This window comes from Cololabis saira, chromosome 5 (genome assembly GCF_033807715.1).
Source record: "Cololabis saira isolate AMF1-May2022 chromosome 5, fColSai1.1, whole genome shotgun sequence".
Lineage (NCBI taxonomy): Eukaryota > Metazoa > Chordata > Actinopteri > Beloniformes > Belonidae > Cololabis > Cololabis saira.
The window spans coordinates 42338129-42405504 of NC_084591.1; the positions used below are offsets into that span (position 1 = coordinate 42338129).

Consider the following 67376-nt stretch of genomic DNA (forward strand, 5'->3'; position numbering starts at 1 on the left):
ACGACTTCCAGAAACTAGATAAATGTGTATCTGTAAAAGGCACACGTGCATGTATAGTCCTGATTTCAGACCTGCTTTGAGGTTGTTTGTGGGGGATTGAGGTGGTTTTGATGAGTAATTGTTGGCTATTTGTGACTCAGTTATTTATTTCAGTTTTAAGTTTTTCATTCAATGTTTATTTATAATTTCAGGTTGAGGTTTTTTATTTTATTTGACTCATACAGTCAAACAACTGTATTTATACTTACAGTACGAAAAAATGTATTACTTTCAGTGGAATTCTCAGTTTGTTTCCATGTTTGGATTGAACTGGATTTGTTTCCGTCTGGGAAGAGAAAACAGCGGTGCATCAGAGATGGGGGTTAGGACATTAAATGGATAATTTTCCATTTGGATCATTTTCTTTTTTTCTTGTTTTACCTATGCGGGAAATTGACGACGGGAAACACTAACACTATATTTAACTGTGTTCTGTGAGGTTTGTACGTATGTATAGACCCTGAATAGACTAAATCTAATCTTTACATTTGTGTATTCTGTTCACATTGTTGAGTCAAGTGCAAGAGTCAAAACAACATATATTTATAGTAATAAATAAAAGTGTGTAAAGTAGTGTGGATCATGTTCGCAATTTTCTTGAACAGAAACCGAGTTCTCCCGTCCCCGTTAATGTCATCAGTTCATCAACATCTTGGGCCTGAAACTAAAAAGTGAACTAGAAACTTGCAGACTTTATTATTAAAACTGTCAAAATTCCATATATACAAAAAGTGAAACAATTAGTCAGACAATAATGGGGTCCATGGATTTAGGCATCAAATTTTGTTTACTTAAGCTCTCATCTGATAATTAACAAAAAAAAAAGATAACACATATATGTGGGGGTAATCACTTTGGACTTCAAAAACAACATTGTGTTGGCAGCTCACCAACAGAAATGCACTCGCACCCATATTTTTCTGCTCTGCTGCTGCACACTTAAAGAGAAATAATGAAGCAAAACAAACAGAAACCCACTAGATAAAAAAAAAATGAAAAAAATAAATAAATACTACAAAGGCATTTCAGTGAGGAAAGCATTTTTTTTTTACAAGCAGGGATGGCAGTTATACCATACCAGACTTCAACAATTACAAATGAAAAAAAATAAAAGTACAGGTTAACTGCATGGCATGTAGTTTACAGTATGTCATCACTCATATAGTACAAATGTACACGACTGAATCAAGCTATTCACTGGTCTGCTTAGGCGCACAGAAGTCTTTTTCAAGCAGAAACCTTTTCTCCCTCCTTTCTTAAACCAAGACCAAAAAGCTTAATTATTTTTGCAATTCACAATTTGATCAAAACTCTTACCACGTTACACTGCAAGTATCAACTTGCATACTGAGTGTCATATAAACAGATCAATGAACAGGAAACAAGTCCTTCTGTTCAGAAATGCATCTTGCAATTATTCTCAGTGAACTGTCTTTATATCTCAGGTCTATAAAATCAAAAGCCCTCAAAACTTATTTATATTTAATCAAATATCATTAATAAAAAAATAATAATAAAAATGATCCAGGTAGCATGGTGGTTGTCACTGTTGCCTCTCAGCTCGGTTCAAATCCCGGCACAGACTCTTCTGTATGGAGTTTAAATGTTCTCCATGCTTGTGTGGACTTAAACAGGCACTATCTCCCTCCCAGAGTCAGAAAAGCAGATACGAAAGTAATTGGTGACTTGAATTTGCCCATAGAAACCACTGTGATGGACTGGTGCCTTTTGACTGAAAAGAGCTGGGATGAGCTCTAGAAAATCCCTGTAACTTTATTTCTGACGTCAAACAGAAACCAACACTCTTTATGTAAGTGACAAACCAGCCGCTTGCTGGAGCAAGAGGATAATCTTAATCTTATTAATAAATAATAATAATTTTATTTATAGGCGCCTTTCTGACACTAAAGGTCACCGTACAGATAAAACCAGGTACAAAACTCCCCATGAAATAATAAAAAAAATGAACAAATGACTGTACAATAATGCTTGGACAGATTAACAAACTGTACAGACGTCTGTTCAGGTTGATGTTGTGGAGACCTGGTGGGAGTGACCTGAATGGCCTTAAAAGTAACAGTTCATATTTTATATTGAATACTGTAAGTGATTCAGAAACGGAGTCATGTAACAGTTTACTCCAGTTCTGGAATTGCAATTTGTTGAGCTTTTTGTGAACGTTACAGGACGGAGTTGCAGTAGTCAAGTCATGAAGTGACGAGACTGTGGACCAGTACGGTAGTGGTGAGAGATGGACGCAGGCGATCGACGTGGTAAAGATCAAAGCAAGATGACCAGGTTATGTTGTTAATATGTGACAGGAAAGAGTGTGCTGTCGAGGATGACACCCAGAGGAGAAATTGACGAGTCGTCAATAGAAAGTGTAAAACTGTTGGATTTGGCTAGAGCTTATTTGGTGCAGATAAGTAACATTTCTGACTTGTCATGATTTAACTTCAGGAAGTTGCAGGTGAACCAATATTCTATTTAAAGAAGGCAATCAGTAAGGGATGAAGGAAGAATAGTGGAGTTGGGTTTTGAAGAAATGTTAAGCTGGGTATCATCCGCATAGCATTGAAAGTGTGGAGGAGTGTGTATATAATGAAGAGCAGGGGCCCTAGGACAGAACCCTGGGGCACACCTGAGGTGACTGGGAGTGGGTGTGATTTGAATTTCAAATTTGATTTCAATTGAGAGAAACTTATCGCAGCCAAAAAGATCATATTTACACTGGGCAAGGGGTATGTGTGTGATACCAATAGAGAGAAGTCTGTGAAAAAGGATGGATTGTGAGACGGTATCAAAAGCTGCAAACGTATCAAGTAGAAGAGAATGGACAGACCAGTCAGCTGCTAAGAGGATATCATTAGTCATTTTAAGTAAGGCCGTTTCAGTGGAGTTGAGGGGGACTAGAACTGTTCAAAGAGATTATTTTGTGGGAGGTGATCATGGAGCTGAGAATTTTTCAAGGATTTTGGAAATGAAAGGAAGATTAGAGATGGGACGAAGATTATTGAGGTTATGGGGGGGTATGCACCAGTCTTCTTAAGAATTGGAGTCACAACAGCAGTTTTGAGGGAATAAGGAACAATTCCAGTGTTGAGAGATGAGTGGATTATGTGTTTGATCAGAGGGGAAAAAGAGGAGACAGTGGCCTTGACAACAGTAGTCGGGAGAGGATTTAGTTGACAGGTTGACGATTTAAATTTCATGATTAATTCAGAAACTTCAGTAACAGAAGGTAGAGTGAATTCTGAGAACGACTGAAAAGGGAGCATTGGGAATTCAGATGATGGTGAAATTTGATTATTAAGTTATTATTAAGTTGCTGATGGACGTTAATGTATTGCAGAAATACGTAGAAAAGTTATGTGGAGCTAGGGAGTCGGGAACTTGAGAGGTGAAAACAGAGTCCTGGAATCACCAACATTTGAGCTAATTAAAGCAGAGTAATGGTGGATTTCACTTGAATGATACAGTCCTTGTAACAAGAAATATGACTAGAATACATTTGCTTGACCTGTCTTTCTGTAGAAAGTTGACAACCTTTAGCTTACAGCAGTCTAAGAACGGGAGTGTACCAAGTGGAAGAGCGGATGAATGTAACAGATCTAGTAACTAAGCCACGGTTAGTGAGGAGATTGTGCAGACTGTCATTGTAGACGGATATCAGTTCACCTGGAGTAGAAACAGTCTGCACTAGGCAGAGTCAGTGCCAGTGATGAAAGTGTCGATACTAAGGTCTCCTAAGTTGCGGTAAAACATAGTACATGGTGGGTTGATCTTGGAGATACCAAGGTTGAACATGAATGATATCAACATATGATCAGAGAAAGGACCAAAATCTTACAAATTTGAGGAGTGATACCAGAACAACAAATCAAATCAAGTGCATGACCTCTAGAATGCATTGGAAAACTGACATATTGCTATAATCCCAAACTGTCCAGGCAAGGTGTAAAACCTTATAATGATACACTGTCCATGTTCATTTTAAAATCTCCCAAAAGTATTTTGTCGGGTAACAGAGTGGTCAGTTGTGTCAGGAATAAAGCAGTGATCCAGGAAGTCCTTGTTGGGTTTGGGAGGATGATATACTGTAGCAATAGTAGGACATGGCAGCTGTAACAGCACTGCTTCAAATGAGTGGGACGAAGTAACGGTCACTGGAGCGATAGAGCATCACAACACTCCTCCCCGGCCAGAGTCATGTGACTGATAGTTGTAAACAAACCCAGACGGCATGGAATCATTCAATGCTATAAAGCCTGAAAGAACCTTTTCATCACCCTTTCCCTCCACTTAAACAGATTAAGCAGGTCTCTTGCTGGAGAAAAGGCAACCAGGGAGAACATTCAAAGCAAAGCAAATATATATATATATATATATATATATATATATATATATATATACACACACAGTATGTGTATATATATATATAAAACACAAGTTGATCAATGAGTCCAGTAACAAGTTTACACAAATATTCACATCTTCATGATGTGTTTTACCTACTGCAAGCTGTTTTCTTTTTTTTTTCTTCTTCTTCCTCTTCCCTGCAGTACTTTCCGCTTGAGCCAACCAGCCCTGTGCAAGACAGGCACGCTGCCAGATCCTTTGTGGGAAAAAAAGCGCACTCTGCTCATCCTGTCTGCTTAAACTGGGATCAAAGTTCTCCTGAAAATAAGTTATGATTCCAAGCAAGCTTATTAAAAAAAAAAAAAAAACCTCCACCTGCAGTGGGAACAATGAAAGTGGTACCAAGAGCAGGAGAGAGAGATGGTACTTTATGGCACTGGCTGTTTCGAGGGGTGGGCTGCATTAGAGGACAGCAGAAGTTGCCTACTAGGGGGTTCTTAAAATTAAAATAAAGAAAGCAAAAAAAGAAAAAAAAATGTTGTAGGAAAAATACATTTTTCTTCCATTCAATTCTTGCAGCGCTGCCTTCTCTCGTGTGTGGCTTGTTCCCATTACCTGCCTGGCAGTCCCATGGCAATGAAAATTTTATATATACAAAAGGAGCAAAGCTCTTATACTGCAAAGTCCAAATCCAGCAAATACTGGGGAACCCAAAAAGAATGTTGAAGTAAAGACACATATTGGATAACAGAATCTTCACACCCACCCACACCAACACAACAGCTTTAGTCATTAAAATACAGGGCAGGACCGTCTTACACATGTGGGTTCTAGGTCATTTCATTCCCGTTTAAAGGCCTCCTTCGGAAACATAAAATGAGATGTTTTATTGAAGACGAATGCAGGTAAATTGAGTTGAGTTGGATTTGGTGAAGATAATCCAAAAGGTCAGATGGAGAATTGTAGAGAAGATTAAGGGCAAACGTGATGTACTCTCCTTTTCAGTAGTCGGCCTTTCTGCTGCGGGGTGTCCTGCCCTCAGAGGGGGCGAGGTCTACCTGTCCTTTAGTTCCTGAGTAACTCTCTTGGTGAATCTCCCACAGAGCATCCCCACCAGGAAGAGCAGTGCAACGCCAGCACCGATCACAGACAGGATGTAGTGCTTGGACGGGGACGTCATCACCTGCATGGCCAGGTCCGAAAAGCCCTCAGCCGGAGCCACCTGGGGGTGGGTCAAAAAATAGCTTTTAGAACAATATTCCCTTTGGGATGGAAGTTATTTAGCTTCAAAATAAGCATTTAGTCATTTAGGTGACCAACTTTCAAGGCACTTTGTACAGTTCTTGCATATTATTTTGTTTTTAATTAACATCATAAACCTATGAAAAATATATGAACAGCGCACACACACACACACACACACACACACACACACACACACACACACACACACACACACACACACACACACACACACACACACACACACACACACACACACACACACACACACACACACACACACACACACACACACACACACACACACACACACACACACACACACACACACACACACACACACACACACGATTCAAATTTTTAATCTTAATTAAACCATGATTTCTGTAATTAACTATAATTATATAACTATATAATAATTTTTCTCTAAAATGTCAAGGAAAAAGTGAAAAATTAGAATATGTTTCTCTATTTTTCTTATTTTTGGGAGGGGGGATATATATTGTTTTTCGGCACTACCTTGTTCTCTATAACTGATATAACATGAATTACTCCTATGTGGGATCAATAAAGTTCTTATTTTTGCCATCTGAGAAAATTAAATATATTATATTTGGTGCCTAACTGTTTCTCCACATTAGTGCGTGTGTGAATGAATAAATGATGGGATGTGATGGAAAAGGAATGCTGCTGAGATTGCAGTCTTACATGCATGTTGAGGATGACAGATGATGCTCATATTGGCAACCACTTTTTTGTCAGTACCATTACAGAACATTTGTAATTGAATGTAAAACCCAGGTCATCAGAAAAAAGTTTGACGCAGTACACATTTGCAAATGTAAAAAGTGAAAATTTTGTTGAAGGTGCAAATCGAGTAGAGAAAATGAAACGTATGTTTGCTTTCTGACTTGCAGCACATCCTGAACAAATGTAGAACATTTCAGGGCTACATTGCACACCGTCATCTGAGTTAATTCAATGGTGCCCAGTCTCTGTGGTGACATAATGTGTCCCTTGGGTTGTCAGTTCAGAATATTGCTCTGCCAGGGTAAATAAGCTGTGTTTTCTGTACCTTAGCAGCGTAGCTCCACATTTCAATGCGATCATTGAGTCTTTTCTTGCACTCCGGCTGCAAACGAACACGTTTGTCTTGCAGCGCCTCCATCAGGCAGGACATCTCTGAGGAAGACGAGCGCAGAAAAAAGCTTGTTATGTTGTGTAGGTCTGAAGCTGTCTGAAGTCACGTGTATAACAGATCATTAAAAGACTTTAGTCTGATACGTATTCAAGTAATACCACAATAATGGACCGAGATCCTGGGATCCAGTGGCGGCTGGTGATAAAAGTTTTGGGGGGGGGCACTGGCGAGTGGGGATTACAACACACCTATAAACTCTACTTGAACATACATTTTTTTATGTTATTTTTTTTTTTTTTTTTTTTACATATTACTACATATACATGTATGATTTAAATTTAAATGTTTAAAATTTTTCAAGTAACAAAATAACATATTTGAACCATTTTTCAGATTTCTTCAGTTATTATATAGAGATATTGACACATATTGTCTGAAAAATGGTTCAAATATGTTATTTTGTTATTTGAAAAATTTTAAATTTGTTTTGTTGATGAGAAAATATGTTTGTCTATTTTTCTTATTTTTGTGAGGGGGGATATATATTGTTTTTCGGCACTACCTTGTTCTCTATAGCTGATATAACATGAATTACTCCTATGTGGGATCAATAAAGTTCTTATTTTTGCCATCTGAGAAAATTAAATATATTATATTTGGTGCCTAACTGTTTCCCAAGTATATTAGTGCGTGTGTGAATGAATAAATGAGACGTAAAATGTAAATTTATTTGTAGAAACCAGCATGAAGTCACAGGGAAGAAAAGTTTAAGAACATGCAATACACACTCATTTGGCCATTGAAACCTATGTATTTCGGTCTGCACAAAAAACAACTGAATAAACCCAGTATGGGATGGGAAGGCTTGAAAAATTAAAAGTCAGGCACATTTTATGAGTGCACAGATGTGATAATGACTTTTTATTATGTAATTTATGTGTACTGTGCCTATATATACATTATATATTTTTTTCCCCCCTGTAATTTTAATGGGGGCGGCACCCTAGCGCCCCCCGACCCCCACTCACACAGCCCCGACAGAAATCATGCCGCCTCCTCCGCCCCCTCGAAGAGGAGGGATATTAGGAGTTTTTTTCAGCCAGCAGCAGCGAGCGTGAGAGAGCGGTCCCAGTCTGTGTTTGACAGTCAAAAAAACACATGCTGCTGCTTTTCTTCTTGTAAACGGCCTGATTTATTTATTACAAATGTGAAAATGTATTTATTTATTTTCTACATTATTTATTTAAAAATATTTTTATTTGCAGCCTATGCAGACATTGTTTCAAATAATCATAATCGAGGTAAAAAGTTCAATTAATCTTGATTCAGATTTTTTCCATAATTGCTCAACCCACTGATGCATTTTAGAGATGAAAATAAGGGAGAAGAAGGTGAAAGAGACAACCAATTAAAGCAATGTATTACTCTTGTGGTGAAGGACAATGTAGGCTAACATGTAGTTCCATATATAGGTTAAGTAGTAGGTAAGAGATTATTAATAAGTTTGTATTTATTTAGTATGTTAATATAATTTAAGTTATGTTCAAATATTGCAATTTAAATTGCTAATAAAATCCTGGAATATTCTGGAAGTTTTCAAAATGTTTCTTTAGTAGTTTTTGAAAACAAAGGTTTGAATCGAACCGTGTATCAGGTGAACCAATACACATGAAAGGTAGTATAAGTCAATACAGATTTATTTTGCATTGATCATTTAGCCTATCAATTAATTAGGTTCATATTCATGACAAATGTAGCCCTGACCCCCGTTCACCCATCTGTTTGGTCTTATTAATGTCCCGTCCCCAGCAAAAAGTACATGCAGGTTATGCTGTTATATCGTCCCTACCAATGTTGAGACCAAACCTACACCCTTGCTTTCCAGACATCTTGAGCAGGTAAACTGCTGACTAAATCAACAGCTGAATTTGTAACCTAAAACCACATTATTTTAAACCTATTTGTGTGTTTAATATTGTATTTTTACTGAGCTTCAGTGGCGTGGTTTCTGTGCGAGTGTGTTGTAACTCACGCCGCCCTTTGCCAGGTGGGATGGCAGCACAGTGGTGTTTGATGTCCAAAGCACAGGCTGTGTGAAGAACAGGGTCAACAAAAATGTCGGCCTTACTCTCCTTCAACATGTTTAATACTTCCTGCAGGGAGGAAGATAAATAAGAACAGATTTAAAGAAAAAAAAAAATAGGAACATGACGAGAAGTGTTGATAGTTCTGAATAAAATCAAATTCACTTAATCAGTGAATATGAATACATATTCTGAAACATTACGTTCCTTCTCTGAATGTAAGCAGTTCATTTCACTTTAACCTGTGTGTTCATGACAGCAAATAATCCCCACAGTTGAACTTAAAACTTAGTGTCTTAACAGTCAGCATTTTCTAAAGCTAATATTGTCTTTCACTTAGAGGCCATTATTAAAGGTGGAGGTGACATTTACCTTCTTGCATTCCTCTTGTTTGATCTTTAGCAAGTTGACTTTCAGGCACTCTTCCACCTGTCCCGTTTGTTCCTGAGCTGCTGCCTCCTCTGGACAAAGACTGGAGATCTGGAAACACACATGTTCATTTAATGATTTCAATTCAACGAGGAAATACACACCATGACGCTGCATCCTCAAGGTCAGCACGGCTGAGTGCATCATCACGGGACTTGCTGGACTGATCTCAGTTTTAACACTGAACATTTTTCAACTACAGACGTGGACATAGTTGTGGAAAAATGTTTCGTCCTGCTAGCTCAGGGGTCTGCAATCCGCGGCTCTTTAGCACCGCCTTAGTGGCTCCTGGAGCTTTTTCAAAAATGTTTGACCTTTTTTTCCTTCTCTTTTTTCCCTGTTTTTTTCTTCTTTTTTCCTTTCCTTTTTAATCTCGAAATTTCAACTTTTTTCTCGACATTTAGACTTTTTTCTCGACAATTCAACTTTTTTCTCAAAGTGCATAATGAAAAATAAAATCTTCCCCCAGTTATAACTAATATAGAAACATGCAGCATGTGTTGTCTTCATTCTAAGGCTTATACAAGACTTTTAATTTTTTGTGGCTCCAGAGATATTTGTTTTTGGTTCAATACGGCTCTTTCAACATTTTGGGTTGCCGACGCCTGTGCTAGCAAAACAATGAATCCCACTGAGTGGTACAGGTATATGAATTTAGATGAGGGAGTTGTTTAAAACACAGACACTGAACTGTGGAGCAGGGGCAATGTCTGAAGAGTTACTTGGTTCTCTTCCAGAGTGACATCTGTTACATTGCCATTATATATGTGCCTGTAGCTGTTAAATAAACAAAACAAAAAAAAAAAAGCTAAAAATTGCAGTGAAACTCATAACACGGAAATCTATACATGCAGCCCTTGGGTTTTTTTATCCAGAAACATGGCATCAATATTCATTCCTATGCTGATAATATGCAACTGTATTTGCCTATGAAGCCAGATGAAACAGAACAACCGCTAGCCAAACTTCAAGTTTTTGCTTCTTCTGAGGTTATTGTTTTTGGTCCCAAACTCCTAAGGCCCCCATTTCCAAGTAGCAAAATTGGTGGCGTTTTCATGCATTTTTGCTATTCATTTACATGAAAACAAAGCTCAGTCACCAAAAAAAATCATTTCTGAAAACTCCGGCCAAAGTGGAGATTTGCAAAAACTCCGTCTTCACATTTGCGTGTAAACAGAGAGAAACGGACATTTAGGCTTCACAACGTCACATTATGCGACAGAAACATCACCATGTGTGCGACCTGTGTTTACAATTTCTTTGGCCACTGTGATCATGATGGATGCTGTTAAAGTAGTGCTGGTTTTTACATTTGTGCAAACACTTCGGAAATATCCGTTTTTGCAAATACCCGGCTATGTGTAAACGTGGCCTAAGATTAGATGGTGTCGTTATGGCTTCCAGTACAACCATGCAAAAAATGCTGTTCTTTTCGATAAGGATTTGTCATTTAAACAGCATATTAATCAGATTTGTAAGACAGCATTTTTCCATCTCCGTAATATCTCAAAGATTAGGATCATGCTCTCCCAGATTGATGCTGATAAACTAATTCACGCATTTATATCTTCTAGACTAGCTTACTGTAATGTAAGCTGGGGTCCCTGGAAAGTGCCTGAAGACAACTCGTATTGTAATAGACGCTATATAAATAAAATTGAACTGAATCAACAAATCCTGCACATGACCCACTACTCCGCGTCAGTTCTGTTTACATGAGTGCTGACCTGCCAATAAGTTATTTGGGGGGCCAGCTTGACACACCACCCTGCGTCAGTCAATGTGAAAAGGACAAGCGACGCTAGATTTGTGTGTTAAACCAATGTAAAAGGGGCTATTCATACAGTTTAGTACCAAACAAGATGTGATAGACTTCGATCATATGAGAAAATCTGAATCCAAAGCAGAAATGTCCTGACCTCTTGTGTACAGTGAATCTGCAGTTGGGGGTCCAGTCTATAGTCTAGTGCCGCCTCTTGCAGGATGACCCTGATCTGATCCTCACAATCAGGAGACAAACGCTGCAAAACACAAACACATATGGATGAATCTGTACAGCAATATTTACAGGCAGCTAAAACATCTTTACAATGTCTTGAGCTCATACATCAAGTCGCGTCTCGGTTAATGTTAAAACTTTTGTATTCATAGCATACCATATAGTTTATCCTTAATCATATATACATAAACCCTATATATTATTCTAACAACACCATTATTCTTGTCATGTGAAGCTGTTAAACATTCTAAAGTGTGAATTTTTTAACCTTGTAGTAAGGATGATTGGCATATTTAGTCATAGTGTATTTCATACAGCTTCAGTGCAAAGTGTGTTGTGAGCTCAATCTTTTCAACTGCAAGGTGGAAAATATGGATGATTTACAAAGATCCCATTCCTCACCTGGTCAGCATATTTGAGTTTGAGGCAGGAGATGACCTGACCCTCAAGCTCAGTGTCAGCTGTTGCTTTGTGAAGGACATTTTGACAGAACTTTGGGATGTCAGCTTTACAGGCCTTCCTCAGCACTGGGTTCAACCTGTAGTCTAGAAACACACAAATGACTGTAACACTTCTGCTTTGTCAAGTGTCATGAATAGCAAATTGAGTGCATAGTGATCAATGGTTGAACAAACTGCAACCTTGTTCGTGCATACCTGTGTTTTGGGTGATCTGTCTCTTGGTGATCATCTGTTTGCATTTAGGATCCATCATCTCACTGTTTTTGTTCTGTTTTAGACACTGAAGAACATTTTTCCCCTCTGCCTCGGTACAGAATCGCTAAACACAGAGAAAGTACTATTATATTCAGATCACTTATAATACCAAGCAGTGTACACTTACACATGATTTGAAGACAATTGATGGTTCTGCAGGGTAAAAAACACACACAAACAACCCCCCCATAGCCGACATGTGAGACCTACTTCATTGTTGGTGCTTAAGCTTGTATGTTGTGTAATTCTGTTATTAATGCACCAAATGCCTGGTGGGGGTGTGAGTTCTTTCCTTTCAGTAGATTCACTTGGTACGAGAGACCTCTCCCAGCCAACAAAAACGTAACTATCCCAAATGGAGTTTCTGTTGGTGATATTTGTGAAGAAGCCAGCTGGGCTGAACAACACACTGTTTAGTTCTACCGACTAGATGTGACGGCTCCTTCTGTGGTTTACTCTGTTCTTTCGGCTGGGTCTGTTTATCAACGAGACGCTGGGTTTGACCCAGGCGGGGCGGCAGCTGTGCACGACATGGACTGTATACAGGTATATGGGTTAAAAAATGTGACGCCTATATTTTCTGAAAATATTTTCAATTCAAAAAAGGTTTAAATGGATAAAAAAATACCATATATATGACCTACCTGTCCCACATATGGACTCACTTGAATTTTACAAAAGACACTAGTTATTTGGGATTTTGTTGTTGTTTTAAGTGTCAAAATGTCACGTGGTGCGACCGTCCGACCACGACTCTTGTTTTGAAATCAAGATATCAAGATGTTAAGGAAATTAATTCATTTTAATATGAATCATGGTTGCACCACATGACTTTTTTTAAGGCTAGTGCCAATTCAACTTGACAAAAAACTCTGAAATCACTTAATTTAACATTTTTATATGAATTTATGTGTACACAACATACTTAATGTTTGAACTACTGCAATAGATATTCTTTTTTTTATTAGTTTAAAATTGACTTGTTGAAAATCCTTATTCGTCATTGACCCATATACCTCATTATGCATGTTGTGCAGGGTGAATAAACTAAAAGGAAGCAAAAAAGATTCTGCAAGAACAATGTACCCACAGAGGAAAACCTGTGAAGTTGTGATCTTATTTCATAGCAGAAACACCTTCCATTTCTGATATAAGTGATGGTATAGCGGCATCTACATATATCTAAAATAAAAATGCCTGGAACTGTCTGGAAAGGACTGATAGGTATTAACCAACATGCTTTAGTTCTAAAAACTAGAACTAGTAATCTCAAGATGCTCCGTAGCACCTTGAGATTACCAAATATAAAGTGCGTTATAAATAAAATGTATTATTAAAAAATAGGTTGGAGCAAAGAAATATGGATATATCTACTGTAATTTCCAGACTATTGAGCACACCTTAATATAGGTCACACACACAAAATGTAAAAAGAAAAACATCTTTGTCCATATATAGGCCGCATTTGTCTATAAGCTGCAGATGTCCAGAGGTGCGTTTGATTTAATTCAAACAGTTTCATTGGTCCACTGTGGCCTGTTTGGCAAGTTAATTCGTCTGATGTGACGAGTCTAAATGTATTGGTAGCGATGGAGCTCATTAGCCCTTAAATCCATAAATCAGCTGCATCATCGTTAAAGCTTCAAGGTTCAACGCGTGTGAAAAAAGTAGCGGCTTATAGTCCGGAAATGATGGTTAATGCCTTGCAAGGTATATAGTAGTCTTACGTTTATTTCGTATTCAATCTAAACAAGAAATAATACATAAACCTTTGATGGTTAGGTTAATAATTTTTAATGTAATAAGTATTTGAGACATTTCAGAAAGCCTTTTTCCAAATGACACCGTTTTTACTGACTTACCCTGATCATGTGCTTGCAGACTTTCATCAGCTGATAGTCAAGTTCAGGATCAACCATTTCTACCTCCTGCAGCTTGAAGATCCTTTGGTGGCAACGCTGAGTCAGATGGCGTTTGTTCTCCTTCAGACACTCAATAACCTGAAGAAAAGAGAAAGAGGCAAATTTGACGCACATCACTTGATATTTAGGCCTAACGGGACAAGTTTTATAATAATGTGAATTCAGATCTGACTGCATTGGACAGACAGACCTTTTTTAGACATGCTGGTCATCACTACATTGAGGTAAATATTTAGTCAGAAATGTGACTATTTTCCCTTTGTTAACAAAACAAGCAGGGATGTGTTTGCGTGGGTGCTGACCTGTGCGTTACCAAAGGCCACATTCTGACACAACCTGGTGATGTCCTGCTTGCAGGAGTCGTACAGCTCTGGCTCCAGACGGATGTCCTCAGACTGCACATATTTGGGTTAAGAGAAGACAGAAACAAATTATTTGTGCACGTAAGGAAAAATGAGTTGCATTAAATCTGACCTACAGCTAGAGACATGAATATTAAAACAACTCAGATTCCCAATGTAATCAAGATAACTGCGTAAAAGAGACACAAACACGTGTGACTCGCACTTTGTGCTTCAGTGATAGTGTGGACAGGGTTCCTACAGATAAACCCAGGTCATTTAAAGGTTGTGAGTATACAGAAAGTTCTTACCAAATAGGACTGTTTGGTACAGATTTAAGGTGCTAGTAACCTGAAAGCAACATCTGACAAGGACAACTGACTTCTGAATGTTACGGTGTAAAACTGTCAATAGACGCAAAATGACAAGAGAGACACGTTTTTGTTCTACGTTTCAAATTACTGGTCCCTAACTAAAGTTTACACTTATTACCATTTGGTATTAGACCATGAATTGATTTAACCCTGGATTGTTCCATAAAATGTTCTTATTGTATTACAATGGAATGCTTTAATGTTCTAAATAACATTTTAACATTTCAACAGTCATTAGGAATATTTTCTATATCTGTCCTGAGTGTCTCATTTATCTCTCGCCTTGCCTCCTTTATTTGTTGAAATAAAGACTAATTACCTGAATTTTTATGTTTCTTCTCTGATTCTTGCAGTTTTTCTATATTGCATTTATGTTTAGCTAGCCAGGCCCCAGAGTATCACAGAGTATCACAACTTCCCCATTATCATTCTCCTCTATATAACTTTTTATTTCTTCTCTTATCTGTTCCATATCTGCCTTATTGTTCCATCCATCCATCCATCCATCCATCCATCCATCCATCCATCCATCCATCCATCAATCGTTTTTTTCATGTATTCTTTAACTGGATTAAATGTACTCGTAGCAAAATGTCCCTGATCAAAATGCTTAACTGAATTGAGTTCACATGAGAGCTGAATGTATTTTCCAGCTTTAAGAAAACCCACCAGGTAGCCCAAAAAACATCCCTCTCCTACTACAGGGCCATTTTTTGGCCCCGTAAAGGTTCCTGAAAGCCACATTACAGGGCTGTTCCTGGTAATGGAAACTAAAATATTCATTAAAAAATGATTATCATTGTTAAATGATTATTGGTGTGAGGGGCAGCACGGTGACTATGTGGTTAGCACTGTTGCAGGATGGATATTACAGTGTAAGCCCTTTTCTTTTAGATCCCCCAGTGGTTTTTAATACACCGATGTCCACTGGAAATCAAAGCTATGTTGACAGTACAAAGTTGCTTTTGAGTTTATTGGTGAACGTACCATCTCCACTTCCTCCACTCGCAGCTGTTTACGACATTTGACGGACACTCGCTGTTCCTTGGCGTCCTGCAGGGTGTCATTCCTCACTGTGGTGCTGAGGCAGATCACAACGTCCACCCTGAACGACAGGAAAGCTAATTCAGGGAGTTTGACATGACAGACTGGTTGTGTCAAAATTATCCGGAACCTGCTTTTTAATCTCGATTTACATTTGTTTTGTTCATTTTTTATTGAAATGTATGGCTAGATTGTAAACCCTACAGCTCAAATGTTAGACTGAGCTTGTTTCAGTGCACACTTTACTACTCAAATGTGTGGATAACGTAGCACTGTCTTCAGTAGACATGTTATTACATCCTCTACAACGTCTCTGTCTTGTGTGCCGTACTTCTTCTTGATGTTGGGACACAGTTTTAAGACGTCCTCTTTGCAGGCCGTCTTGAACTTGTAGGAGAAACGGAAGTCTTTGACCTGAATCTGTGGACAGTCAGAAAGGCAAGAGTCTGTCAGATAATGTGGTTGCAGACATTGAACTGTAAGTAACAATTACAAATGTATTTATATAGCACCTTTCACATCAAATAGTCACAAAGTTATTTAAAACTGTAAAGCTTTTTTTTTTATTTTGTTCTCATTGCTCAACTGCTGCACATTTGAACCATCTACTCACCAGCTGGAAGTGTGTAACTCCAACAGCACACTTGTCATTCATCTCCTTCTGGTGTTTGTTCTGAACCAAGCACTCCATCAAATCACCCGTGTCAATCTGGTTATCGGCCACCTCCTGACAAACATAAGAAAAAGGAAGGCAACAAAGCGGAAAGTATTATCAAACAAGTTTAAATTTAATTTCAGCAATTCTGCTAGCCCAAGTTGCATCCTGCATAAAACCAAACTTAACAGACTCTAGTTTGTTATCTCATGTATTCCCTTCCACATCTCCCATGTGTTGTGACTGGACAGGTGGAAGTCAATACTCCTCATGTGGTCCATTTTTGCTTTGCTGATTCCTCTTTTCAGGTCAGCAGGGACAGTTTTATGAAGGGATCCGTCTGTCCTGAAGGCAGAGTCCTGGGCTCCGAGGACTGAGCGGACCTCGCTGCTCATCCATGGTTTATCGTCGGGGAAGTCAGAAATGCTTTTTTTCCCCCAGAGTCACATTATCAATACAGAATCTAATATAGTCCAGTATTGATCCTGTGAATGTCTCCATCTCTTGATGTTCAAATATGTCTGATTAAAGCAGTATTACAGATGGGGGATGGCATCATCAGGCCAGGTTTTCACAGGTTTTGTCTAAGACCTGGAGTGAGCGATTCATGCCTTTGTTGCCCGTGGACAGGATTATTGCAACTCTCTCTACTTTGGGATTGATCAGTTGCTGCTCTGTTGTTTAAAAACTTTCCAGGATGCAGCAGCTCGCCTTCTGACAGGAAAAGAAGCGGTGTGAGCATATAAGCTTCTTGTCCAGATCAAGATCCTGTTTTGTCGTTGTCTCAGAGTTTGAAATAGTATGACAACACTGTACTAATCAGAGATTTTAAACTTCATGATCCTGTCAGAGAACTGAGATAACCAATCTTTGCTTACCGGTACTTTTTTTGTAGTGATTTTATTTATTTATTTATTTGTTTAGCCTGTTCAATACTTTTGAACACTGAGGTTGTTTTAAATGAGTGACTCAAGTAATTTAGCCCTTTCTATTACAACTGAATGAGCTCTTAGTTTTCCACAAAAACAACAGAATTGTGTGAAAGGAAGAATTTAAACATGTATACTCACGTGGCAGTAACCCTGGATCACAGGTTCACAAGCTCTCATCAGTAGCGCCTCAATCTGAATATCCTGAAGAGGGAACAAAGAATTAGGAGTTTTATAATAGTCCTATGTTTACACTACCTACATGGTTTGAGACAAATGCCCCATTTGCATGGTAATCTGTAGCCCCTTCTACATCGGCAAATACCCCACGTTTAACTTGCTGATCTAGTGTGTCGCTTTGCCCCTTTTACATTGACCAACGCGGGGTGGCGGGTCATGGGAGGGAAGTTTTTTTTAAATGTATTCATTTATATTGTTTTATAAAATAAGGAAACAGCAGATGAGTGTAAGAGCAGCAGCAGGAAGTCACAGTTAGGATCTATGTTTGTAAGATGAGTAACTGAGAAGACGAGGAGATGAGGACGCCATAAACCGGTGCATGTCTGGAACCACAAAGGATGGTCCAAAATGAAAAACTGTGGGTTTGCAAGAAGCAAAACTTGGCCAGGAAACACTCACCCCGATGTTTATCCATCTGACGAGGTACTTCATCCTGCCGATGTAGGGACAATATGTCTTTCTACACGCCCACACAGGTTACGTTTAGTTTTGTGGATAATAAACCGCGTTACTCGCCTTCCCTCCACTCAAGTCGCCTTCAGGCCAAAGGTGACAAATAACACGTCTTGCATGTACATTACCAACGTGCGTTAAACCCGTTTTCATCATCCAGCGATATTAGCGAAACCAATCTCAAAATGCTTTGTGATGATCAAAGGAGGATGTCTGATTTAAATACTGTCTGAATGCACCATGTCTGTGATTTGTGAAGTGAAAAAAACGCCAAGGCATAATCCTGTCTGAATGCAACATGTCAGTCATTCCATGATGTGTGGGCCAGAATCTTTTTTCTTTTTTTTTTTAAATTCCTCTCATTGTCTTTTTTATCTTTTTCCCAGCGTAATTTTTGGCAATCGTGGTACATAGTTTTATATTATATTCAAACTTGGCCTTGGTCCACCATTTATAGTGTAATGATCTGATGTTTTTAGATGATTGACAGACTGAGACTTCACACAGAGACTTATGACTTAATCCAGATAAGCAGAAGAGAAATTTGATGATAAAATATGTGGCTGCACATGTGTGGCAACAACTTTTTAATCTTTCAAGTTCATCGTTACCACGGCAACTAAAAACATAGGCCAATATGCCATTTTCTTGCCAAAATGTGACGTGTAGTCACTGAAATCTTTGCATACCGGTATGTGTCATAGATGCCATGAAGTCTTGAGTGTCTGATAAGATGCTTTTAAGTGGGTTCTACGTCAGATAGTTCAAACTAATGATTATAGGTGTTTCAAAAGTTCTCATAGTAAAAAAAAAAAAACCCCAAACCTCTGACTCCAGCACTGTCAGGTTCCCCACTACATCCCTGCAGTCGGACGCCAGATCCTCCAGATGATCTTGCAGACACTCGAGCTCCTGCCCGGCCTCGGGTTTCTCACTGCACCACTTCCCCAGGTCACTCATGCAGCGTCTCTGCAGCTCTGGGTCCAGCTTCACATCCAGGGCCCTCTGGTGGAGGATTCTCTGCACCTCCACTTTACAGTCCCGGGAGAGCTGAGCGAGAGAATATGGAAGAGCATTAGGGCCAGGCAGGAGAAAAATAAAAATAATATTTTAGAGGAGGAAGATTTTTTTTCATAATGCATGTCGAGAAAAAAGTCGAAATGTCGAGAACGGGTTAAATGGTGGCCTCCTGAAGCCCAATTAGCAATGACTAATTAGATAAACCCAAACCCAGCTATCCTTGAAAGGAATTTTATTTTTGATCCTTCTACACCAGCTCAGCAATTTAAAAAAGTATATATATATATATATATATATATATATATATATACATATACATACACAAACAAATTTGAATCAAATGAGATGAGTATTACAAAACATAACTCTCCATACAACCCGTACACACTGCTGGCAGATTGAGTTGTCAGAGTTTGATCTTAGTTCAGCAGGTACTTAGACTTTAACAATAGTTTTCCACTTCAGATTCACACTGAGGTCCAGGTGTAAACTCATTTGTGCGTTGTCGTGAGCATAAGCGTAAGTTATGAAACAAATCAATCAATTTATGTTGAAGTGAAAAATGATACATGTAAAAGTCAAAATGTTTCCCAAGACAATGCATAATACATCAAAGTAACCAGATAATGTGTTTTTCATTTTCTACTAAAGGCTAAAAAGAAATAAACCTTGAATGAACCTTAAATTTACCCGACATGAGGGCTGAACACTGCAAAAACTCAAACTCTTAAGAATATTTGTCTTATTTCTAGTTAAAATGTTTCATTTTTAGTCAAGAAAATCTCATTACACTTAAAACAAGACTCATCACTGGAAAAAACAACAATTTTCACCTGTTTCAAGTAGATTTTCACTTAAAATAAGTAGAAAAATCTGCCAGTGGAACAAGATTTTTTTAGCTTGTAATGAGAAGATAAATCTTGTCCCACTGGCAGATTTTTCTACTTATAGTGTGAAAGTGAAAATTTACTTGAAACAGGTGAAAATTGTCAAATAAGTTATTTTTCTGGTAATGACTCTTGTTTTAAGTATAATGAGATTTTTTTGTCTAAAAATTTGACATTTTAACTAGAAACAAGACAAATATTCCTGGTAAGATTTGAGTTTTTGCAGTGAATCTTCAGATGGATCCAATCCCCGGGAACAAAAATCGACAGTGAACATAAACTCACTGGTCTATTTATTATTACACCTAGTATACCTAATAAATTGGCCAATAAGTGTATGTTATGTGTATGAGCATCTTGAATGAACAATATGAACAATTTATGTCGACCAGATGGAAAATGACTCATGACAAGAGACGCACCCTCCGTCCCTGCTCCACTGTGCGGTAGGCGTGGCGATACAGGCAGGAGAAAATGGCCCCGGGTGGCATCATTTCATTGGTCTCATTCCAGCCGTGAGTGTGGCAGAGCCGGGCAGCGTCACCTTGACACTTTTTGTACAGGACTGGGTCCAACCTGAAAAGCAATTAAAAAATGAGTAATTGGATTTAAAAATGTAATATGATGTAAAAAAAAATATATCCACCAAGTGAGCTGCACCTGTAAAGTGCATTTGAAAAATTATACACACGCAGAGCTGCATGTATATATGTATTTGCATGCAACACAGGCTGAAAGTACAAATGCAATAGGTAATATAAAAGCCCTGGAATTAGTCACCTGAGTGACCTGACCCACAAAAGAATTCTGCAATCTTTCACATGCCTCAGGGGAAGGCTGAATGCAAGGCTGAGCAGCATTCAGAACAATTTGAACAATCTTAGATTAAACATGGGGCTTGTGACAATTCAAGGTGTTGTCCTTTCAGGGTTGGCTGATAATAACAATCCTTTAATATTTACACATTACACGTGCAGCTTGCCTTCCCTGCATTTCGCTATTAGCTTTTTCTTGCACTTGGGACTGCAGGAGTTGTGCCATTTACCCAGGGCTCAGGTTTGGTTTAAGGCTCCCAGACTTTTTTCCCCCTTTTCCTTGGAGCTACAACATCTGACATAGACTGGAGGTGCAATGACACTGAGATCAGCTGTGATTTGAGCAGCAGCTAATGTAATCGGCATTTTCATTAGAATCAAATGTTACCATGGATTTTCGTCAGATAAATTCGACAGCATGTACTGTGTGAATTTAAATTTCAAAGCACCATCTCATGCATTAATTTCATACGTCTATGATAAATAGTTGTCATGCAGGTGCATTTAAAAAAATAAAATAAAATTCAGGTGAGGACGACAAATGGTTTGTAACAAAATGCTGGGAAGAGGGTCGTACACTGCAAAAAAATCTCAAAATCTTACCAGGATTATTTGTCCTATTTCTAGTTAAAATGTCTCATTTTTAGTCAAAAAATCCCATTACACTTAAAACAAGAGTCATTACTAGAAAAATAACTTATTTGACAATTTTCACCTGTTTCAAGTACATTTTCACTTGAAATAAGTGCTTCTTATTACAAGCAAAAAAATCTTGTTCCACTGGTAGATTTTTCTACTTATTTCAAGTGAAAATCTACTTGAAACAGATGAAAATTGTTGTTTTTTCCAGTGATGAGTCTTGTTTTAAGTCACTTAAAGTGTAATGAGATTTTTTTTGACTAAAAATGAGACATTTTAACTAGAAAAAAGACAAATATTCTTGTTAAGATTTTGAGTTTTTGCAGTGTATAAGAGATGTACATGTGATGAAAGGGTAACATCTCTTTTGTATTGTTTACCTTCCCATCCTACCCATTCCCCTATAAAACAACTGTCCAGCCTACGTGCTGCACGCTGACTCCTGATTGCGCATCAGCTAGAATAAACTTTGGTCATCTCAAGCTCACAGACGTATTTTGTTAAGGATCTGTACTTTACTCTGTGCAATTTATAAAAACGGCCAGAGCAGGAGTCATTCACAAAGACTAAATGAGCCTCAGTTAAAGGCATGGATAGTGTTCAGAAAGGATGGTGTTGTGCTTGGAGCCCACTGCAAACGCACAGCTGGATTCATTGAAAGCTACTCTCGTGTTAACTGTCTTGTTGCAGCATTTTATAACATAAATCCATTTCTCGCTCTCTGGATCTTCAGTAATGCAATAAAAAAAAAAAATCTGTTCCCCTTTTTTCTAATATTCCGGCATCCTGGGGTACAACAGCTAAATTCCATTACACCAAAATACACACACAAAAAAAAACAACGAATAATTGTAATCAGTTTGGAAAATTATTTGTTAATTAAAGCCGCAACCAGCGTTGGTTGGACCTTCGCACTTATGGGATGCCCCGAGGGGCCACTACATTCCTGGGTCAATACCACTATAAAAGTGATTTTATAGTCCCCATCAAAAGTCACCTTATCATCATGAACATATTAGAAAATAATATTCTAAGGTTCTGGAGTAAATTACTCCATATTTGCACATAAGTCTCGTGACAATTCTCTTGACATGGATTTTCACAGTGCTTTCCTACACAACCACTTTCTTTTCCCATTTTTAGGAATGAAATGGAGTCACAGCTTACTTCCAGTCCCTGGCAATGAAGTACTGCAGCTCCAGGAGTCTTTGTTCACAGTCTTCTACCATCTTCTCCGTGTAAAGATGTTCCATCAGACATGACAGGATCCTGCAGAATGAACAACACATACAATATACTGGACATTCTGAAGATGAATAAGCTTTTAAGACTTTCACAATTATTTGACACAAAGTACAATCAGTTTTTGACACGAAGGTACAAAGTCTTTTCACTTTTACAAAAGTTTAAAATCTTAAATGTAAAATGGATCAATTGAGCAGATTTAGCATTGAGATCAAAATCTGGGTCTTGAGAATCATGTGGAAGCATATGATAACAATAACAGGACAATAAATGCTCATATGGAATATAAAAAAGCAGTCACCTCCATAATTATTTGGACAATAAAGTTTTTTAATGATTTTGCCAGTCGTGAACAGGAGCCATCTTCGGTTGTTGCTTGTTTGTGAGCCTTTCTGAAAAATGGACTGTACTGGATTGCGATCAGACGCCTGAGTTAGCCCCTGAAGAAAGTTCCAATTCTTTGCCTTCAAAAACTTGTGAGTTCAGTTTTTTAGCACTTAGCTGAATGTAAGCATAGCCGGATACGCATCAGAATTCCTTTTGCTACTTCAGTCAGTAGTCGTGTCATCATTAAACACTAGTAACCCAGTTCCATTGACAGCCATACAGGCCCATACCATTACACTGCCGACATCATGTTTGACACATCTGACACATGTACTGAATTATGCGTTGCTTCTTTCCTCTTCCCATCATTCTGATCCAAGTTTATCTTGGCTTCATGTGTCAAAAGAATCTGACTCTAGAACATGGGAACCCTCTTTTAGATGCTTTTCTGTTAAAACCTAAGCTGGTTTTTCTTTTCTTAAATGTCACAAGTAGAGGTGGAAATCAATAAGATTGTTAGGATTCCAATTCCATTTTCGATTCTGCTCAACGATTCGGTTTTTTATTGATTCCCTTGTCTCATTTGGGGGAAAAAAGGACGACATTGAGCCAAATGGCGCCAATATGAGGCCGTGTTCGTCAGTTAATTATTTACCTGCTGTATCATTAGCTAAGGACATGCTAACATTGCTGCTGCTGGGTTGAGAATTACTGACGTTGATCCGGATCGAAAACACAACATTCTTGATTGTTATTGCACGCTGCGCGCAAATGTTTTGTATGCTGGTAGTATTTCCTCCTTTTACGGAATATTCATTTGGCAAGTATTGATAGATGCCCTGTTGTCTTTTTTTTTTACTGAAATGTACGCAGACTTTCGAGCGTCTGTATGGCTTGGGCGCCATGTTTAACACTGACTGCTGGCTTATGCAACGTGCGTGAAGATGTCATTTGTGCCGTATTTGTAAAATCTCAAATAAAATAGCTTAAAGTCCAAATTGATTTCAAAATTCATTGTGATAGTGTATAAAATGGAATGTAAAATAAAAATCTCTGTAATTGCCCAAATACTTATGGATCTGACTGTACACAGAAATGTACAATAAATGTTTGTGCTATTGACAACATACATGTAATAAATGCATTAATGGAACTCACATGGGATCTCCACTACGGATGTGTTTACAGGCTGTCTGGATAACGGATTCACACGCCTCATTAAGGGCCCGGTCGATGCGATAGTCGGCTCCAGGATCAGCTTCTTGGATAAGAGCTTGGAGCTGAGTAGAAAAATAAAAACACAAATGTGATAAAAAGCCAAACCAAATTAAAATTATGAGGAAAAAAAAAATCTGTTTAAAATTAGGAAACAAACTGAAGTTAATGGTTATGTATTTGAATTGAATAATACACTACTAACCCAAGTGAAAAAGTATTTGCAATAAAAATATAGGAAAAAAGCAAATTGGAAAGTTGAAAGCATAGCAAATCTAAAGTGACTCCCATTAAGATGTTAGATTGTTGGGTGGGAATAGCATTTAGCATAAAAATAAGTATAAAAAAAAAAAAAAAAAAAAAAAAAAAAAAAAAAAGAGAAATCATCTGTTTCTCAGACAAATCTCAAGAAAAATATTTCAAGTGCTGTAAAAAGTATTGTAAATAAGAATGCTTTCAAAAATATAAACTTTGTTCATGTTGAAATTCATTTACAAAATGCAAGCAAGTAAAAGTAAGCAAATAAAAAATATCTAAATCAAATCAAGCCTTTGCTTCATAACAACATCAATGCTTCTGCATACACTTGCACAAAGTCAGAGATTTTGTTAAAACATATGATTAAAGTTTTTCCTGGTCAAAAATGAGGCTGAGGCAATGTGACAGTGGGCAAGCATGCACATGCATAGGAGTCACACTACACAGTAACTGCCGTGATTTTTAACGTATACATTCTTCAAAATGTATGTATTGTTAATTCAATAGAAACGAGAGTCAATCATGAAAACCTCAAAAATATAGATAAAAAAAATCTGAAAATAATCATGAATCTATTGAATGCTGCTTTCTTAATATCAGACCTCTTCTGTCCAAATCCCTGTTGGTTAATAATTTAATTTATTATCATAATATATATTTTTAGTCTTACTGTCCGCCCCCCAGGCTGTTTTGGACTTTTCTTTATTTGAACTTGTTTTTATTATAGTCCTGCATTTTGCATGTTACCACGACTCAATTCAATTTCATTTAATTTACATACCTACTATTACAAGTCCTCACTAAGACCAAAAAAGTGGACGACATCAGTCCTGCTCTGAGGTCTTTATACTGGCTGCCAGAGAGACTTTAAAGTTCTGATGTTGGTCTAAAAAGCTCTGAATGGTCCAGGACCAAAATACATCAGTGACCTGCTGATCCAGAATGAACCTTCCATCATCTGGATCCGTTATTTACAGTTACCGTTTTTTTAGTTTTATATCACAGAATCAGAAACAGACTTTGAGAAGCTGCATTCAACTCCCAAAAAGACTCAGATTATTTAAATCCAGGCTGAAGACACCTGTTCTCAGCTGCCGTTGAATAAAGCTCCAAATCGGCACTGATATTTTTAAGCTTGAGTTTCAAAACTTGATCATATATTAACTACTGATTTAATTTATTGTTCTTTTTTCCTTTCTTTTGTCTACATTTTAAAACATGCTTTTTATTTCATCTATGTGATATTTTAATATCTCAATTTGTCGCAATTTGAATCACCTTTTTGTACAATTGTGCTGTAGAAATAAACTTGCCATGTCTTACAAAACATGTCTCTAAACTAAACGAGTTTGGCTCGAGCACTGAAACCTGCGGGACACTATAGCAGAAGAAACCTCATTAACATGAATGAAATAGGAATCTGTCAGATAGATATGATTTAAACCAACCTAGAGCTGTCCATTAAATCCCAACAACATGCTCTAACCTGTGCAGTAAAATGCTGATCTACGTTATCAAACTAAGCACATATCCATCTGCTTTTACTTTTGAAAGAATTCCCTTCAAGCATTTCCTCACCCTTTTCAGAGTTCTATACTCTACTGCGCGATACACACATACACAAATGTTAGTGAAAAAAATGTTTGACAGCTTTAACACAATTGTTTCCAACTAACCGACTTCATACAGTTGGGCTCAATGACTTCCCTGCCTCCTTGGCCAATTCTCATTAAGCAGTGGAGCGTCCGTCCTTTGCGGTGCAATCCAGAACAGTGATCCTCAATCTCACGGCGACAGTTTAGCACGATCTCAGGACTCAAGGAAAAATCCTCCATCAACATCCGCCGGTAATCCATCATCTCACCTTGACACTCACCACTAACCAAATGCCCTAAAACACATAAGCCCACACATATTAAGCAGTGGCACTTTGTCTATGAAATACTGGCATTTTATAGAGCACAAACTACAGAAGTCAATTGTGTTTTTGAGGTTGTGTGTATATTGGTCTGCACTTTTTGAATTTTACTCCAAATTGAACCTGTTCCAACATTTTTAAGGCCGGTGTCTAAAAAGGCTGTAGTGGTCATAGTGGGGTGTGACAGTCAAATGATGGACATTAATCAGTGATTTAAACTAAAAGTTATAAACATCATTTTGAACGTAAAATGAGTTACTTACCTCCATGTGCAGCAGATTCCAGGCACAGCAGTAAGTAGGACAGACGGGCTTCTCGTGCTCGTGGCATGTTCATATCCACGCTACACTGGTACTTTCTCAGGTCAGACTTGCAGGCTTTGGCAAGAGAGTAACTCACCTTGTAGTCCTGCGCAATCAGTTTTTGTCTGGTAGTTAGTGCCTCTCGGCACTGAGGAGACACAGAGACCGTCAAAACTCTGATTTTCAATATACGTATATAGAATTTACAGTTTTTAAGTCAGATAAAAAGACTTTATATCACAATTCAAAGCCAGTTTTTTTTAATTTGTTTATATCAGTCACACTTTTTGTTACTTAAAATACCACTATTGGGAAATGGACAAAGATTAATTTCATAGAATACTTCTGGAAAATAAAATGGCAACAAAAATTCTCTTGAAAACTGTTAAACAAAAACTTAGACAAACTGAATAAGCACTCACCCTCTCAGACATGGCCTCCTCAAATTTGTGATTGAAGAGACACTTGTACACTCGTCCCTCCCCAGCCAATGTCTGGGGAAAAAAACAAAAACAGCAAGAACATCTGTTACTGACCATTCAACCACGGCTTAACAAGAAGCATTACATAATAATATGTACATATCAGTGATCAAGAATATAGTAAATTTAGATTAAAATTAATCTTTCATAATGGAGGTGGCGAGTAGCGAGTTTCTGTTTCATGCTGCTTGCCTGAAACACAGTGAGAGCAACATAACCTGCAACCTCGTACAGTAGGACAAACATTACCCAAAACTTTAAAGCGTTCAGTCTTTGCATACGAGTTTACCAGAGATGATGCACCTACGATGCATTACCTTGAGCAGAGGGTCAGATTGGGTGCACCTAACCCACAATACCGCTTTCACTCAAAATATGTATTTAAAACCGGTTGAATTTTGCAGTACAACAAGAGAGGAAATTCTGAGATATGTTATATACCATTTTCACATTGATATGCTCCTCTCTGTTGGATTTGCTTATTATAACCATTTGCTTCAGGTAAGTATTCTAAAGAAATCCAAGCCTTTATAGGTTAATCTCCTACCCCACACCTAGTCAGGTATTTTCCTTTGTTTTGTTAGATATGAAAACAATGTCATTTTCTTTGATCTGTTTTTAAGATAAAATGCACATTAAAAATGGTAATATACATGTGTAATATAAAATGTGTCAATGGGTACAGAGTAGGGTTGGGCACCGAGAACCGGTTCCAAATAGGGACCGGTTCCTTACGTCCGGTTCCGGAACCGTTAAGAAGATGTTTGCATTTCAATTCTTTTATTCGGTTCCCAAATGTCTTTATTTATTTAGTATTACTCCGCCTGCCACGCTCCGTTTGTTTTGTATTATTGATCCGCCCGGCGTGCGTCGCTTGAACAAAGCCAATACTCTGTGTGGAGCGCTCTCGCTTGCTGCCTGAGAAGGCAGACATGATAATCTTCCTGAACAAAAATTGTGTGTTGCGATTATGTTTTAACGGAGATGTTTAGGCCACAAGGGCCCATCAAGAATGCTTTGACCCCCCCTAGGCTGGGACCCCTGCTCCGCCCCTGGCTCCAGGGTTTGTTTTATTTTATTTTTCACCTGGGGTGCAGCTCTTTGTTTTTAGACTGCTACCAACTTGTGTGTTTCAGCAATTCAGCAGTTAGTTAGGGACCCTCCTTGTATTTGAAAACCCTAGTTACAGTACAGCAACCAAATTAAACTGTATCAAGTCAACTGGCAGTGTGAATAAATAAAAATGGCCTGTGTAAAGGCGTTTTCAAATGAAAAAAAATTATCTTGTGACATATTTGTGACCTGCTGACCTGCACCTCAAAGAATCGGAATCGAGAATCGTTTAGAACAGGAATCGAAATTGAAAATCTGAATCGTTAAAATCCAAACGATGCCCAACCCAGAGTGATCTTTACAAAAGCACACATGCAGGTGACATTTGTTAAGACAGACTAGCTGAAGTTGAAATAAACAATACATTCATGCTTTGAAGAAGGAGTAGCATTCAAAATATTTATTTAAAGATGTGTTTTGTTTGAATATGTTAGTCAGGTGAATGGCTAGAAAGGGAAAACTTAACAAGCAAAAGCGTAACAATGGTTAACATGCAAAGTCTGATGCTAAACTGACTAATTCTAAGACAAAATAATGTCCAGTTACACAACCTCTGTTTTAAAGCGGTTTTTAAACATATTTACAGCCTGGTTAAAGCAAACCAGGCAGTAAATATGTTTACTTTTTGCTGCTCCTTGGAGGGTTTTGGTTTTGATGTCTGACCTGGCAATAAAGCTTTTTCTGATTCTGATTCTGATGTCTTTAAATTAGGTTGCACTGGTACATCCATACGGAAGATTGTTAGGGTCCACTGAAGGAAATAGGAAAAAAAAAAAAAAAACAATTCTGAGGAAAAAAGCCTGAATTCTGACTCAGGGTTCAGACACATTTTAACCAACAAATTTCCATGACTTTCCCATGACTTGGCAGCAAGTTTCCATGACTATACATGACCTCTAATACATCAATGTATTTTGAAATATAGGAATAAAACTATGTAAAAAAAGTCACCACAGTGGAGATCTAATAACAATTATGGTTTTATACAAAATAAACATTTGTTTAAACACTGAAATACCAGCAATATGTTGTAGTATATGTTCTATAGTAATCTAATATAACTGTAATAATAACCAATCTGCATGATACGCAAGATGCTAGGCATGCCAATTTTGAATCTACCTTATAGGCTGTTATTACTAAATGTCATCATTAAGTGAGAAAAATAAATTCCATGACTTTTCCAAAACTGAAAGGGTGAACTTATGTTTCCAAAACTTTTCCAGGCCTTGAAAATTACATTTTCAAATTCCATTACTTTTCCAGGTTTTTTTCAAAACGTATGAACCCTGTGACTTCAGAATTCAGTATTTTCTCTGAATTCTGAGATTAAAGTCAGAATTCTGAGTCATATGTACATAGATCCCTTAGTTCTCCAGCTAACGGATAATGACTACTAATATATTTTTTCTTTTGTACCACTGACAATATATATGCCTCTGCTCTCTCTGTTCTTCATCCTCTCTTTCCTATCTCCCTTTCTGCGCTCTTTCCAGCTGCTCTTCAGCAGGAAGCTCCACCATTGTTTATTACTGTTTGGTGGGGGTCGTGTTCTGGGCTAAGAGACCACTTGTAATGTAATAGACACCATATAAATAAAATCGAACTATGAAAGTTACTCTCATAAAAAAAAAAAAAACGGGAGGGGGTTACTCACCTTTTCACAGAAGCGTTCTCGGTCCTCTCTGCACGCGAAATACAGATAGCGATCGAGGTGGAAGTCATCGGAGGACAGCTCTGCAACTCTCATGATGGCCTTTTTACACTCCCCGCTGATGTGGCGCGCGCCTGGCTGCTCCTCAGCTTCCTGAACCAATCCTTTTTCCAAACAGGCAATAACTTCTCCTTGTGAGTGGACGTCCTGCACAGAGCAAAAGTCACAGTTATATCAGATACAGTCAAATATTGTCAAGTTCCACTCACTGCCAATGCAATCACATTTCTTTGTCAATAACTTCTGTTCCTTAAAGCAGAATGAGGTACAATATATGTACATATATGGATTATAACATGTTGGATCATGACTTAAAGCAGATGACACATGAAAGCACTTAATACGTCTGTAATCACACCCATCCTTCAGTTTGATAGTCACTGTTTAAGCTTCACATTAATTAAGGAGGATGTATGGGGGTATTTTACTGCCTTTAATCAAGAGCATACTGTTTTGAGTGTTACTGATTTTAGAGCATTTGTCCGTGTTTTCACTTTCAGATATTGTGCTGCTCTCTCTCAAAACTTTGTGCTCAAACTCAAAAAGTCCCTACTTGGATGCAGAAATGTTATTTTTGTCCTCAAAACTGCTGTTCTGTTCTCAAATCTACAGCTGCCATACAAATCTCCCTTTCTACAGTCTCAGCCCCTCACCCTCTGCTCTCAGGATTTTTCTGCTCGCTTGCGAAACTTGTCCTCTCCGATTTTTCTCTCTGGTCTTGGAATGTTGTGGAATAACCCGGTCAAAATTCCCCAAATAGAAAAAACCACATTTGCTCCTGACCAATGAAACTGTCACATCTGCGCTTGTTTTATTCACAGATTCCCCACACAGAAGTCTTCAGTTATTTCCACCCACAATTATCTATAATTTTGTACTTAACATTTTTCTTTGACTTTAAGAGTTGACAAGTCAATAAACACATTTTTCTAGTTAAATAAATGTTATTAAAATGAACATGGACCAAAGATTATTGACTTCCTGTTGCACTGAGAGGAGGAAATTACATAATCTGTGACCGGCTGTCATGGATCATCCCAGTAAAGAACTCCAAGTAAGTGTGACATTTTAACAGTAGTATTGAGAACTTAACTGGTCCTTTGTAGTTAAGCTATCAGGTTTAGCAATAAACCTGTCCTCCAAAGTTAGTCCCCAGCTGACCTACACCTCTTTTTACAGAGTAAAGATGGTAATAAACTAATATCATGCTTGAAAATACTGTTGTAGTGTTTGTACCATGTGTTTTATTTGTTTCACATATGCTTGTAAATGTCATCATTAAACAAGATAATGCTTCTGGTTTCATATTTTGCAAGCTCATTGCTATTTTTAACCAGGATCTGCAGTGGTTTACTCTCCGACTCAGACTACAGTCTGGTTGTTCATTTGCTTACAACATAATATGATGCATAAATATAGTTACCTATACTAGTGTGCTAAGCATGAGTTGTGATATAGCACCACGCAAATAAACGTGGGACAAATGTGTTCTCAAATAGATGTTTTCACATTGGTCTTCATTGCGAATGGCACAATATCTTGTTTTTCTTTTTGCCAAAATTAATATGCATATGCACTCTTAGACTGGAGATATACAACTTTATATTGGTATATTTACGTTTGTATAGGCAGTCAAAACAATTGTTTATGATTTGCACACTCCACTTTAAGTTTCATTTTGTTAGACTACTTGATTTTTATTTCTTTCTCACGGTGGACAGCAAAGTAAGAATTTCATTGTACCGTACAAGAAAACATTTCCTTACTGTACATATGACAAATGCTTTGAATCTTGATGAATCGTTAGTTTTTGAACATTGAGATTAAGACCATGATTATTCCCCCTGCAGTGAAACAAGATAAGTTTTTTCTTTTCTTTTAAAATCAAAGGCCAGGGCCTTCAATAAAAAGGTATTTTGTTTGTATTTATTATTATCATTATCATTAGTTCAGATATAATTCTTGTTTCATTTGTTAATATGAATAATGTTGAAAGTTCTGATTAAGAAAGAAGTTCCTTAACAATGGTTGATTTTATCTATGGATAACAGCAACAATATGTTTCAGATACATCCAAGAATTAGATGGGAAAGCTCTTTTCAAGGCTGGGAAATAGACTATAGTCCTAATGCTTGTGCAAGACGTAATGTCTTGTTTGTGCAGTAAAATATTGGATGGACATACAGTAAATTACATGCTTAATGGGACATGAATATATCAACACTTGTGTTTGTTGTTCATATTACTACTGTCATTTAGCAGATGCTTTTATTCAAATCGACTTACATCTGCGAGAACACAAGCAAGAAATCACATAGGCATGCTAAGTTTATTTCTATAGCACAATTCAACAACAGGGCGGTTCATAGTGTTTTACAAAGACATTAAAACATACATAAAATGCATGATTTAAAGTTTAAACAAGTAAATTAATAATAATATTATTAAATAAAACATAATAGGATTCACGGGATTCAAACCTGAGGGCCTCTAACCCACACAGAATTTACAAGATTAAGTTTTGAAACTCAAATTTAAAAGTACCAGTGCAGAAAAGAGCAATAATTAAAGACAAACAGACATCACAAAAAAAATAATTAACACATGAGATACAAGAAATAAAGGTTGCAGTGCTTTATGATGGATAACTGAAATGCAGCAGATAATAAAACGGTTTTCAACCTTGATCTAAAGCTACTGAAAGTTTCAGCAGCCCTGATGCATTCTGGGAGTTTGTTCCACAGGTGAAGAGCATAAAAGCTGAAAGCTGCCTCACCGTGTTTGGTTCTAACTCTGGGTACAGGAAGTAGGCGTGACCCTGAAGACCTGAGGGTTCTGGTTGGTTCATAACTAACCAAGAGATCAGACATGTATTTTGGTGCGAGACATCAGAGGCTCCAGCGTGAATAAGTGCTGCTCAGACTGCTGGGAATCCAGTTGGACACATTGCCGACATGCTTTATTTTTTTATGTTCCCTTCCCACCCAACACAACAGTCCCTTTATTTAGCAAAACTATGTCTTAGAGACACGATCATATGATCATGTTGTCATAAGTGCACGCAGCTTTCTCAGTGCTGAGTCATGCAAAGAGCTGGACGAATCTCCCAACTCATTCTGACGGGGAAGTTAAACTAAATGCAGAAATGCTCCTTGAAGAGCTGAGTCTTTAACTTGCTCTTAAAAGTAAGTACGGACCTGCAGATCGGACAGTTTGGTAGGTTATTGGAGGAGACGAGTCTGGCTACTGATTTCACGCCACGTTGTGGTGGAAGCAGCAGGAATCTTTCACTGTCTAAACAGAGCTGTGAGTGTAGCTCTGGATGAAGAGGTGAAGGTAGCGAAAATACCTGAGAAATGCTTATTCAGATCTTCTACTCCTCACCCCTCCACCACTCACCTTCAGTTAATGAGCTTATGGATAATGTGATATGATATTAAAACATTAGATTGTGAAGAATTACAATGTGAAGACAGCATTCAAACACATTCTATAAAGTGCAGTTCTATGCTGACGCACCAATTCACCAGATGTATTGACGTTGTCAACCTGACCGACCAATCATAGCGAGTTACGAGCAGTGACGTCCTTTCCCACCCACCTCCTTGTTTGTTTAGCGGTAGCACATGGAGAGTGATGGATGAAAGCCAGGAAGCCAAACGGAGTTGGTCACAAAAACAATTCCACCTCAATTATATGGAATTGGTTTGGATTTTCAGAAAGTAGATCAAGCTCAAGCAAATGTAATTTGCAAAGTGTGCAGGGAAACCGTTCAGACGTTGGGTGGTAACACAACGAATCTGTTTAATCACCTGAAGAGGAATCACCCCGAGGAGTATGCTGAGAGCCAAACGGTAACAACAGTGCAGCCATATACTGTATAATACGGAGCTGAGGGATGCAAGGCAATCATATTTCTGATATCATTGCCAAAAACAGCAAACATGCACGCATTTTGTTCACTACTGTTGACAGGCTAACAAATCCCCATCCCAATGAGTCAGTGAACCCTGAACTTCTATCCAACCGTACCTGCAATGAGTTTGCCTCTTTCTTTACTGGTAAGTTTAAGAAAATCAGACAGTCAGACAGTCAGTCAGTCAGTCAGTCAGTCAGTGCTGCTACGCTGGGCACGGATATGCGCCACCTCTGTGTCAGAAACCAGGACACAATTCTGTCTAGTCACCCATAAAAACCTGGATGAAAGTTATAAAGGAAGATGACAGGATCACGACCATTTCAGGGCAGAAAGAACCAGCGGCGTCTGTAGCTGCAGGTATGTTTATCTCTCAACTGTTTGATTTTACGGGAAAGCCTTGTTAACATTAGTGATTGTCTGTATGATGTAGAATAATAATCAAATGCAGCTTAGGTTTGATAAGCTGGTGTTTGATTAGCCTAGCAACTCACCGGCCAAATCTAACGTGTTTGTGTTTCATTTTTGCAGGCGAGGCGTCATTGGACTCTAGTGGGGTTGTGTCATCTGTGTTTATGCACACAAAAGAAAGCCAGATGGGGGGAGGATTTCTCATCAGAGCCGGGCTTGCTGCCTATGGTGCCTCCCTTCGTATCCCTCACTTCACCAAAGGAAAGAAGCAGCTTCCTGCACAGGAAGTGGACACATCTAGACAACTTTAAGTGATTTTAGATTTGTAAAACATGTATTTAGACCTTACCACATTGGCTGCTGCTCGTGTGTCTAATGCGTTCAGTTTTTATGCTCCCCACCTGTGGAACAGACTCCCAGAATGCATCAGGGCTGCTGAAACTCTCAGTTGCTTCAACTCAAGGTTGAAAACCTTTTTTATTTTCTGCTGCATTTCAGTTATCCATCATAAAGGATTGCAACCTTTATTTTCTTGCATCTCATTTGTCAATTCTTTTTTTAGTGATGTCTGTTTGTCTTTAATTATTGCTTTTAAACTTTTTTCTACACTGGCACTTTTAAATTTGAGTTTCAAAACTTAAATCATATTTTAACTCTTGTAAACTGTGTGGGTTAGAATACTTAAAGTTTGAATCCTGTTAATTTTATTATTTCAAGCTTTACATCATAAATAAGGACTGATCAGTAATTTAATGTGTATTATCTACCAGTTAATATAATGCATCCCAAGTTGCCTTGTTTGTATAAAACACAACAATACATAAAATCTTTGTTTAGTAAGCTAAATATGGTAGTTCAGGGCTGATTTTTCATGAAGTATTAATTCCTTTTTTTTTTTTTTTTAAATCCCCATTTAGGTGTTTAATGTATATCATGGGAAAATGAGAAAAAAAAAAAAAAAACAGAATATCATGTCTATCCCATACAATTCAGTTCCAACCCCTTGCCAGTGAAAGTAAATACACTATTGTTACTTACTTTCTCTCCGGTGCTGATGCTGCCACAGTGCAATGCGTTGATATCCTCTCGACACTTGTCCATGAAACCACAGATAAGTCGATAGTCACTGAAGATGATGCTGGTCATCTTGGTGATGTACTGGTTGCACTGGTAGTCCGTGACGTTGCCACGGTGATCCACCAAACACGACACCAGGAAGCCTTTTCCCAGTTCCTCTGCTGCACATTCTTTAATCTGAGGGAAGACAGAGCATGTTTGTTAAACCTGCCTCACTTTTAAGTAGCTATTATCTTAATATCTAAGCAATTACCTAATAGCTCAGATATTAGGGCAATACATTCTTATCAAGGTAACAAGTAAATATTACCCATCATCTATTTAATTATAAATTTCCAGCGCTGTTTGGTCCGGTTTACACTAAACAGAGTCCCAATCCTCAGATACCACGCTTCATTTGGGAAGGAGTAAAAGCTCATCCGAACTTTGGTGCAGAACAAGCAAGCAAACTCTAGACTACCTGAAAACATTATCGTATGTTCACTTGTAAGAGAAATTCAGAAATTATTTGATAGGTGTAACAATTTGGATTTGATATGGGTAAGTGATGCTGAGGCTCAAATGGATTTTTGTATTGCACTTGCATTTGCTGATTATTTAGAGAAAGCATGGGATAAACGAAGAAAAGTAACATATATATGAAAATATCCATTTTGGTTTTTGTTGGGGAGAAAGAAATATTAAGTATTTTATTTTTTTTATTTTGATTTATTTATTTTGTTTTTCTGGTGTACATTGTGTAGCTCCCAATTAAGTGAGTGTGATATTGTATATTGATGATTTTCTGTTTCTGGTGTCTTATAATCCTGTAAGTAAGTCTTCGGACATGACACAAAAATAAAACTCATTCATTCATTCATTCATTCATTCATTCATTCATTCATGCAAGTTACCCCTGGTACGATCTGTTTACAGCAGGAAATGCAAATGAACTATCTGGCAAACAAAAGAACGAAAAAGACTTTGAATACAATAGCTCTTTGCCAAGCTTCTTGTGAAAAACTGTCATCTATAGGTTTTCTGAAGAGTAGTTCAGCGGTGCCAATGAGAAACACTGGAAGTTCCTTATTACTATTGCCTATATTTCTTCCTCCTTTTTATTCTTCTGTATCAGGAAAAAATGTTGGCACATTTCACAGGCCGCAATTTTAAGAAGGAACCCCAAAAAAAAAAATGCATCAAAACGGCCTGCACAATGTGAACGCATGTGCTTTGACTTTTGATGGTGAATTTCATGAAATTCAAAGAATTGTTGGATCTGAAGCCCATTGAAAACAAATAGCATTTGGTTGAAAGCAGCAAAAAATAACCCTCTTTGAAACCTTATAACTCAGCTGTGCGTTATAATAGAGATGCAGTTCAAACTTTTACTGGGTTACTAGACTTTGAACTACAACATATTGAAGCCATGTTTCAATAAGATTAAAAAATGTTTTTAACCATTTTTTAAAATTTTAATCTCCCTTTCTTACAGTGTTGTCACTTAACTGCACACAAATAGGAAACTTCTTAAACAAACGTCTCATCCACAGCTTTGCTTTAAGCCCCATTAAAAATTGTATCAAAATAAAGGGATTTTTTTTGTGCTTTCAAAAGTTGACTCCTGTGACGTAGAATTTGAGAGATGAGCCTTTGTAACTCAGGAGTGCCTATCATTTTGCATTCTTCCATTTCGAACTCAGCTATTCTTTTGAGGACAATACTGTTTAAACCATCTTATTTCCAGAATGGAAAAAATTCCATCATTTTGTTCAGGGAAGCTGTCTCTTTTCATCACTGTGAAATAATTATTTGGACATCTTGGTCTGTGTGAGAAGTGTGTGGGAGTGTTAAACTGCCAAGTCATGCAGCAGGCAGAGGTGAGACAATTAGCCTTATTAGATTAGACCCTCCTATTATCCCTGGATGATGAACGCGTGTTTAAGGCCCCCCACCACCATCAAACCACAACATAAAAGAGAACCACAGTCTCCTCTGGAAATACAGATCACTGTGTCCTTGGTGGATGCTGTTTGTGTTTTCAGAACAGTCCCGTTTGTCATCTAGTGTGTGTGTGTGTGTGTGAGTTGTAACTAGGGTTACCTCCGCTACGCATTCATAGAAGGCTCAGCGCACAGTAGCGTTCTGACTCGTTTGTACGATGGGCTGTTGGATTACTGTGTGGTGAAGTTAACTTATCAGCGTGAAAAATGCCATATCTGGCGTGAGAGCGTGTGAACTTATTGGAATGCATGAGACTTGAGGGTCCTGTTATTTCGTCTGCGGCTATGTCAGTCATTTTCTTGGGTTTCCCTTCTCGTTCAGACTGGATGGGTGGAGTCACGTGATTACACACACGCTGTAGACTTAATTCTTAGTCTTAAAAGCGTAATGAAAATAGCCTATCAGCACACATAGTCAAAAGAGACTAAATGGAATATTCAGGTTTTTTTTTTTTTATTAATCAAAAACACAGAATTTACATGAGAAAATTGACGTCGTTTATCGCCCAGGGCTAAGTGCAACGTTTGGCTCTTGCATCTCATTTGTTCATTTCTTTTTAACTGATGTCTGTCTGCGTTTAAACTATTTTCTGCACTGGTACTTTTAAATTTGAGTTTCAAAACTTAAATCCTATTTTAAAAAGGAGCCCTATTATGAAAAACAAGTTTTTTCTTGCTTTAACATATATAAAGTGGTCTCCCCTCAGCCTGCCAACTCAGAGAAGGAGGAAAGCAACCAAGCCACATTCAAGGCCTGTTTAAAATAGGTATTAGATTGCCATAATAGGTCTCCTTTAACTCCTGTAAACTCTGTGTGGATTCCTCAGGTTTGAGTCCTGTAAATTCTATTTTGTTTTATTACTTTTCTTTTGTTTGTTTAAACTTTAAATCATGCTTTTTATTTATGTTTTAATGTCTTTGTAAATCACCGTTTGATTCACCGTGTTGCTGAGTTGTGCTAGAGAAATAAACTTGCCTTGCCTCTCTTCGTCATTTTTTCCCAACTAACCCACACATGCACATCTTGGCCCCAGATTTCCTTTGTTCTCACTGGGTGTGATGAAAACTAGTTGAACATTTTGAATCACGAGAGCCTTGAACGCCACATGATCTTCTCCGCCATTTTTACCTTTCACACCACGTGTATGAAAGCCAACTCGTCTCTCACGTATATAGACTGATGTTTATGTTTCATAATAAGTTAGTCATTTGCTTATGTGTAGTTTAGATATCAGAACTTTATTCAGGGTGTTGACATTTCACCGTCATATCTCGATATTTTCTAGCTAAATGGCGATATATATCTCGATATTTTTTCTGTGCCTTAATTGGGGTTTCCCCCAAAGCATTATAGCATAGCATCTCTGTTAGCATGTCTGTTAGCATGTCTGTTAGCATGTCTGTTAGCATGTCTGTTAGCATCTCTGTTAGCATCTCTGTTAGCATCTCTGTTAGCATCTCTGTTAGCATCTCTGTTAGCATCTCTGTTAGCATCTCTGTTAGCATCTCTGTTAGCTTCATTTTTTTCTGAGGCAAACCCTTAAAAAAACAGTCAGTTTTAATACAAAGCCTCGTGCCAAATGTCACACAGGCTTTATTAACAGAGATCTGCACAATATCAAAATGTATAAAACAAATGAAATAAAAATAAACTGCCTGCATATATAGAATAAAAATGCTTCTTGAATAAAATAAAACAAATATCCCTTTCCTGCATAACAATTAAATTAAAATACACCGTGCAATTAATACAATGTAGACAGTAACAGGCAGACTTTTCCACTGAGGTTGACAGTTGTGCAAATAACAAAACATTTGTGCAAATCTCAAATAAAACATTCAAGTCAATTTGTCACAAAATAAGCTATATCAAAATCAAAAAAAAAAAAAAAAATAAAACATTCAAGTCAATTTGTCACAAAATAAGCTATATCAAAATCAAAAAAAAAAAAAAAAAGATTTTTTTTTTTTTTTTTTTTTTTAAATCGATATAAACGATATTGTCTCGTACCATATCGCGTTTGAAAATATATCGATATATATTAAAATCTCGATATATCGCCCAGCCCTAATTGCCAATTTATTTTATTTAAAATTTTTGTCCGCTATGTAAATTAGGCAGCTGTACTGTGCAATGGTCCTTCTCATATACGCCTGAGCCCTTTAGAAGTTGACTCTGCCCCAGGAAGAGGTTAACACAATTTACTGCAAGGCTTCTTTTTTTGGTTGGTTAACATGGCAACGTCAGTTACGTCTATGCAAACGTCAGTTACGTCTATGCAAACGTCAGTTACGTCTATGCAAACTTGTATCAATTCAAATGTCAAGAATCGATTTGGATTCTTAAGATTCAGAATCGATTATCACCATTTGATTTGATCCGATCTGATTCGATCCGATATTGATGTGGGTTAGTGTTATTAAAAATGTTTTTTCAGCTGTTGCCTGAATTATATGACTGTAAAATAACAAGTAAAATAATAATTTCACAATAATTATTGTGAAATAACATGACAAACCGTCTATCAGATAACAGAAGAAACCAATATGAACTTCTTTGAACTTGTATAACATTTTGAAATTTAAGCAGAAATATCCAAATCACTGAACTGAAAAATTTCTGAAAAGCGAAAATCTAATGATGAAAAATAATCGATCTTTTAGACATACAAATCGATTTTCACCACCGGCCTAAACATGGGCTCACCTCAGAGATTGTTGTCTTGCAGACCTCCACTGCTACGGATTCAACCTTGGGGTCCGTGGTCAAGTTCAACTTGTAGTTCCATAGTAACTGCAGAAGAGAGGATTCATTAAATGTAGTTTTCACAGATAATGACCAACTGGTGGATTAAGACAAAGATAAACACATACAAATATCGAAAAAGCAAGTATATACAATATGGCTGACATGATAAAAAGCTGATCAACTTTGAATCTCTCAAATGCCCTAGAATTAAAAAATGTGGGTAAACACTTACATGATTGCATTCAGCGGCAATTTCAGTTTCCTGCAAAAAGCAAAGAGAAAAAAAAGTTTAAACTCCAGCAAAAACGTTTATGTGAAGTGTTTCTGAAGATGAAAAGCTATGCTAAGACCTATAATACTACTAAACTAACAATATTGATGATAATGTCCCAATTATATTGCTTCAGGACTTGCAAACGTTACCACACAATGTGTCAGCTGGATGTGTTTTTTTTTTTTTTTTTTGCAGGAGTGATGGAAGGATACCAAGCAGCCAGCAACAAGGAGACTAAACCACTTTCATCTAATGCTCCTGGATTGAGTACAGTCTACTACAGAGAGACGTGGATAGTACATATCGTAAATTCTTGGACATATTCATTTCTCTGTATAATACACACTGCCCTGCTGAGGAACGCTGAACAAAGAAAAACAAAGATAAAAAGCCCATGGCTTACTAATGCCATAGTAAACAGAAAAAAAATCTCTAAAATTCTTCATTCAGTTGAAAACCAGTGAAGCAGAACTAAGATATGAGATTTATGGAAATAAATTGACATAGTACAAATGTGCAAAAAGCTCTGTCATAACAAATTATGTGAAAACTTGGGATATACTGAACAACTTAATTCGACAAGGCTTGTGGAAAATCCAAACCAATTCCATATAATTAAGGTGGAATTTTTTTCGCAACCAATTCTGTTTGGCTTTCATGCGCTACCACTACACACACAAACAAGGAGGAGGGTAGGAAAGCGCGTCACTGCCCGTAATTCGCTATGATGATATGATGACATCTGGTGAGTCAGTGCATCAGCATAGAACTGCAATTTTTAGAATGTGCCACAAACAATCCCACGATCTCTGCAGTTTGAAAGATCGTCTTCACGTTGTAATCCTTCATGATCTAATATAGTCACATCGCCCGCCTCTAATATATACACACACACACACACACACACACACACACACACACACACACACACACACACACACACACACACACACACACACACACACACACACACACACACACACACACACACACACACACACACACACACACACACACACACACACACTTGGAGACACTTTATTGGCAAAATTCCATTCAAGTAAATTGAATAAGACAGCCTTGCAAGATACTCTTATTTTCCCTTTTTGTTTATTTTCTTAAACTGCTCAGACATTCTTCTTATTCTCAATTACATTCAGATCACATCTCTTCCATGTATGTTCATTGATGGTAATCACCAAAGAAAGTTTATTTTCCCTTCTCTTCATTTTCACTCTATTCTGTTATATCGTGAGAAGCAGAAAGTAATGAACTTGAAATAACTGAAAATAAGCATTTTTTAAATGTCATACCTCCAACTTTTGTTCCACATGATAGGGACAAGTACCGTATCAATAAGGCTACTAGGGGTGTAACGATACACTAATCTCACGATACGGTACGATACTATATTGAGGTCACGATAATGATACGATATTATAGCAGTATTTTTTTAACAACCTTGAATGAGGAACATATGACTGGAAAAAATTGTCTTTTATTTGAAAGACACAAAATACAAAACAATACTGTGCATTTGCCCTATTGTTACAGTTTGTAATGCTTTATAACTTTATAGTTTCTCTCATGTATGATTTGACTTTTTTCTTTTCCAGAAATTTAACATCTAAAATTAAATAAATAAATAAAAGTAAATAAATACATACAATTTTACATCATAAAAAAGATTGATTCATGCTCACCTTATAAGTGTAAGAGGAGATTTAATTTTGTTAAGAAGGTTATTTTGGTAATTCAGGGTTCATTATTTTATAAATATATTCTTTATATTCTGATGTAAATCAGGGACTATAATGACACTAGTCAGTTTCTGTAGTGATTAGTCTGTTTTAGATTGGGCGGAGTGATACGCCACAGTACGGCACTAGGTGCTGTGTTGATGTTCTAAAATCCTACACTGTTGAGGGACATTAAAGTACACTGGAACTCAGCAGAAGTTGTCCCCGTGTTTATCCTACTCACGACCCCAAAAAGGTTTAATTTAATAAGGTAAGGCTTAACTCTACACCAGCCTTACATAAGTAAAGGTTCAGAGCTCAAAACCCCCAAGAGTCCCGTGATCGGGACCAAAACGGTACTAGTTTCTTCTGAGCGGAGGAAGATTTAGGTCCGCGGGTCGAGGCGCCGTCGGCACAAATACACTGCGCATTACTGGTCAACACAATAGATTAATATTAATAACCCAATATCGCGATACAGTTTGTCACCTCCACGACACGTATCGTGATGTTTTTGTATCGCGAAATTTCGTGGCACGATATATTGTTACACCCCTAAAGGCTACTGATACAATAAAACAGTATGAATCCTATCACTATATGCATCACTAACACCCTAAAAACACCCATCCCTAGTTAAAAGTCATAGCATGTATGTATACAGTCTGTGTGTACCACGTAGGTTAACTCTTTGTATTGCCCTTTGTGGTACTGTTCTTTACTAAATACATTTTTCTGGCACAGAAATCCAAACCATTAGCAAACAATTGGTTGAATGCTGTAAAGCTACTTCACGAACTTTCAGCTAGAGATACCATTCAAACTTCAAACTATTCACAAGACTTTAAACTATTACCAAATGATTCCGATTTTAAAATAATTTGTACTTTCTGAAATATCAACTTTCACATTTTATGAACAATGGTTATGCTGAATCTAAATGGCAGAGCCTCAGACTTCCTTGTGAAAGTTTGCTGCCCACCGGACACAACCAGAACAACCTCAGACACACCCGGAACCACCATGAATACAACAGGAACAACCCCAGAAATACGCCAGAACCATTAAAGACAGAACCAGAACCGACCCGAACACAACCAGAACTACCCCAGACATAACCAGAACCATATCAAACTGGAACAAATCCGGACCCAACCAGAACAGCCCTACACAAAACTAGAAATACCCCAAACACAATCATCCTAGGATATATCGAGTGTATTCGATGCATCTCGTCTTCTACTCTGTGCCATGTACAAAATGACTATATCGTGAATATTCGAGTATACATTATCACGCATTTGCTTTTAGCATTAAATTACAGGCTTTTCTCACTCTCTCGTCTCGTCTCTCCTTCTCAGAGAGATAAAACAAGCGCACCCAGTTAGATACGTCAGTCACATACTGTCGTGCGTGCATCATCATACGCCCAGCGGCTGGTGTCAGCGCTGCTGTCCGGTCCGACGGTCAGTTCCACCCCGCTTTAACTTTCCAAAACTCGGCCTGTTTGCGTCGTGAGCTCATCCGTGCGACGGACTCTTTTCAAATCACACTGGGACGGTTTAGTAAAGATGGGAGGGGATGTTTTCTCCTCGCACGGCTCTCCGGAGAGCCGAGGAGCCGCTCAGTGCGACACGCGTCCGCACACCGCCGAGCCTTTCTCTTCCAGAGCTGAGAAACGTCACCTAGTGTTGCTTAAATGTGGCCACATGAAATCATTAACTATCATCGAAACAAAGTCAAACAAGACTATATGACGTCATATTTCTAAAAGTAAGTGAAAGTGATGCAAAGTAAAGGAGGAGAGGATGAAACATTGCAGTCCCTACACCTACAATTAGGTTAGTGTTAATAAAGGTGTCTAAAGGCCCTCCTGCTGAGAGCAGCATCCAGGTAAAACCAGGTAAAACCAGGACCAGAACATGTTCTTAGCAGATGATCTTCAGACGGGGAGTCAGAGATGCAACGTGCTCTTTCTGTTTTGAAATGACACTTTTTATGTTTGTGCCACTCACTGCATAGTAACTGTTTAATAAATACAGTTTTGGTCAATTTGACTTAGTTGTTATTCCCCACTTTTTGCATGAAAGTTAAAAAATATCATATATTAATGCAGTATGAACAAGAATGTTTTAATGTAGACATATAGAATCATCATACTGGTGTGATTGTTTGCATCAAAGTGTTAATTCAAGGATAAGGCAAGATATCGAGATATATATCGTGTATCGTGACATGGCCTAAAAATATCGAGATATTAATAAAAGGCCATATCGCCCAGCCCTAAATCATCCCAAACTAAACCAGAACCAGTCGACAAAACCAGAACCACCCGAACAGAACCAGATCCAGCCAAAAAAGAACCACCTCAGACAGAAATAGAACCAACCCAAATACAACAGGAACCCCCAGAAATTAACCAGAACCATCTCAGACTCTCTTATCATTACTGCATTATGCCACTAAAACCGTGGTTTAAAACAGCACATTAGGAGGACCTGGATAGCTCCAGGCTATTGCTCTTGTAGGGGAAGCGTAGGTTCAAATCCCAGCCTGATGCTCTTTAATGCATCCTCCCCTCTCTCTAACAGTTTCCTGTGCAGCCAATGTCAAAATAAAGGCCACTAGAATCCACATTTTTTATTTAATCCATGCTCACATCTTAGCCTGTCTGAAACTGAACCACACCCAACATCTCATACTCTGATGTGGTTGTATGAGAAGAAGAAACTGTACAGAGAATAAGGGGGGGGGGGGAATGAAGAGGACAAACGAAGTATACAAAGCACAGCAGTTCACCATTGTTAGCATTTTGGTGCTGCCACAAACCATAAACTTTAAATTCAGCTTAAATTGAAAAAAAAAAAAAAAAAGGAAAAACAACACTGAATAGAGTTGAAGATAAATTTGTTGTTTTGGGGCGTGGCATCACAGACCAACCAGAAAAGCCCAACACCAATGAGCTGAAACCAGGCACAACCCATCTCTCATACTTTATTTGGTAAATCATTTTTTTGCCAGGCAATGGCTGCAGCTTAATTAAACTGTGCACGTTCACACAGTGAAGACAGACTTCAGGCTTAATAGTTGCAGAATGCATTTTTCAAATTGTAGTTTGCAAGTAGGTAGAACAGTGTGCAAAAACCCCTATGCCGAGATGCTTCAAGATAATGTTAGTTCAATTGGAACAACAATGTAAATACTTTAGATAGCACACAGTAATTTCCTTTATTTTTAATGCAGTGAAGCACAAAAAGCTGGCTCGCAATCAAAGAAAGTAGTTTAATCCATGGCATCCAAATCATCTTTAAAAGATTGTGTGGCGCTTGAGTCATGACCTTTATTGTCAGCAGCTTGGATGGGAAATGTAGACGGAAACAGAGGAAGGAACACTTGCAGCGAAGGGGCACCGGCTGTGCCTTAAAGACGGTTGAACAAGGACGACTGTAGCCTCATGAGGCACCTGGTCAAACCTGTAAGGTGTACAGTACAACACCCTGTTTCTTAAGTGTCCTGAGGCAAGACGGTGATTATTATGTTGCCCCAAAATGCCTTCACTGAAGTGCAAGTGAGACAGAAAACGCAAAGCAAATTTAGAGGGGAAAAAAAAAAAAAAAAAAACTGTAGACGCCCAGAAAACACTGTATTTATGGTTGAGAGAAGTTTGTTGTGTAAAAGCAAGTGAGTTAAAAATAAAAGGTAAAGTGATATATATTGCAAATCCAAGTTAACTACCCAAACTATAATGTTATAATAATAATAATAATAATAATAATAATAATCACAATCAGTAACAGTAATAAACAGAATATTGTCTACCTCATACTGCTGCACCTTTAGCTTTTTTTTTTTTATACATGTTAATAAGAGCTGTCATTTGTCTATTCACTGTACAGTGAGTGAAAATAACCAAGTCAAATTCCCTGTCTTGACCAATAAAACTGATTCTGATAAGTTTGTTTTTAATTGACTTTTCACCTGACCCCTTTTCTTTCACAATCTGCCATTTTTGCTTTTCCGACCCCTTTAATATTTTAATGAACAATCTAAACTTACTTCAGCATCAGCACCGACAGTCTTATGGTGATCAGTAATTAGATAATGGCCAACAACAGGCCTGCCTAAGCTACTGTAAGCTCCTGTTGTAACTTCTAGCTTTATAATGACTTCTAGCTACTTTTAAGACAACCAATAATTACTTTCCTTGCTATGCAGTTGGCAACACCATGTGACATTTACAGACATCTTAGCCTGCTGCTGTAAGAGATCTTAGCCTGCTGCAATTCTACTGTAGACTAGATGCTTATGAGCTTAAAGAAGTGAGTGTCTGGAAGAAGCTCAGCAGAGGTTGTACTTCCTGCGGCAGCTCAGGAAGTTTAACCTGCTACAGCAGCTGCTGATCACCTTCTACTCTGCCATCATTCAGTCTGTTCTCTGCACCTCCATCACTGTCTGGGTCGGATCAGCCACCAAACTAGACAGACACAGACTGCAACGGACAATTAGGTCTGCTGAGAGGATAATTGGGACTAACCTCCCATCTATCCAGGACCTGTACAGGACCAGGACCAGAAACCAGGACACAGTCTGTTTGAACTCCTCCCCTCTGGACGGAGCTACAGAGCTCTGTACGCTAAAACCTCCAGACACAGAGACAGTTTCTTCCCCCAAGCTGTTGCTCTGATGAACTCTCATCACTCATAGAGTCTCAGAGTCTGAATCACTGTGCAATAATAATCATAGTCATAATAATAATAATAACCACAATCATATGCTGTAACATTGCACCTTTCATTAACCATGTATACCTCATACTGCTGCACCTTTCACTTTTTTTTTATTGTATATGTTAATAAGAGCTGTCATTTGTCTATTAACTGTACAGTGAGCAAAAATAACCAAGTCAAATTCCCTGTCTTGTTTGACCTGACTTGGCTGATAACCCTGATTCTGAGAGAATGAAGTGAAATAAAGTGAGTAAAAAGCTGAGAACCAGTAAACAGCTACAGTCTTGGGTTTGGTCTTTGTTTACATAGTCTTTGCATGTGTGCACTTTTACGGAGCTGCTGCCTAATCTCATTGTATCGGTATAAAGATAATATAGGCTTTCTATTCTATTCATGCAACTTCTGGCTGGTGAAGTCAAAACACACATTCTAAACGTTTGTGGCTTGAAAATTACTAGAGAAGCTGGGGAGGAAAGTTGGTCCAAAAATTCACGATGGGAATTTAGTTCTTGCACACCAAGAAAGTCTCCATGAATTAACAACCCATCTTCATGCGATCATGCAACTTCTGGCTGGTGAAGTCAGCACACACATTCTAAGCTAAAAAAGGAAACATATCCCAAACATTGCAGCTTCAGTAGCTGTTGCATTCTTGCACATTTATCATGTTTTCTTGCAGAGATAGCAGCTGCTAAGCAGCAGCTAACACTAGCTGATCCTCCAGCAGGCACACCCTGCAACACCAGCCCCGCTTTACCTCCTTCTTGTCCTGCAGACACTCCAGCAGCGCCAGGTTGTTGCCCCAGGAGTGCCGGGGGCAGAGGCGGCTCAAGTCGTCCCTGCACGCCGCCTCCTCGGCCAGCCTCCAGCCGGCAGCCCGGCGGCGCGGCGGCGAGGCCGCGACAGCACCGGCGCCGGGGCTCCGCTCCGCCGGGCTCCGCTCCGCCGGGCTGCCCGCCCCGGCCGCGGCCACCGCTGCTCCGGCCGGCTCCGGCAGCTTCTCCGCGCCGGCGTTAGGAGGGTTCTCCACTACGGTGTTGTCTCCCCGGAGGAGCTGAGCGGACGACAGCATGCAGGTGAGGAGCAGCAGCGGAGTAACACGTAGACAGTCGGCCATCTTCACCAGCGGTGCTGCGTTGACGAGCGGGGGGAAATATGGGAAAACTAAAGTTTACTGGAAGTTTTTTTCTCCCAACCTTTTTTTTTTTTTTTTTTTTCTAATCTGGTGGCCGAGACCAACTAAGGAAGACAGTTAGGGCCAAAAATATACAAATTATATTTTAGAGGAAGATTTTTTTTTTCATTGTGCACTTCGAGAAAAAAGTCGAAATATCGAGAAAAAAGTCGAAATGTCGAGATTAATGTTGAAGTACAATTTCGAGAAAAAAGTCGAAACATTGCGAAAAAAGTCGAAATGCCGAGATTAATGTTGGAATACAATTTCAAGAATAAAATTTCGTGAATAAAGTCCAAATTCCGCCTTTTTTCTCAACATTGCAACTTTATTCACGAAATTTCGACTTTTTTCTCAACATTTCGACTTTTTTCTCGACATTCCGATTTTTTTCTCAACATTTCGACTTTTTTCTCGACATTTCGATTTTTTTCTCAACATTTCGACTTTTTTCTCAACATTTCAACCTTTTTCTCAACATTTCGACTTTTCTCAACATTTCGACTTTTTTCTCGTCATTTCAACTTTTTTTCAACATTTCGACTTTTTTCTCGACATTTCGACTTTTTTCTCAACATTTCGACTTTTTTCTCGACATTTTGACTTTTTTCTCGAAGTGCACAAGGAAAAAAATCTTCCTCCTCTAAAATATTATTTGTATTTTCCTCCTGGCCCTAACATTCTTCTGTACTAATACTCTTCTACAGGCAGGAGAAAAATAAAAATATATATATTTTTTTAATTATAAGAAAAGAGGTAAAATAATAAAAAGCACAAGTTGTTAAAAAGTAAGGGCAGTAAATTACAGGAGGTAAGTATTTAATTTAAGAGTACGCTTGAGTAAACAGTAATGTTTTTAGCCCTGAAGGATCTACAGTTGGAGCAGACCTCAGGTCTACAGGAAGTTTGTTCCACCGGTGAGGAGCAGAATAACTGAACGCTGCCTCACCTTGCTTGGTTCTGGTTCTGGAACCACAACAAACCAGATCCAGATGAACCTCAGGGGTCTGGGAGCTTCATAGGAACTAACAGATCAACCATGGATTCTGGTCCAAGACCATTCAGGTCTTTGTAGACCAGCAGTAAGATTTTAAACTATCCTTTGACTCACTGGAAGCCAGTGTAGTGATTTCATGACCGGTGTAATATATTATAATTATAGTGGTATGCACTGCTTTGGCAGCTAACAACGTCCCCTAGAAAATATGCACGAACATTAATCACAATTAATAAGATTTGACTAGTTTAACTTTTTTTACATTCTATTTAATTTCTAAAGTATTCATGAACTGAACCGAATATTATTTTATATCATTTTTAGGCAACAGTTTTCCAATTTTGAATGTTGTCTAAATTAGGGCAGCCATACCAGTGTAAGATAATACATCTTACCACCTAAGACTATAATACCATACAGTATGCAAATGTAAATGGGACTCGTGTTATCAATATGGACTTAATGTTGCTTTTAGAGATCAACCTATCCCTGAAATCAGGATATGTGCCACAGGTTTTTAAAGCCGCACTTGTTTAATCTGTACTCCAAAAACCTAGTCCTGAGAAACCAATTTCCAACATTCCATTTTTATCTAAAATTCCTATCTAAATTCTTACCTAAAAGGTAAGTAAGGTTTCTTCTGCACAGACGAGGGTCTGCTACGTTGTCCCACAGGCTTCGGTAATGGGTGTAATCTTGTTTCGTTTATAATGCAGCCCTTGGGAAGTATTATCCAGCATCAGTTTTCAGTGCTATGCTGATGATACACAGCTGTATTTGTCTATGAAGCCAGATTTAACAGAACAGCTATCCAAAATTCAGGCATGTTTTAAGGAAATTATTGCTTTGCTTTTGCTTTTAAATTCGGATAAAACAGAAGTTTTTGTTTTTGGTCTCAAACACCTTAGGAATGGATTAGTCAATTTTCGCTGGATTTCAGTACAAGCATGCGAAACCTTGGTGTTATTTTTAATCAGGATTTGTTGTTTAAAAAGCATATTAATCAGGTTTGTAAGAGCGTTTTTTTCCTCTCTGTAATATCACTAAGGAGTAAGTTCTCCCAGAGTGATGCTGAAAAAATATTTCACATGTTTGTAACTATTAGGCTAGATAAGTGTACCGGTAATGTATTATTTGCAGGATGCCCAAGTAATTCTCTGAATATCCTCCAGCTAAACCAAAATGCAGCAGTGAGTGATGACAGAAATCAACAACAGAGATCATGTCTCTCCTGTGTTAGTCTCCATTGGCTCCCCATAAAATTAAGAATCCAATTCAAAGTTTTGTTACTTGTATACAAGGTCTTTAATGGCCAACCTCTGCTTTATTTGCTACTAGGGCCTCATGTTCCTAATAGAGCTCTGTTTTGAGAGTGCAGGTTTTCTTGTAGTTCCAGAGTATCCAAATGTAGATTTGGAAGACGGGTCTTCTGCTATCAGGCATGGAACATAACTTAACACACTTCTGTCCAGTAAAACCCATAGTCAGTCTAAACCAGGGGTTCATAAAATATAATGAAATGTGGCCCGAGCATGAAACTGAATGTATAGTAATTCTAAGTTTAAATACTTGATGAAGCTATTGTTTTGAACAAGGCAGCTGCACCCCCCCCAAAAAAAAGATTCAGAAAAAAATTGTGCCTCCATCCTGCCCAAGAGCCAACAATCTTAATTCCACATTGATGCTCATGTAGAACTAAGTTTATTGCAGTTTCTTGACTGGCCACTAGAGGCTGGCTCCAAAAGCAAGCCAATGTCCAACTTTAGAGCAGAAATAAACATATTTACACCCAACTACTTACGTATGTAATTTAGTAGGCGCTTTTATCCAAAGCGACCTACATCTGATCAAAAAAACATTTTGATCTCAATCGTTTAATTTCACAATTGTGACAACTATGAGGGGGTGATTGTTTTTTTGGTTCCATGGCAGAAGAGATTTATATCAAGCTTATATGATTGATTGGCAGTGAGCGCAGCCAAACGTTAGCTGTTATCACTTCCTCAACTGAAATTGTTGTTGTGGAAAAACCTATAAACACCTCTGTACTATATATGTTTAAACAACTGGGTGACTATCTGGGCAGAAACTAAATGCATTAAATTATCATGAATAATGTGAGAGATGATCCAAGTTTAGTAGATTTAATATATCATTTGCGTACAAGTGGGTCAGAACCTATATCATGAGTCTGGATGCAGAAGTGACACAACAGTTCATTGCAGCTGTGTGTGACAACATAGCTAAGATTTCAAAGAAAAAAATATGAGTGTGCACACTCTGTACTCAGGCTAAGAAACCAGAAGCCAAACATCAAGCCCCAAATGTCAAGGGGCCAGTAAAAGACTTCATGGCACAAACTATACTTAGTCTCGGGTAAAAATCCTCAGGAAAAACAAAAACAACAGAAGTACTAACAACAAAACAAAAGAATAAAAGTAAAACGTGTCACACTTCATCGTCAGAACCCTAGAGCAGACAGATACCGCACGCCAGTCTATATCGGAAAAGGAAGTCGCTGCAGGAGCAGCGAAAAGATTAGGAGAGCTCATGAAGGAAGTGTTAACAGCTCTCACAATCACTGTATGCACACAGGGAATAACACAGCAGAACAAAATGCCAACAATACAGGTTATAATCAAAAATAGAAACACAGTTTTAGCATCACAGAGTACCAGGAGCCCAATGTTAACCATGTCCATGCATCAATCCCCCAGGTTGTCAAGTGCCGCTTTTGCACTAGTATCGCTTCTCCTCGGTTCTACCCGTTTTGCGCTTTCGCACTAGGGCTGAGACGGGTAGAGCCGCTCCAAGTCGATACTTTTTTCTGTAACCATTTCAGCCAGGTTCTATAGCGGGCTGAGCCGGGACTATTTCTGAGGTCACCACCCTCCGCACCACCGATTGGTCGGGGGGCGGGGCCGTCACCACCCTCCACGCCTCTGATTGGTCGGGGGGCGGGGCCGTCAGACGTTTGAATCAGGAAGCGGGAGTCAGAGCGAGGGGACTCGCGGCGATTTTATTATAAAGCGCAAAACGTCTGTTTAGTGATCCAACTCTGAGGTGCAGATGTTCATAAACCTGGTGGCTGTCGAGAAAAAATTTAAAAAGCGATGTAGACGGGCTGTTTTTTTCTCAGCCGCTCCCGGCTCCAGCTGATTTCTCATCTGCGCCCACACAAACAAAGGGGTTGCGCAATAGAGTACGTCACAGCAGCTTCACCACAACCTGCCCACTTCTCACTTGGGTGTCGAAAAACAAACAAGGACAAAGCAGGCGGAGGCGGGTAGAGGCGGTACGAGGCGTGCCGAGTGAGGGCGAGCTGAGTAGGTACTAGTGGAAAAGCGCCATTAGTGTCGCAATCTCTCAAAAAAGCAGGAGCAGGTATGTGTCTATCAGTCTTTATTCGGATCAAAAACCATGTTCACTTCCAACATCAGCAGAAATCCTTAAGAACGTGGTAATCTCCTTGTTGCACAATTACTGAAGTAAGCTTTCAACAGTCCTAAAAGTCAAATCCTTCAGTATTCTCTATTTCAGAGATTATGAGTGTCTGGAGGTTACAGAACCTTCTTATGGATAGGTAGTATGAATCCAGGATGCTTGCTCAGATATCTCTATGCCAGTAAAGGTTACCAAAAGCACCTGGAAGACCATTCCACTTTACCTGTTTTTGACAAAGATTTTTGACCAGAACCAAGTCGACTGGCTCCACGGAGTGCAATGGACCACTCAGAATTAATCTGAGACAGCACACAATGTAGAATTTTGCAATATGCTAAAACAGCATTCTCACAGAGCTCAGTTTATCCTCCATAAGCTGAGCAGTGTCCAGGGGCATCCACACCCATCAGAGGAGGCCTGCCAAAAAAGAATCTCAAAAGGAGTGAGGTCAGTTTTCCCCCTCACACTCATCATCATGAACATGAGAATGATGCAGAGGGCTTTTATCCAGCGCAAGAGCGTTTCAGCTCAACACTTTATCAGTTTATACTTCAATTTGCCATTCCCCCCACCTGGGAGAAAGGTTCAGTGACAAAACGAGCACCATTATCACTCGAAAGCCTAGAAGGAATTCCCCAAATCTCAGTCAGCAAAGCTTTTGCTACAGTGGAGCTGTCAGCCTTAGACGAAGGGAAAACCTCAAGCCATTTCAAAGACATGTCAATAAAAACTAGACAACATTTCTTCCCTTCACTCTGTGATAGCTCTATAAAGTCAAGCATCACATGGTCAAAAGTTCTGACTGGGGATGCGCAGCAGCTTGCATTTGCACTCCACCAGCCACATTGTAGGACAAAGAGATGACACAAGCTTGACAACACTGTTGAGCATAGGAGAAAAACCCCTTTGAACCAGTATTTAGTGAGCTTAGCCAGCATGACCCCTTTTGACACATGATCCAGACCATGTGTCAATTTTGCAAAATGTGGAAAGAAATGTTTGGGCAAACAGGTGTTTGACAGGTTTCTGGTGGTCTACTGATTCAAAGTGACAGCCAGCAAGTCTGGCTGCCATAGGCGTTCTCATCCTGTGTGGCAAAAGTCTACATTGCAGCCCGAGAATGGGGGGAGTATCATCATCAGCGGGTGTAACCGTGGCAACAAGTGCATAGTTAACAGGAGAAAGCACGGCGGACTTTGCAGCTGCATCCACTTCCACTGTGAACATGAGATGGACATTTGCACACGACAATTGAGTCTGGCAACAGAATATCATTCAGGAGTGCGTCCATTCATTCAGCTCTTCTGGAGAGGTTTACCATCAGACTTCAGAAATTTCCTGCATTTCCAAATGGCACCAAAATCATGACAAATTCCGAAACCATATCGGCTCCCAGTGTAGATTGTTGTTACCTGAAGTCTCAAGTAAAAACACTGAAACCAAAATATCATGATTTGAGACAACAGCAAACCCCACCCGATCCTCCCCTGAGCGTTCATCCCCGAAGGCCGACCCATCCATCCCCATCCATCCGAGTCATGCGGTTCATCATCAAATGGAACAGGCAAAAACGGCGCTGGAATTAAGCCTATACAGCGCTTCACTGGAACCTGTGGCATATTCGGAAGCACAGTAGGATATCTAAGCCACCTAGCAGCAGACAAATGTGAAGTTTTCTGCTCCAGAATAATCATAGACACTGCAAGTGGAACCAAGAGGGTTAAATCCGAATAACCAACCAAATGACTTGATGCATATACAGCTTTCTCAGCCGCAGCAACGGCACGGATACAGCGAGGTAACGCAGCTTAAACAGGATCCAGCTTAAGCCTGGGATATACTTGCTGTTGGTGCTTGCGTTCACGTCCGTTCGCGTGTACCACCAACCGCAACGTCGCTCGCGTAGTACGCAAGGAGAGCGCGTCGTACCGGCGGTGACCGATGGGGGGCAGTAAGCAGAGATACAGTTGGAAAAGTGATTAAATATTTAGTAGTGTTTGTTCAGTGTCTTTTTGAGAATGTGCACATCAACGCGCCAAATGAATGCAGGATACGCGTGGCGGCCATGATGCGTACGCGGTCTGAACTGCAAGTATATCCCAGGCTTTACTGGGAAAAATAGGCAACAGGTCTCATCACACCACCATGTTCCTGCAAAATAATTGAGGTCGTGCACCCATTAACCGTTTGGACAAATGGCCGGGAGTGGTCAGGCACCCCCAGGGCAGGAGCAGTTTGTAGATCCAGTTTCAGCTCATGGAATCCCTCCAGCCCTTCAGGAGTCCAGACCAACTAATCATGAGGCCACAAGTCCTTCCTAAGGATGACAGAGCTCAGAGAAGCCTCTAATACAGCGTAACGTGGTATGAATATTCTGCAGTAAGAACATGTTCTTAAAAATGACATCATCGGTTTCTTAGCAACAGCTTTAGGAAGTCTTTGAATGGCTTCCACTCCCTAAGCAGTAGTCATCAGATAACTAACACCAGCTTTACTGTCCTCATGTGCTGTGTTAAAGTGGGTGTGCAGCCCTGATTACTCTGTGTGTGGCTTTGGTGTGCTTTCACTCGCCCACTGGGACAAGTGTGCTATGCAGAAAGATTCCTGTGCCTGGTTTTAAAGAGTGTGGTGTCTTTGGTGTGGTCTCCTGGCGGTTAACCGATTTTACTTCCGTTTGTAGTTGCAGTGTGCAGTGCGTTTATAGTCTAAATTGGTAGTGTTAAAGGGGGCATGGCCCAGATTATTTAGTGGATGGTTTTCGTGCACTCATTCATTCAGCATGTGCCGTGGGATGGTGTGTGGCATGTAAAGGGTGCTGTGTGGTGCTGTTTTTACTGTGTAGTTGTGGATCCATGCTCCTCCTGTACCCCTTTTCATGCATTATTCTTCTATTTGGGATATAAAGACTCATCTGGTTTTCTATAAACAGCTGCCTCGTGGTATTGTGTCGCCCCTGACTAAGCCCTTATTGGGCCGGTTAATTACAGTATTGGGCCGGTTAGTTACAGTATTGTAGGTAGCAGGAACTCCAGAGAACACGTTGTCAGTAAGCCTGTCTACTCATTTCCAAGTTGCTCCTGTGTTTTACATCTCCCCCAAACCTCCAAAAGCAATGGCTGTAAGTTAAATGTGTTTAATAACTCTATCCCTTTTATAAATTTCATAAGATATAGTAGTGATCTTTTTTTCTGGAAATGTTTATTGCCAGAAAATAGGCCCAGCTCATGCATCCACACAACTTGTTGCAACTAATTAGCTCATGTCATAATTAATGTGTATTAACAAACTAATTTGGACACCAATGGAACCATATAACTGTTAAATCCTGTGACTTTTGGTTAAGTTTAATGCATTATTAACTGTTTCCTGATGCATTCATGTCTCAATACCAAACTGATGTATATATATTTTTTTCTATTCTTTGTTGTGTATTTCAGTTTCACTCGACCTTTTCAAGCCACAATGTTAAATTGTAAGCTGTCTCAAGAAGGTTGTAATTAATGTCTATCTGAAGCGGCTCTCAGTTGCCTAGCAAGAAATAAATGTCAAGTTTGAGATGGCTCTATATGGCTGCTGAAAAGAGAAGGATCACGCTGGGGCTTTTTTTAAATTGAAAGAATGACAGTGTTCTTGAAATAATTAGGGACCAGACAGCAGGGAAGAATGGATCATTGTGAGCACACAGGGACCAATGGACTGGCTGACATCTTTGAATGGGGATACACATTAACAGAACAAAATGTTGCCTTCATTGAGCAAACTAATCTAACCAACTCTGATAGGGGCGAGCTGGACTAGGAACAGACAGAGATGCTGAAGGAAAACACGGAATTTCTCAGTTCTGACTTTTTCAATAAAAAAGGCCAGGAATTTTTCACAATTATCCTTTGAGAGAATAGGAACAGCAGGAAAAATAGGAGTAACAATAATGCACATAGGGCCTGATTTACTAAAGGTTTGCGTGCGTAAAAACGTGTGCAAACTTGACAGCACCCGCAAACCAAAGTGCAAGCTGATCTACTAACAGCGTGCAAAGAGAACTGCGCCTCTCAAATGAGCAAAATAGCACACGCTGTTCATTTAGTACCTTTGCCCTGATGAATAATCAATATGGGGCGTACCCGCCAGAAATCCTAAATACTGGGAGGGGAAGATGCAAATTGGTCCATTTACCACGCGCAATGAGATTTACCAAGCCTGAAAGTTTTTGCGGGGATTGTGATTGCGTCTGTATTTAATACGTTCGAAAGGAAGGTGCTAATCTCCACATGCAAAAGGAGAAATTTTTTATTTGAATGTTAAACTGAGTATTATTCAGCAAAAGGTTGCCACAGGAGGCACATTCATTTTTTTATTTGTGATAATAAATAAAACACGTGTTTTCATGGAGAAAAAAGTGTTTCTCATTGTGCGCCTATACTTGTTCTGCAGTTGTCATACCCCGGTGTTGTGCCGTATTCAGCACCCCTGCCGTGAAAAGCACCCCCTCGTCTGACAAAAATGATATTCTCATTCCGTGTTCTGTTCATGTTCTGTTGTCCATGTTCTGTTTAGCGTCCAGTTTTGTGTTAATGATTCATGTTTAAATGCGCTCATGGATTCGGGTAAAAAAAAAAAAAATCGGGTAAATGGTTATTGATGTCATTACCGGTAATTAATAGCCTGCTTACTGTGTTGTCTTCCATAATATTTGTAAATATATATAATATAAACTCCTAAGTATGTGTTTGTGTGAGTGTGTATATATAAATATATTGAAGTGTCAGTGTGTTGTTTTTTTTCTTGGTCTACTTATCATTGAATATACGAGGGGGTGCTTTTCACGGCAGGGGTGCTGAATACGGCACAACAATTTGCCTCTTCCACTAATATCTCTAACCCAACTCGTCAAATTTCATTTTGCGCTTGCGACTATATCCTGCTTTCCATCCAGACCATGGCGCAAAGTTTGCGCCGCAAACCGTAAGACACGCAACACCTCATTTAAATACTGCAGTTTGCACCTGTTATCAATTGCGCACGCAATCTTAGTTGATCACCCGCAAAACACACAACAACAGCACGTGCAAACTTTTTCAGTGCACACGCAATTTAGTACTCTTTATTTAGGATCTTAGTAAATCGGGCCCATAGTGTTAAATAGCAACTTAGAATTACCTCTCATCTTTGAAATGATTTTGAGAAGTATGCAGCCCTCACGTCTCTCACGTGTTTGGACAACACAAGACCCGTCTACACCAGACGCTGATCAGACAGAGGAGCATGTTCAGCAGTGGCTGCTCTCTCCGACCTGCCAGGGAGGGTCATCAACGACACTCAGATGCACATCAGAACTGTTTCCACATTGCACATCAGATTTCTTTATTTTTTATTTTAATTTACACTTGACACTTTTATTGATCCGCTACACCATTATGTCAATGTTACTAACCAAGTTTTTCTGTTTGTCGTTGATACTAACCTGCTTTTTAGGCATCTATGTAGCTGCTGAATACTTTGAATTTCCTTTGGGATTAATAAAGCATCTATCTATCTATGATCTGAGAAAATTGAGATCAAAGGCTCAGAATTTTTTTTTTTTTTTTTTTAATCAACCTGCTCCTGAATGCCAGCAAAACCAAGGTGATTGTGGACTTTGGACGAAAACAGCAGAAGAACTTCACCAGACTGAGGATAATCGGGACGCCGGTAGAGAGGATGAACTGCTTCAGAGAGTGCACATTTTTTGAGGACCTGACATGGACAACACACATAGACAATTAGTTGAAGAAAGCCACACAGAATGGTAGAGAGCGTGCTGACTGGTAACATCACCCAGTGGTACGGGAACAATTCAATTCAATTTTATTTGTATAGCGTCTAATACAACAAAAGTTGTCTCTAGGCGCTTTCCAGAGACCCAGAACATAAACCCCCGAGCAATTATTACATAAACAATGGCAGGTAAAAACTCCCCTAGTGGGAGAAAAACCTTAAGCCAAACAGTGGCAAGGAAAAACTCCCCTTTAGGAGGGAAGAAACCTTGAGCAGGACCAGGCTCATAAGGGGGACCCTCCTGCTGAAGGCCAGACTGGGGGAGTCGGGGACGTCAGCAGCACACAGCAGATACGGTATCCACGCAGGCATGTGGAAGCAGCAGCGGGATGACCAGAGGGGGGGGCGGGACCGCAGGTCAGCACGCAGCTCCTGAAGCTCCGGCCTGCAAACATGCACAAAAGAGAAAAAGGAGGCCAGCACAAGAAACTGCAGGAACGATGGACAAAAATGATAGCTATGAGATACTTATAATAATAAATAAAAACGGAAAAGGAGAAGAGAGGAAGGGAAGAGGAGAGGAGAAGAAGGGTGAGAGGCACCGCCCAGTGGATCATGTCGGTGCCCCCTGCAGCATAGGCCTATAGCAGCATATCTACCACGAAGCTATATTTGAGACTAACTATTATAGTCTTGTTCTATAGCTGCAGCTATGACTACTGACTCTAACACACTAGAGTTTACACTACCTAGAGATTTACCAACACCAGCTAGAGGTTTACTAAACACTAACTATAGGCTTTACTAAACAGAAAGGTTTTGAGTTTAGTTTTAAAGGTGGAGGTGGTGTCAGCCTCCTTAACCCAGATTGGAAGTTGGTTCCATAGTACTGCAGTACAGTACTGCTTGTGACAAGAGGGCCCTGCAGAGGGAGCTGAGGTCAGCAGAGGGTACCGTGGGCATAACACCCCCCACCCTCCAGGACTCCTACACCAGGAGGAGCCCGGCCAGAGCAGAAAGGTTTAGGACGGACCCCCACCACCTCAGCCACAGACTGTTAGTGTAGTTACACTCTGGCAGACGCCTGCACCTCATCAAGGCACACACAGAAAGACTCAGAAAGAGCTTCATTCTTCAGGCTGTCAGAACTGTAAACTCTGACCTTTTCATGGTCAAGTCATAACCTCACTCCACAAACTGTGAGCATGAAACATGCACAAGCACCTTTTTACACATTGCAGACTGCACATTCAAGTATTAAACATTCCTTTCAAATTCAACTTGCTCTTTATACATTGTTCTTACTTTTAATAATATTACGCGGCCTGTGGTCAGTTCGCTGCATTTCACTGCCCAACTTGTGAGCACGTGAGAAAATATAAATCTTTGAATCTTGAATCAAAAAGATTGTGACACATTGTTCAGTTCAAATTTGCCATTTTGATATCTGACAGTTGTAAAAAAGAAAAATACCCGAAATGGGTTTCCTTTACCCTGAAATTCGATGATTTTTCCAGAATGACCCAATATAAGCAAAAGTTAAAATAGTTTAAAACTTTATGGTGCTACATTTTTTGGTCTATCATAGAACTGGGTGAAAATGGACCCCCATCTATTGAGACAGATATTAAATCCACCACTGTGGTTCACATCAAGGAAAATTAATAGATTTTTATGAAACAGTGAACAGAGTTCAAGGGAGACCTTGAAACTGTCTTGAGAGTAGTCCGTGTTCCCATGGCATTTGCTAAGATTCCCACAGACTGATACCTGTTGGTTTTTCATGGGTCATGGCGGAATCTTGAAATAGTGCAACCATTAAAGGGACCATATATTGTCCACATCAGGCACAGATGTCATACAGATATTTGAGGTTGACAGATACGAGAGCCGCAAACATAACAAAATAATGTTAATATTGAATTTTTCTTCTCCACTTTCCATAAATCAAAGGGTTGGGCGTCAATGACCAAGATACCTGAAAGACTTACTGAGCAAATGACCTTTGATCTGATCCTCCAAGATGGGGAAGCAGGTAGTGACTTGATGACTGATGTCAGAGCAGGACAACATTAAGAAAAACCTATAACTTCAATAATTATAACTATAAATTATAAATATAACTTATAATTATAATAATTCTGGAAAAAATTCCATTAAAAAACAAAAATGTAATTGAAGTAACTGACGGACAAAGCCACTATCTGAGCCTTGCCTTCATCAAAGTCACACATGAAGTCCATACGAGGGGACAGGGGAGGAGGAGATGCAACTTTTGCACTGTAAAACGGCAACAACCTGCGGAAAATGTGGGAGAAACGTGCAAGTGTGCCCCCGCCCCTACTATCACTACTTTAAACTTAGAGTAGTTCACATAAAGTAATACTTTGTTGTATTTGCGGAGGGGTAATTCATCTTTACTTACTAGTGTTTTAATGGTTATTTATAAATCCCCAAGATTCCAGAAAATTACATTTTCACTGTTGATAAAGTGTTTTAACATTATGGCTGTGATGTTTCCACATCTGTTCTAAAGCAGGACATGATCTTGTGCGATTGATGTTCTACAAAAAGAAGGCCTAAAAAGTACACTGTCCCTGCTTTCTGATACAATGATAAATCAACCATTTTAAATAATTTGGTTACTTATGCACTCGAAACAGTTGGAGTTCCAAATTTTGTATAGATGATGATGAGGGAATTCTTAGCCAGCATCAAAATAAAAGACACAGACAACACTATGAAGAAAAGAAATATGAACAGTATGTCCACTTATGACTCTGACAATCATTGTACTAATGAAGTTTTTGCATTTATGGACAGGTTTTCTTCACAAAACCCTGTTTGAAGCCTCTCCACAACATGCAACGTCTACCACCCTGCAAAATTACCTCATCAAGCATTTATCATTAATGTGCTTGAGGAAGTTCATAAAAACTCATCAATGTCTTGTGAAACTAGATATGTTACACTATTATTAATACTTTTATAAAAGGGAGGCTTCAATTCCTAATTTATGACAAGAATGCAAAATGTTCAACTTGTTTGAACTGGTTATGCTGATTAACACATACAAACCATTTCTACAGGAAGAAACTGCAGAAGATAAAAAAATTCCCTCAGTGTGGTTGTCTCTGCTCTATCCAGGTACTAGAAATGTAATGAGCAAGTACCTAAAAAACCTGAAGTCAAGAGATTTGACACAATCAGTTGAATCAAACAGAACAGGCTATTTTACTCACTTCAATTAAGAAATAGCTTTAATAACTTTTAAGTTGTACAAAAAAAACAAACAAAAAAAGACCAAGACAACCATTTAGTAGCAAATATACATGACTTCTTAAAAAAAAAATTAAGAAAAATAAAGAATGTAACATTTACAAAAGAAGATTACTTCAACGGGAGGGACAATTTAAAATAATTAAAAAGTGGAAATCCAAATTGTTGTTTTGTGTTTTAGTTGAGTATCTACAACTCAAAGATCTTTACGACAGCAAAAGCCAAATCCCATTAGCAAAGGAATGTACAGTATGTCTGTACGGCCAAGCTGCTGCTGTCGTCACATGTGATGCATCACAGAGACAAATCAAATAACTTTGAGAATAATCATTTGAATTAATTTGATGTTTTTTGGAATTATAGATGGATCAGATTGCACGTGACGTCCCAAACGTTTTACATTGACAAGCTGATTATTGCAATATCATCAGATTCTGAAATTATTATTCTGAGTTGAAAAATTAAGTCGCAATTTGGTTTGCACAACATTGCTGTTAAAGTCATTTAACTGCAGAATTTGTAGCTTTCCTTAAAAGTATAACTTTTAATCAGATTTACAGAAAATGAGCCCCAACGACATGACAAAATGAGATGACTCTATAGAGTCAATACAAGATTTTCTTTTCCTTTATTGACATTCTTTTTCACATATACATTATTCATCTGATGTCATGAGAACAAAATGTTATAACACACCAGACTCAAATGTAAAATGGGAAAGGTTTTCTCAAACACGCCCCGTAATCTATTGTCGTGTTTACCTTTAATCATCATCGTCATCATCATCATCTGTGTAAAGGATCAGCAGGATCTACTTTCCCAACAGACTGCTGTTTCTCCTTGTACTTGGGGACTTGGTGTATGTTTGTTTTCTGTCCTTTGTAGCAGAACGGAAGCTTCCAAATAGTCTTTGTTCATTCCCACTTGTAGAGTTTCAGCATCTTCTCCGTGAGAGAGACAAGAAAGTGTTCGCCATTCACTGAGAAGGGGCTGATGTCCAACACCGGAAGGTCCGCTGGAAGTTTTTGTAGCAGAGAGCCAGTGCTGGCGTCCCAAACCTGAGGACGAAGACCAATATGGATAAATACGAGGAGATAAAAACAGGAGAAAAAAAAGGAAGGGACACCAATACTCTTAAATACCCAAATATACCTGCACATGGCACCAGGAAAACGCTTAGCTGCAGTTCTATGATCTACTTCAAACCCATGTTGTTGGATTTGGGGCTGTCGTCTTCGGACATTTGGGTAAAAAGAAGCTCAAGTGGCGAGAACGGCACTTTACCGGGGCTCTAGGACACGGAGGAAGTTACAAAAGTACGAGTTCCTCTGGGCTTTGGAGCTCTTAGTGGACACACTTCTGCAACATCACTTGAAAATATGAGACTGAGCCTCTGGAGTGGCAGACTGAGGTTATAGTTCTACATTTTTAAAGATGGAGAACCAGCGGGTATGTTTAAATTAAAGGGGACTCCCTGGTACTGGGAACAACAGAATAAATCTTATTGACAGTTAAACTTCAGATTCAGGAGGAGCAATGATTGTTGTTTACACAAATCACAGTACTGAAATCATCATCAGATTAAGGCAATACTCTGATGAAAAAATTGCCATGGAAACAGTAAACTTAACCTAATTAAGGTCATAATCAGAGCAATCAATAATGAGAGTAAGGCAGGGGGAATATGCAGATCTTAGTCTGCAATCTTCCATCACTGCAAGTGTTGAAGTGCATCATGTGAGATGAGGGAGGGGAGTTTGCATGCACTTATGTGCACGCAACAACAGAGACGGGTGTTTTTAACCGTCACATTTTAAAAAGGAGGAAGTGTGGTGTGTATAGTCTGTGTACAGTCGTAGTAAAGTGTGTGAGATTTAAATGCCACGCTATGTAATGAGCTGCCACGTGCTGCCATGTGCTGTAGTAATTTGTGTATGCTTCCTACTCCAAACGTGGGTTGCATTTCAAGCTTGTTCATGTCAAGTCAAGTCTGTCTGCACAGAGACTGAACTCGGGGCAAAGGAGAGGCGGCATATACGACCACACCCAAAACAAACCGCAGCTCAAACAAACAACAAAAAGAAAAAAAAAGTCCAACAACCCGGAACATGCGACTTCTGATATTTTAAAAGGACTTAACAAAATAAGTTCAAAGTTGCTTATACTAATAATTAGGCCAATTAATCTAAGAAAATGCAGAATATTGTCCAATTAGATCAAGGTGAATAATCACACTGTTTTCTGTTCTGGTGACAGACTGAACTGAGGGTGTCTCTTGCTAATAGAGATTTTTATATTATACACACAGGCCCAAGACTACTTATTATTTTTCTATCTTTTTATTCCACGTACTGTTTTATGTAGATTATTCATGCACTATGCACTTTGTTTTTATGTCTCTCTATCTTTTTAACTGCAATTATAATAATTATCGTGTTTGTAATGTGGGTTTTATTTATATTCATTCATATTAAAGTTAAATGTTCTATTTTTTTTAGATTGCATCGATTCATAGATTATGAATTTTCTTATCGAATTGAAATTTGTTGGGTGTCTGTTTCTGTTGGTGTGCGTGTTTGTATGAATGTGTGAATATATGTGTGTAAATGGATGCGTATAGGTGTATGTGTGTGTGTATGTATGTATGTGCATATGCGTGTGTATGTATGTATGTATGTATGTATGTATGTATGTATGTATGTATGTATGTATATATATATATATATGTATATATGTGTGTGTGTGTATATATATATATATATATATATATATATATATGGATGTGTTTATGTTTATATATTATGTTTATGTAATTGTATTTTATATATAATTGTATTGTATGCTGTGTGGCGATGTAAGGGGGGGCTGAACTTGATAAGCTTCGCTTCCTTCAGCTCCTTCTCAAACTTGCATGGCATCGTAATGTGCTCTTTTTTATATTATATATACCTGCACGATTGAGACAAATAAAAATCAAATCAAATCAAATCAAATCAATGATGAGCCTGCACAAACAAGATTTTTACCCATGTTACTCAGTAATATGATGTGACAATAAAGATTGATTGATTGATTGATTGTAAATGTGGTCTATGTGGGAGCTCTGGGCCGGTCTGCTTGGGCTGTTTGAGCCGTGACCTGAGCTTGGATAAGTGGAAGTTGATGGATGCACTTAGTTTCATTCCTTCATACAGCATGATAGCAAACAAGGACAGCCCCTCTTGTTTTTATTTTTAAGAGTATACAAGAGTTAAGAATATAAATTCAGAGGAAACAAAACTGGGTCCATTTTGTGGGACCAGAACGGGGGGAGGAACCGTGCTTGAAATAAAAATAAAGATATTTGGATGTGTGAAGGGACCACCAACTCAAAAGCTGAGACAGATCAGTTCACCCCTTTAAAATCAGCTGCAATGAGTGTACATGATTGAAAAGACTGCTTTCAAAGCATGTGCCATTATATTAATTAATGCCTCTAGAAATAGTAACAATAAAAAAAAGAGGAATATCTCCTTTAACCAAACCCTTGTTTCTTTCCATCACAACATACAGCACATTTGAATGAATGAACAAACACGGGACTTGCCATGGTGGAGTTGGAGGCCTCGTCTCCAGCACAGACGAGCATCCCACTTCCGTCTGGCCTCTTGAACACGGCATTCTTGGTGAGTAACTTGCACGATGAGCCGGCACTGAAAGTCTGGACTGGTGTGCAGGAGCAGCTGGAGGGCTGGCTGGAGTCCTGCTGAGGTGTTTGGTTTAGAGCCATGAGGACGCAGCGCAGAGATGGGTTGGAGCGTCCTGCAGCAGATCAGATTCACAGACAAAAGGAAATAAATCACCAGTCCGCTCCAAAAACTGTGAGGGAAAACGACAACATCTGTACATATCAAAAGGTTTCTGCAGGTTTGCCGATATAACATGATCAATTGAACTATACACAATTCTAAAATATGATCAACATGAATTTTTCAGGGTCGATGTGGATATAATTTATCACTTATGAAAGATGGATATCCAAAAATTGAAACCAATATTTGATTAGGTGATCAAGGACCAGAATGGGGGACCTCTGCCCAACACAATTTTGTATTTTCAACGTTGATTACCAACACTTTAAGGAATTGCAACTACATAAACTCAGAGTTATGCCATGACAATACAGGTATTATATCTATTTAACCCATTCTGTGCACCGTATAAGGATATAAGACGCTGAAAAAGGCTTAGGGCTATATTTTCTGTTACTAGTATTTCTGTAAATGTCCAAGATTTTGCTTCATTTCTAACTCTCAAGGTTTTTCTTTCATTGCCTATGGAGTCACAGTCATTCATATTTAAAATAGCATTCTTAGAAGATCAGAGTAAACAGAGTGATGGTATTACCGGGCCTGTATGTGACCAGACAGTGTCTGCTCTCCGCCTCCACCTGGATGTCGATGCAGCCACTGTTCTCCAGCGGCAGGAGATGTGGTCTGTAGGTGGTGTCGTTCACCTGCTCCCAGAAACATCCTCCTTCCAGGGAGCCAGCGATCAGCCCGCCAGAGGGGAACATGCAGGACGCCGCCCGCGGGACGTAACAGAGAGACGCTACGGGACACCTGGAGAGAGAAAGTGATGAACCCACATGAAAGACAGAAGATGGTTGGGGTCACGGTCAAATGTATTTATAGTGTAGCACATTTAAAACAACTTGTCATTTCCCATTTCTCCACCGCCAGTGTTATGCCTTTGGTCAGTGTTTGTCGTGTGGCGCTAGAGACACGCTGACTATAGAAGCTGTGGATGTTAGAGGTTACCACCTGGTGTACTCTGAATCCTCACTAATGGAAACACACCTCATATGTCTTATTGGAATTGTTCAATCTGTCTAATGCAGGGTAGAGAACTGTGATAAAATCTACATATAACTCGTGTGATATCCCAAAAATTGGGGAAGGCAGTGAACAGGGTTCAGACACGTTTTAACCAACAAATTTCCATGACTTTCCCATGACTTGGCAGCAAGTTTCCATGGCTATACATGACTTCTAAAACACCAATGTATGAATGAAATATAGGAATAAAACTATTTAAAAAGTCACCACGGTGGAGATCTAATGACAATTGTGGTTTTATACAAAATAAACATTTTTTTAAATTAACACTGATATACGAGCACTATGTTGTAGTATATGTAGTATATGTTTAAACGTAATCTAACTGTAATAACTGTTGGAGAATCTAGTCACTCAATCCGATCTGTATGATGCGCAAGATACTCGGCACGTCACGCGTGAAACTTTTCGATACGAAATATTTATTGATCAATTTTAAATCTACCTTATAGGCTGTTGTTACTAAATTTTATCATTAAGTGAGAAAAATAAATTCCATGATTTTTCCAAAACCTTTGGGGTGAACTTATGTTTCCAAAACTTTTCCAGTCCTTGAAAATGACATTTTCAAATTCCATGACTTTTCCTTTTTTTTCAAAACGTATGAATCCTGCATGTCCTATTGGGATTGTTCAATCTGTCTAATGCAGGGTTGAGAACTGTGATAAAATCTACCTATACCTCGTGTGATATCCTAAAAATTGGGGAAGTCAGTGAATGAAAATAGAGAATAGAGAATCATCTTTGTTTGCTCCATAAATGCTTGTAATTCAGCTTTGAAATAAGGAGGAGGATCAGGAGGTTTAAGCTGATGTGCCACCATTGCTTTACTGGATCATCTTTCAGATCTTTCAGATGATCCAGTAAAGCTCCCATGCTGCATATAAAACCACAATAACTCAATACTGTCTCACCATAACTGTTTGTATCCAAGTTACCAAAAGAGAAACATGACAGTTTTTTTTCTCCATTGAAAGGCAACTTTCAGATATGTTTTCATTTTGAATCATAAAATATCCAGACTCTGTCAATCTCTTCCGTTCCCTCAATTGGTGCTATCAAAGAAACACCACA

At 38.7% G+C, this 67376-nt stretch overlaps 2 protein-coding genes across 2 annotated transcripts in view; both read right to left on the reverse strand.

The window, feature by feature from the left end:
- Positions 1-711: 711 nt before the first annotated feature.
- Positions 712-47914, reverse strand: LOC133444413 (Golgi apparatus protein 1-like). Its single transcript, XM_061722188.1, has 25 exons — positions 47535-47914; positions 40270-40299; positions 39996-40082; positions 35268-35483; positions 29846-30049; positions 27016-27087; positions 26555-26741; positions 26050-26264; positions 24059-24180; positions 22496-22597; positions 20297-20450; positions 18793-19017; positions 17416-17478; positions 16304-16417; positions 16022-16110; positions 15634-15751; positions 14234-14326; positions 13872-14009; positions 11950-12073; positions 11696-11838; positions 11214-11315; positions 9238-9345; positions 8814-8934; positions 6716-6822; positions 712-5620 (listed from the first exon to the last, which is right to left on the reverse strand). Exons 1-25 carry the CDS (start codon positions 47892-47894, stop codon positions 5453-5455), a joined length of 3462 nt encoding a protein of 1153 aa, XP_061578172.1. The 5' UTR covers positions 47895-47914; the 3' UTR covers positions 712-5452.
- A 13474-nt stretch (positions 47915-61388) lies between these two features.
- The window catches only part of rfwd3 (ring finger and WD repeat domain 3), a 20035-nt gene continuing 14047 nt past the window's right edge, over positions 61389-67376 (reverse strand). Inside the window, exons 11-13 of the mRNA XM_061722685.1 lie at positions 65812-66026; positions 65012-65226; positions 61389-62483 (exon numbers count right to left, since the gene is read on the reverse strand). Coding sequence (XP_061578669.1) covers positions 62340-62483; positions 65012-65226; positions 65812-66026 — 574 coding nt within the window. The 3' untranslated portion in view covers positions 61389-62339. The remainder of the gene's footprint in view (positions 62484-65011; positions 65227-65811; positions 66027-67376) is intronic.

Excerpts from the sequence above, each read along its gene's own strand:
- LOC133444413 (XM_061722188.1), bottom strand. The coding sequence starts at position 47,894 with ATGGCCGACTGTCTACGTGTTACTCCGCTGCTGCTCCTCACCTGCATG. Across the intron at positions 27,088-29,845 it reads GAGAACGCTTCTGTGAAAAG|ACATTGGCTGGGGAGGGACG; the intron begins GTGAGTAACCCC and ends TTTTTTCCCCAG. Across the intron at positions 11,839-11,949 it reads ACAGATCACCCAAAACACAG|ACTACAGGTTGAACCCAGTG; the intron begins GTATGCACGAAC and ends GTGTGTTTCTAG.